The sequence below is a fragment of the Haemaphysalis longicornis genome, unplaced genomic scaffold (genome assembly GCF_048455015.1).
Source record: "Haemaphysalis longicornis isolate Haplotype H1 unplaced genomic scaffold, Haemaphysalis longicornis Haplotype H1 scaffold_18, whole genome shotgun sequence".
NCBI lineage: Eukaryota > Metazoa > Arthropoda > Arachnida > Ixodida > Ixodidae > Haemaphysalis > Haemaphysalis longicornis.
Window position 1 is genome coordinate 7,292,999 of NW_027526282.1, and position 71,472 is coordinate 7,364,470.

A 71,472-nucleotide genomic window follows, 5' to 3' on the forward strand; every position below is an offset into this window, starting at 1 on the left:
GAAGACTGGAAGAATGATCCTAAAGGACCTAGGATATCTACGCCACAGCGGAGGTGACAACAAACCATCCCGGACGAGATACGTTGCCGGATCGGGGTAGATCTTCTACCGAAAAACATGAACCCCGACTACAACCATGGTGGGAGGGCGGCAAGGGCTAAAGCCCTCTTCTACTTACACGCCCAGGATAAGCACACTCGCTGTGTGGATGCGGCGGAATATCAACATGAAGCCTTCGCTGCCGTTGTCATAGAGGCAACCACCGGAGACACTGTGACGGCGGCGAGCGTCAAGTGCACCCACGCAGAACGTGCAGAGGAGGTGGCCGTCGCCGTGGCCATTACCGACGCAGGCTGCCAGTCGGTGATCAGCGACTCAAGAACGGCAGTTCGGAAGTACGCCAAGGGACGCATCTGCAAACAAGCTTTGCAGGTGCTACGCAATGCACGTCTAGAATGCCCAAGAACTGTTCGAGTCAAGTGGATCTCGGCGCATGCGGGCAAGGACGCGTCGAGAAGAACGCAAACCACGAGACGGCACACGCGGAGGAGCGAGCACTAATCAACCGCGCCCCCGCAACTGACCTTCCAACGTGGTTCCGTGCCAAGGACCGAATGACAGATTATGGCGAAATCACCAAAGCTTACAGCCAGGCTCGTAAGACCTTCCCACCTCCGGACCCGGGGTTGAGCATGGCGGAGGCAGTGCTACTAAGACAGCTTCAGACCGGGTCCCTACCTATACCCGGTGCTGATGCGTCGAATGTATCCCGAGGCGTACCCGACCGATAGTGCCGACTCTGCTGCAGGGAGACTGCAGACCAGAAGCACATCTTGTGGGACTGTCTCACGAACCCTCTAGAAGCGACGTCAAGAACCATCCCGCTACGGCTTGCAGAAGCCGCAAGGCGCTACACTTATGAGCATCAACTAATAGGCCGTCCAGCAGGTCCTGCGGGCGCTCGAAAGGCATGAGACTCGCGAGTTCGAAACGATGAGCTCCCGTCTCGGCTGAGTAGTAGCTAACCACCAGGATGGCGCCGAGGTCCGCGTCGCGGCGCGTAAAAACGTCGTTCTGCCGTCTTAAATAAAGTTTATTCAATTCAGTCCAAATTACCCGCCGCGGTGGCTCAGTTGCTAAGGCGTTGCGCTGCTGAGCACGAGGTCGCGGGTTCGATTCCCGGCCGCGGCGGCCGCTTTTCTGATGGAGGCGAAAAGCAAAAACACCCGTGTGTACGAGATTTCGGCGCACGTTAAAGATCCCCAGGTGGTCAAAATGAATCCGGAGCCCTCCACTACGGCGCGCCTCATCGCCTTCGTTGCGTCGGCGCGTTGAACCCCACAATCAATCAATCAATTCAGTCCAAATTGGCCGTGGTCTCGTCGCCGTCTCTAGCGCGCGGCGTCACGGGCCCGCTTTTCCTCCAGTACCACCGGATCGGCGCGATGTTGACCCTTGCGGTCGACGTCGCGGCCCTGTTCTGCTACCCAGGACGTCAGAATCGGAGTGACGGCGACTGTTACACTCGGTGCCACGGGCGCTCTCGTTCCCTAATCGCTACGTGGGCGACGCCAACATGAAGCCAACGCGCTCTCGTCTTCTTTCCGCCGCTGCTCGCGGTCTTGCTTTTCGTACGAACGCGCGATCCATTTCGAGGGTATTCTCATTTCTTTTAAGCCTTCCAACTACGTCATAGGCACATGGTAATGGCGCATTTCGCCGCCAGGGACTCCGACCACCACATATCAGATTTTACATATCTGATATCATTACTTTTTCTATTTTTGCAACTGTTCGTACTTTTGGAAATTCCATTAGACCGATTATCTCGACGTACGATATCAAAACGATTCAATGTTTTGACTTCGCCGATTATGCATTTGCGTCGCAAATGAAGGATCTTACACGATTGGGGCTGTCAAAGCACTCGGAAACATTACAAGAAAGTTCCCACTGCCTCGAGTGAGGATCAAACTCGCGACCTTCAGATTATGAGACTGACGCGCTGCCTACTGCGCTACCGAGGCGGATGTTCCGAGCAGCATTCCACTCATCTTTGTCCCGTTACCTCTCGAGCGACTGTCGTTGTTTATTTTATTTATTTATTTATTTATTTATTTATTTATTTATTTATTTATTTATTTATTTATTTATTTATTTATTTATTTATTTATTTAAGTACCCTAAGGGCCCGGGCGGGCATTACATAGGGGGGATTGAGGTATAACACACTAAAATACAATTATATAAAAAATAACATCGAGTGAAGAGAATAGCAAGAAAAACAGTAATAAGACAAGAATTGCACTCAAAAATCACACAGTACAACGCTAAACAAAACTATGAAACAAACAATAACAAGCGATATGATGTCGCACAGGCAAGAACCAATATGTTTACAACAAAACAGATAATGGAATTAAAGTTAGATATTGCTTTCAGTGGTAAAAAGGAGAGAAGTGCTGTTTGAAAAGAAGAAGCGTCTGTTAGTGAGGCTAGGTTTGCAGGTAAAGAATTCCATTCGTTTATGGCTAATACAAGAGGAGAATTCTGATATTTTTTGTGCGTGCAGAAATGGGATTAACTTTGTAAGCATGATCTATGCGTGCCGAAGTGTATGATGCCGGAACGATAAATTTGCGAGCATAGGCCGATGGGTTATGGTACAGTGCATGGAAAAAAGATAACCTTGAAAATTGCCTGCGCAGGGTGAGAGGGGGAAGATTTAGTTGCTCTTTTAAGGCAGAAACGCTTTGGTATCGCGAGTATGAAGACATAGTAAATCGAGCGGCTTTTTTTTTTGCACTGATTCAATTGTGTTATTAAGTCCAACTTGGTGAGGATGCCATATTATTTGCGCGTATTCGAGAGAAGGGCGAATCAGGGTATTATACGCCTGAAGCTTCGTGTCAGAATTAGCCAGATGAAGGCGACGTTTAAGCAATCCAAGTTTTTTAAACGCCTTCGAAGTGATTTTTTCTCTGTGGGGACCCCAGTTTAAGTCGGAGGTCAATATTGCCCAGGTATTTTAAGGATGAAACCGTCTGAATTTCGGAGTCATTTATTAGATATAAGTATCTGATCTAGTTACGGAAGAAAATCGGACGTGTTTAGTTTTTTCGACGTTTATTTGCATTTGCCATTTTTTGGCATCATTTAGTTAATGTTGATAAATCAAGCTGCAGTGCACTAACATCATTTGTTGTTATTATTTCCCTGTAGATTACACAGCAAATAAGCGAATCGACGAAGAAATATTATTTACTATGTCATTGATATAAATTAAAAATAGGAGAGGACCTAACACCGACCCCTGAGGGACTCCAGAATAAACGCCGACAGGATTAGAAACATGCTCATTTAATTTTACAGATTGCCATCTGTTTATTAAAAAGTTTTCGATCAAAGTTGTTGTTGTTTCATCAAGATTAAGGTTCCGAATTTTAATCATTAGGCTCTTATGGGGAACTCGATCGAAAGCCTTCAACAAATCAATAAAAATTGCATCGGTGGAGAGGGTCTTATGCTGTGAAACGGAGATCTGTAACCAGCTCAAAAAGTTGTGTTTGACGTGAATGATTTTTCCTAAACGCATGTTGATTGCTGATGAAGAAGTTATTCCGGTCAAGTTGGGTGACTATATGCGTGAAAAGAATATGTTCAAGTAACTTGCAGACGATTGAGGTAAATGAAATAGGTCTATAGTTTATGGGAGCAGACCTGTCACCGGATTTTAAAAAAAAAGGCAGGGTGTGAGCGAATTTACAGTCGTCCGGCAAGCATCCTGTGTTCAGTGATTGTTGAAATAATAATGAAAGCAGGTAAGCTGAGTGAGGGCTACTTATTTTGAGTAGCTTTGCTGTTATGCTGTCAGGCCCTGGGCTAGTCTTAGAAGCTAGTCGGTCAATCGCGCATGCCATGCCATGGGCTGTAATTACAATGGGTGTAAAACTGTTGACTATGTTGGACCACGACGGCGTCAAAGAGTCACTGAGAGGCAGTTCAGCGGTGTAAACCTGAGCAAAGGCATGGCTAAATTCTTCGGCGCAATCTTCTGGTGATAAAGTATCCCCCGTGGCCTTTTTTAAGACCTGTACCGAGTTTTTGTCCTTCGGGTTCACAATATTCTAGAATTTTTGGGGGTTGGTTTTCATAATACTTGAGAGCGTAACATTAAAATACTTAAGTTTTGCTTCGCGAATTGCTTGTTCAGTTAAAGAAGAAACAGTCTTATAGTTCTGCCAATCTTTACAATCATTGGATCGAGTTGCCTTTCTGTACAGTCTTTTTTTCCTGTTTAAAAGCCGTTTGACATCACGAGTAAACCATGGGTCAGTCGTCCTAGCTTATCACTATTTTGGGCACGCAAGCTGCCTCTATCATCTTTAACTTGTCACGAAAGATACACCAGTTTTCATTCATCGTACGCTCTTCAAAGTTAGTCTCAAGTTCGACGGTTAAAGATAGTAGCATATGGTTCATTCTTTCTAAGTCCGCTCGAGGGTAGTTGAAGATTTGTTTTTGTGTCTGTTTTGATAACACGCGGCATTGATACCGCGCAGTGAACGGCCTTATGGTCACTTATTTCATCCATAACGTGCGCGTCGGTAATGTCGGGTTGATTTGTTAGGATGCGATCCAATAGGTGATTGCCCCTCATGGGTTCACGTACTATTTGGGTAAGGTGATGGTAGTCGATACAGTGAAGGAAACTGAGGCATTCGAGGCGATTATTTTGCGTAGTGACGGAATATGTTGACCAATCTATGCCCGGGTAGTTGAAATCGCCTCCTATGATTAGTACACTACTTGGAAATTTGTTTATGATTGCGCCTATTGCTTCATTTAAAAAGTCCGCAGAATCTGCGCCACTGTCGGGAGGACGGTAACAGGCGCCCAGAACACAGGGTGTATGGTCAATGTGAGCACTGACCCAGACCATCTCTAAAGGTGAAAGAGAGAGAGAGAGAGAGAGAGAGAGAAACTTTATTCTTTAAACAGCCCTAGTCCGGGCCGCCGTGCCACAGTCTCTTCATTAGGACACAGCTGGTCCGTAGAACTTCCAGAGGTTCGCACTAACACGAAGGCAGTGGGCCGCCAGAAATTCTTGCGTCGATTTGACATCTATGCCAGGACTCGGGCTCAACCAGTCCTCCCAGGAAGCGATGCGGGAACGCAGGTGTGGTGGTAGGTCTGGCGGATGGCACTCCCAGTAAAGGTGTCGTACTGATGGGAAGGGCAGTTGGGTGTAGGGCAAGTGGGACGCGAGAGGATGCCATGCATGTAGTGGATACGGGATGGAGTGATAAGAGATGAGGTCTGTGCTTTCCGGACCACAGATGCGGCTTCACGGGAGAGGGCGAGGTGGGGGACCGGGAAACACTGCCTGCTTGCGCGTAGCGCGCAGAGATGCTGTCGGCGTGCCTGATGTTCTGAAATCTTTTGAGTGCCAGGGTGGTACACATGGGGCCACATCTTGGACGGACCCGGGGAGAGTACTCGGGTATACGCTCGTGTGCTCGAGCATTGCCGTCCGAGTTGGCGTGGCCGGGGACCCATACCAGCGTTATCTTGTGGGGAGGATGGGCGTGAAGGGCGCTGTTGAAGGTGTCAGAGGTATGAGGGTGTGTGGTGTATCGGGAAATATTTCGTAGCGCCTCCTGTGAGTTACTAAACACTAAAATTGGTGTGGCAGGGGGCTCGACGTTCCCAGCGTATTCGACGGTGGCGGCTATGGGGAATTCTTCGAGGGTTGCACTAGTTGGGGCGCTTTTTAAGTGAACAATGGTTTCTACAGATCGGGTAGGGCTATGGAGGGCGATAGCACCCTCTCTAGAAGGGGAGTCAAAACTGGCGTCCGTGAAGTAGATTGCCGCACCATGCTGTTTAAGCCAATTAATGCGCCTGTTCAATGCTTTTGTGCATTGTTGCCTGCGGACCAAGTTGTGAGCAGGGTGCATGTGGCGAGGAATACGCTCAATTACCAGGTTTGGGAAAAAAGACCAGGGAGGAGGTTCGGGAGGGATTGGGGGAAGACTGTCTGTTGGGTAGTTTAAGAGGGTGAAAATCGTCCGAACTGAAGCCGAGAGCTTTAAGCGTTCAAGCTGGGCCTGGAGGTGAGATGCGATCCGTTCCTCGAGGGTACTAAGACGCCTTGTGTGGCGGCATAATGAGGTATCCCCAGTGCTGAACGGTACAGGGCACGGAGGGCTCCTTCAAGACGGTTTGTCTGGGCAAGTGAGAGGCGGAGGTAGGGCGCAGTATACAGGACGCGAGATGTCGCGAAAAAGTCCACAATGCGGAGAAGGTGAGGCTCTTTGAGGCCTTGTGTGCGGTTAGAAACCCGCTTGAGAAGATGAGAGACCTGAGAGATATGGGAGTGGAGTATTTGTAGTTGATCCATTGCGTACGAGAGTGAGGCCCAAAATTTTTAGTGAATCCACTTGTGGTATGGAAGCTGCGCCAATCGACAGCTGTATTAAAGAGCGATCCGGGTCAGGGCCTCGTCGGTTCGACACCACTAAAAGGCCTGATTTAGATGCTGATATGTTTAGCCCGATGGAAGATGCATGGTCGAGAATGGTGTCGCAGGCCAATTGTAAGGTTTCCTCGATATGTGCCGGACTACCGGAGCTCACCCAAAGGGCAATGTCATCCGCGTAGATGGAATAGTTGAGGCCGGGGATCCTGGCTAGTTGCGGAGGCAGTGATGACAGGGCAAGGTTAAAAAGAGTGGGGGAGAGTATAGAGCCCTGAGGGGTCCCTGATGTGAGATAAAAAGGGGTAGCCTGTGAACCGGGAATCGAGTAAGCGGAAGTGCGGTTCGAGAGGAAATCTCGAATGTAATTGTACATGCAGCGGCCGCACCCCGTTGACGCCAATGTGTCGAGGATGGGGGCATAAGCCACGCGATGGAAAGCTTTTTCTAAGTCTAGGGCTAGAATAGCCCGCAGTTGGGCTGAGCTCGAAATTTCGTACACATCCTCTTTTAGGCGGAGTAGGGTGTATTGGGTGGAGAGGTGGGCTCGGAAGCCAGTCTGGGTGGCAGGCAAGGGAGCGTGATGTGTGAGATGCCACTCAAGACGAGTGAGAGCCATACGCTCGAGCAGCTTCCCGACACACGAGGTAAGCGAAATGGGCCGTAAGTTGGTGGGCGTATGGGGCTTACCAAGTTTAGGAAGAAGAACAACTTTGGAATGTTTCCAAGCTTCTGGAATTCAGCCAGTTTCCCATATGCTATTGAAAAGGCGGAGAAGATCTTGAATACCCTCATCTGGGAAGTTTCGGAGGAGCTTATATTGCATACTATCCTCACCTGGTGCGGTATCTCGTCGTAGACGGTCGCGAGCGTTGAGTAGTTCGGTCAACGTAAAGGGAGTATCCAGAGGAGATGGTGAAAATGCGTGAATTGTAAGTGCGGGAGGTGGGTTATCTGAACTGGCAGGGAAGTGGAGGAGTCGCAGATCATTAGCGAGTTCTGTAGGAGAAGCCCCAGTGTTGAGCAGGATTCGAGAGATGGGTTGAGAAGGGCAGGAGGGGTTAATAAGGACACGGAGGAGACGCCAAGCACGTTTAGTGTGCATTCGTGGGTTACGTTCATCACAGAGATTCCACCAGTTGGAGCGAACAAGTTCATCAGCATACGTTTGGGCCTCTTGGGTCAAAATATTTTCCGATTGTGTTTCTGGCGGCGTCAACGCCTAAGAAGAGAATGACGGGCATCCCGTAGGTGCAGGAGGTGGGTGTCGATGTAGGGCGCCTCCGTGTTCGGGTAGACGCGTTTAGTGTGTCGCTGACAGAGATCCCGTATCTGTTGAAGCCAAGAATCTGGGTCTGCGGGTCTAAAGGGGGAAAAGAGGCCTGTCTGACTGCATGCCAATCTGTCAATTTTGTAGGCTTATGCGCTCGCCGGGGTGGACGACTGGATGATAACGTGATTTCCAAGATGGCATGGTCACTGCCAAGGAACTCATACGTGTGTGACCATGTTGGGCAGCCTGGGCCTATGTAGAAAGCTAAGTCCGGAGTTGTGTCTCGGGCAGCACTGTGGCCAGTGCGTGTGGGAACATCAGGATCTGTGAGGAGGGAGTACGATTTGTGCTGTACTATTGCGCTAGAGCACGGCCACCAATCCCGGTTCGAGGGTAACCCCAAAGGGGGTGGGGGCAATTTAAGTCCCCAGGACTAGACGTGGTGGGGTCTGACGAGCGCTTGTGGGGAACAGTGAATCTAGAGGTGGAACCCTCTTTCCTGGGCGGTGGTACACATTAACGAGTTGTATGGGTGCGATAAGTGTAGTAAATGAGACGACTACCCCGTGGGCCATAAAATCTGGGGAGGATGGGAGGGAATCGACAAGCGGAGTAAATGGAAGGTGAGAGGCTATAAGAGTGATAAGGCAGAGTGAGCTAGGATCCGTGGAGTTCCATGTGTGATACACCGCATAGCCAGGGATTCGCGACAGGCAGAAAGCATCTTGTAAGAGAAATACGTCCGGGGGGAGGGGGGTAGGGCGAGTTTGAATAAATGTTCTAAGAGAAGAGAGTTTCCGTTTGAGACCCCGACAGTTCCATTGCCACACTGAGATAACAAAGGTAGGGGAGGGAGAGATGGATGCTTGCCCATTAGTCGAATTCGTCGGAGCTGATGTCGACATCCTCAGTTTCGGCGGTGGGGCTTTGCAGATGAGCGGGGCGTTGTCCAGCGCTGCCGGAGTCGCCGTCCAAGTTAGGGGGCTGTAGGTCGAGGCTGGAGCTATGATGAGGCGCGGATCGTTTTCCAGACTTGCGACACCAGGCGTCTTCCACTCGTTGCAGGCGCTCTCCTAGGGCGTTAACAGCCTGGATGAGTTCCACTAGCAAACGAAATAAATCAGCCACCGTTTCGGGGGCTTTCGCAGGGACAGTGATGCTGCAAGTGGTGGTGGACTGGGGTGCAGAGCTGCGCGGTAGGCGGGTGATTCAGTGATCGGGGATGACGAAAGTTTGGTCGGTGCTCCTTGATGGGAACCGGGAGGAGTCGACTTGCTCACATAGGTGTGTTGGGACGTCGCTTGTGTCCCTGGCTGACCTGGCGGCGGGAGCTTCGGCCGTTGGACATGACCATTGTGTTTGGAAGGGGGGGGGGGGGGGGTGGCGGCGCCGCTAGATTTTTCCTTCCTTTGGATGAGGAGCGTTGACGTACTTTGGAACGCGAACGGGATCAGTGGCCTGAAGTGTGCTTTGTTCGGAGGGCCGGGATGCGTTTCTTGGCTTGTTGGGCCATGAGAGCGTCTGCTTGCTGGCGGGTGGGGCAGTCGGTGGAGGTGCTGGCGTGCGACCCCTTACAAAGGCGGCACTTCGGTACGCAGTCATGCGTCGTCGTTGGGGTCAAGTTGGTGATGTCCAAGGAGCACACAGGACAGAGCCGGGTGGTGTGTGGCAAGGGGCAAACGTCCTCCCGGTGGCCGAGTGTGTGGCAGCGGGAGCATAACCGTGCCTTTGGCCAGTGCGGGTAACATCGGTATCGGCCGCAGCGGTAAATGATGCAGCGGAGCACAGAAGTACCTTCAAAGGTGATGAGAGCCGACTTCGTAGCGCCCATCATGCGAGCGGCCAGGATGCGGGCAGGCGTGGCCTGGACAAGGTTTCGCATCAACGATTCGGCGGCGGTATTTTGTGCCACACCGTGAATGACACCCCGGCATAAATTTTCTGGAGAAGCCTCGTAACACCGAAGGTGGACAACGGTATCGTTGAGTGCCAGGCTGGTGAGCTTCAGTAGCTGCAGATTCCCGAAGGGTTCGTACCCTGATGAGGTTTTTGGCAGGGAGCAGCTCCACCACGGTGCGCGATATCTCACTTGCGTTCAGTTGTGCGGAGGTAATGAGTTCGGCGATGGCGTAAGTGTTACATTTGGATAGATGTATCCCCGTGGGGCGGAAGATTATCGTCTTTAGGTTCAGGCGTGGACGTCGGGAGCGGTGGACCTCTATCCATGGTTGTTCTAAAGGTGAATCAACGTCAATTAGCGATGGGCGATATTCTTCTTTAACTGTGATCAGTATGCCGCCTCCACGAGAGCAGCACCTGTCCTTGCGGAAAAGTGCGAAGGTCGATGGAAGCGTAAGATCTTTATTCGCTATTTCATCGGGAAGCCAAGTTTCTGTGCCGATAAAGATATCGGCTGAACACGTGTGAATAATAGCTTTGAGGGCATCAAGCTTGGGAAAAATACTGCGGAAGTTTGCTAGAAGCAAGGAAGCTGGTTATACTTTTTTGGAGCTGCGCGTGTGGTTCACGGGGTGTCATTTAGGGGGAGGATGATTTTTTGCAAAGGCTTGAACGACCTGGCTAGTAGAATGATCATAACGGTATGTGGCGTGCTCCATGTGAAGCTTGTTAAAGTGCACATAATATTTTTCTCCGTTTTTTTTTTTGTTTTCCTTTGCAAATTCACGCAGTTTCATTCTAGCATGCTGAATCTTTGGGGAAAAATCTTCTTCAAGCCATACTTTGGGTGAATCGAGATTTATTAATTTAGGACCAAGACTTAGAGCATCTTTGCAGCGGTCACGGGAAATGGCAACATGTCGCTGGTACAGTTCATTTATCGCCCTTGCACAACGGAACCTATTGATTTCAGCTATAGTTGCCAACATGCGAAGTCGTCTTCCGAGCACAAAAGCGAGCAGCGTGGCACGTAAAAAGAAATCTCCGCCTGCCCAGGGTGAGGATCGAACTCATGACCTTCAGATTATGAGACTGACGCGCTGCCTACTGCGCTACCGAGGCGGATGTTCCGAGCAGCGTTCTACTCATCCTTGTCTCGTTGCCTCTCGAGCGACTGTCTTTGTGCAGCGGTCACAGGAAATGGCAACATGTCGTTGGTAATGGCCATTTATTGCTCTTGCACAACTGAACCTATCGATTTCAGCTATAGTTGCCAACGTGCCAAGCCGTTTTCCGAGCACACAAGTGAGAGCGTAGCACGGAAAAAGAAATATCCGCCTGCCCCGGGTGAGGATCGAACTCACGACCTTCAGATTATGAGACTGACGCGCTGCCTACTGCGCTACCGAGACTTTTTTTTTATTATTGCATATTGGACAAATAGTCACGTCAATGTCTACGATGCTGGTTTAAAACACATCAGTGTCGGTTTAAAACCCGCTCACCGAACTCTGGTGAGCGAAAACTATCATAAAATTCGAAAGAAGACATTTCTTCTAAATGGTTTGGCGGGCCATGCTCCGTGCCACAGTCCCGAACATATTTCCCAGTTTACAGCACTACAGATTTGTGCGCAGAAATCACTTGTAATCACCGTCACTTTTTGCACGCTCTCTTTATCTGTAACAAACACTGCCAGGCCGTCCGCAGAAGTCAACAACCGCACTTCACTTGAGTTCAAACTAAATCCCCTAACTCCATTACTTTGGATTATTTTTAAACAAAAAGGCTCTGAAAACATGCAAAAAAGGACGGGCGACATCGGAAAACCTTGCCTAACTGACGGTAACACAGAAACGCATTTGCTGACCTTTTTGTTTATAACTAACTGCGTGGTACATCCCTGGTAAGCCATATGCACTCCATTGTATATCACTTCCCCCACATTTGCATGTTTCATAATACAGAATAACACTTCGTGACACACTCTTTCCAAGGCTTTTTCAAGGTCAATCTGCATCATGGCAACGTGTCGTCACATCAAATCACAGCATTCCAAGACACTCCGAGCAACATGGATATTGGTGACGATACTTCGTCCCTTAATACCGCACGTCTGATGTGACCCAACGAAGGAAGTTATTGTAGTGTTCGCGGAGCGCGAGAAACGTACAACCGACACGTCTGGCGTTCAGTCTGAGAGTGCCTTTATTTTGCGGTTCCCCTCCCCAGGTCGCGCCCTCGTAATTCCTTCGTCGGGTGGGCCGAGCCGCCGGCTGCGCGCCGTCGGCTCATGTTTCCCTTGTGTCTCGGCATCAACACAAAGCACAGTTATGACGGTTTGGAACATTTTGGCTAAAATTTTCATAAGTATTTTTTAATCAACGTTCGCTAACGTGATCGGGCGGTAGCCTTTAACTGACTGCAGTTTAACCGGATCATCACATTTGGGTAGTAGAACCGTGTATGTTCGGGAAAATGACACCGGGAAAATATTGTTCTTGTATGCTTCTCTAAAAACGTTCAGCAAAATAAGTGAAACTATATCGTTGAACGCCTTGTAAAACTCCGCATTTATGCCATCCAGTCCAGGCGTTTTACTCCCCTGCAATTCATCAATTGCTTTTTTCACTTCGCTGAGTGTAAGCGGCTGTTCTAAGCCTGCCCTCACGTCATCTTCTAACTGCGGTATCAACGGAAGAAAATCTCTTTTGAAATCTTCTATTCGCGGAGCACAATGAACAAACGCTTTCTCATAGTGCTCCACAAATGCCTTTTCTATGTTTTTTTTTCCCTTCCCTTGTAAGTGTTCCGCGAAAAACTATTTTCTTAATTTCATTTTTTTTGGGCATATTTTCTTTCGTCGCATAACACCCGTTTAGTGGGTGTTTCCCCAGCTAATAATCTTTCGCCACGGGCACGCACTGTGGCTTCCTGAAAGCGAACTTTATCGATTGCCTCTAGTTTGCCTTCCTATAGTTTGCCTTTTATAGCTGCTATATCTTCGCCAAATAAACCCGAAATTTCGCTCTCTCGTACAAGTAACTGGTGTAAATTATTGTGAATTTTTTTCCGCTGCTCTTTCTAGCCGTCTTAAGGTGGGTGACCTGGCTATTGCACACAACTTTACATCCTGCTTCATTATTTCTTATTTTTCTGCCGGGGTAGGGCCCACTGCGCTTTCGTGCTCGACGAAAATTTTCTCTCCTTTTTTCTTTAAACCCGGAATCTTTTAATAACCTACAGTTTAATTTCCACAGTTTCCAAGAAAACTTCTTACCCTCTTTTATGCCGACTACCATGAAGGACACGAGACAATGATCACAAAAAGATACATCCTTTCTGCTGTAGTTCGAACACTTTGACACCAGGGTCAGGCTCACGTATGCTCTGTCTAGGCGAGCGTGGCTAGCGCCTTGGAAATGCGTAAATATTAAACAGTTTTCTGTTGACACAATGTGAGCAACGTCTTCTTATTCATGGCCTTCTAACATTTCATAAAGGAATTCGGCGCTTCGAACCTTCTGTCTAAACACGCCTATTCAGTCTTCTTTTGCACAAAGTATCCCAAAAGCATTACATGTTTTTCTCATTTTAGATAGGTTTCAATGTCCTCAAAAAACTCTTCTCGTTCTTGTATTTTGTTTGGTTACGGTGTGGCTGTCGCCGTCGCTCACTTCTGCCTCGTCAGACGCACCAGATGCGAACGGAACCGACGGAAAAGCCCAGCGGCAATGTAATTACTTTGTCGCTCGACAATATCTTTACGTTGCTGAAGAAAATAATGAAACGAAAGCTTCATTTATAGCTAGAGTTTAATGAAGCCAGCCTAATACAGCCCAAACTCTTATACTGCGCACGAGTCTTGCTTCAAGGCATGCTGAACGTCGTGAACCTGCAGTGGGAGCACGGCCGCTTGTTTGGAAAACAGAAAGCCGGAAAAAGGATAGCTAGAAACGGCGTCACACAAATGGAAGCACAGGTATGTGACCACTTAATTCTTCGCAAGAACCAACAACGCTAAGCAGCACTCTTCTCTTCTTGTTCTTGTGTTTTGTTTGCAGCATAAATACAGAGCACCTGAAACTCATCTCCGTCAAATAGAAAGTCACATATAACTAATCTACCAGAGTCGCCGGAACGAACGTTTTTAACCAACATGCCGCTTGCTGATCTTATAAGTATACAACACCCTCCAGATGTTCCAACAGCGTGACTTACGCACGCATAAAAACTGTTACCGAATGTATTGACAATGCTGTTAGTCTTGTCCTCTGCCTCTATTTTGGTTTCTTGTACGCACAGAAGGTCAAGTTCCTTCTCAATCATGAGGCGCTTCAATTGGTATTGTTTCGGTGAAAAGACTGACAACACTGTCATCAAATATAGAAACGTTACAACGTGATGTAGTTCCACGCAATTTTCTAGCTGTAGCTTACACCCTGGAAGGTCTGTCGTGGTCGACGCCCCCACACCAGACAACACAAGACACCATTTCACGTAATGTTGCACCCACGTGAACAGCACACCTCGCCAGTGTCCGTCGACGCACGTATCTTTTAGATGCGAAGCATGTCATGCTCGGGGCTGTGTCCCTCCCTCGCTTGTTGTTGTGCGCCGTCCGCACTCAACTGCGCATGCGCGTCTCTTCAGCCTCGTCAGCGTTTGAGCTGACGTCAGCGCAGTCCACTATAAGGAGACATAGTTAGGCGGCGCCCGGTTTCGATCCCACGACTCTGGCCGCAACGGGAGGTGCGTGGCGCTCTTCACACTGCGCTCCAAAAACCGAGACGGGAGCATGTGCTACGAACGCGCCTTATGTCCTTCACTCATTCAAACTACGTCAAGAAGCTACTGACACAACGAAGGCACGCGAAGCTGAACGTCAACGGAAACGACAAACTGAAAACTTTAGAGGAGGACGTTGAATTTCCTGCGGGAAAGCTGTGGCGGGAAGCGCCACGCGCCTTGCAGCTCAACCAGAGAAGAGGACGAAGAGGGCACGCAGCGGGGTAGGAGCGTGAGCTCGCAATAAAGACGAGAACCAGGAGGTGTTCGATCAGGTAACGCTGGTGTCGGTCTCTTCGCTGTCTCTACATTTCTCTACATTTCTCTGTCTCTACATGGGGGGTTCACACTACGTTCCCATTCGTGCTCCGATAAATGAAACAACATAACGGCAACACAACGGAACCTACACGGAACGCCCATGATGCTTCGCATCCTTCTCATGCTTCACCACGGGAAGATGGTGTAATTATCTTGAATTCCCCAGTCTTCTACATGCGTATATCTCGTGCTTCGGGACGTACATAATTTCTAGCGATTCACGCCCCTTGAAGCGGAGGGGCGCTCCTCTTGTGATTCCCTTGACGGAGAAATCTGGGGCGAGTCCGTAGAACTGCACTAGGTAGGTCACGTTAATTATTTGGATGTGCCGGATTGGGATCAACGCTTTTGCAGCGTCCACCGATGGGGTGATGACCGCAGCGATGTTCTGCACCTGGTCGTAGCGAACGCACGTGCAGTTTTGGCGCTACGCGCAATGGCTTGCGTTCAGCCAGGCAAGCGACATCTCGGCTACGTCCTGTTGCGCTATCTTGAGGTCACCTTGTCGTCACAGCACGAGTTTGTAATCATCCCTCGGAGGGGACGCTCGTCTGGGAGCACTCGTGGGTCTAGTCGAAATATTTAAAGTAGTCGACGGAAGCGTTAGGCCTATGGCCGGCGTCGTTTTCCACTCTCGTCGCCGCTGGGCTCGGGCGACGATATTCGTTGTAGACTCAGTCCGCAAGTTCATCATAGTTGCCTTCACTTGGGTGTCGTAGCATTGTATTGTCTTCAGTTTGACTTGCGTCTGTGTTCGGGAGCACCGCGGGGCGGTCCCTTGGGTCGAGTGTCGAGCCCGGAATTGCTCGGGCCCGTTGCTTGGGCAAACCCCACTGGCACTAGGCCTATAGCTCGTGCTGTGGTATAAAAAAACTGCTCTGGATTGGCTGAAACTGCACTCAGAGGAGTGAAAGGTGTCGTCCGGTGTACAGAGACGACGCACTTCTCAGTAGAACATGGCAGTCTATGACAGAAACCGTTTGTTTGTATTTTTTTCCTGCAATGGCGAACTTGCGGCTTGTAAAACAGCTCCGCTGTTACACATTCAAACGTTTTCCGTGGTCGGAATCGAACCCCTGCCCTTCGCGTTATGAAGCCGACGTCTATTTGTTGTGTCGTGGGCGACGGCGAGCGGCCTCGGCGGCGACGGGAGCGAAGGCTCAGCGCGCCGGGCCCACGCACAAGCCCAAGACGAAAGAGTGCGGCCTGCTCGCACCAAGACCAGAGCCCAAAGAGAACGTTTATTGTTCGACAAGACGACACCTAGACGCATACGCACGTGACCCGTCACGTGCGACCACAGCAACGACATCTAGTTACAATTAACACAACCAAGCGCCCACAGTGAGCGGGCGCTCCACTAGAGGGCGCCACTACACCACATCATCTTCCCGTGCAAAAGAAGTTCGCACACTCTGCGAAATACGCCACTACACCACATCATCTTCCCGTGCAAAAGAAGTTCGCACACTCTGCGAAATACATACAGCATCTTAAATGCACACTGCACATCATTCTCCCGCGCTTTGAAGAATGTCTGCATCTTCCTTTCACTTGACTCACACAACAGGCTATCAGTCGCTCACGACAGTTCTATAAGTCCCAAAAAAAAAACCCGTCCAAAACACTTTCAATGATGATATACGATTCAACACAGACATGACACGTTCAACATGACGCAAAGCATGAACCGTACGTATACCCCTTACTGCAGATATTCGCGAAGCCACTGAGGCTGCTTAGTCTTACGGCGCGGACGCGTAGACGTTGAACTTGCATTATTTGACGATCCAGAAACCCCCTCATTTTCCCTTGTGTTGTCTACATGGCTATTTGGATCTGTTTGTTCACTATTTTCTTCCTGACATTCTAATGGTTCCCGAGGGACAATGGATTCAGACCTTGCACTGGTAGAGACCTCCGACAGATCAGGGTCTGTCTGAACACTGGGGCTTGTCCCTTCTGACAACTGTAGACTAAGGGACTGACTGTCACAAATGTCCAAGTTAGACAAAGAGTACAAAAACTCTTTATGCCTCGACGAGAGTTCAACATTGTCAAAGGAATACGGTGCTGAGCCAACCTCAATTCCTTTCGGAACGACTGTGAGTTTCGAAGCGTTCCAGATCTTTCCATCACTGAGCTTAAAGGTGAAAGGTGCAACCTGAGCTAGCACTGTCAACGGCTTACTATACTTCAGAAATCCTTGCTTACGGAATTTTACCTTCACGACATCTCCCACCTTTATGCGGGTCGGCTGCGCACCTTTCCTTCTGTCAAAGTACTGTTTAGCTTTATGCTGCTTCGTGAAGACCTGATTCCGAACATGAGGCAGGAAATTGTCCGATTCTGCTGCCTTTTTACGTATCCTGAAGTTGCTAATATCCACTTTGGAACGAGGCTGACGTCCATGCAGCAAAAAAGCTGGAGAAAGACCTGTCACTGAATGTGGTGTGACCCGATACGACCCAAGAAATTGTGTAATGCTTTTCGAAGCATCCTTGCCTTCAAGTCTGGCTACCTGTAGATGTTCTTTGAGAACTCTGTTAAACCGTTCAATCTGGCCGTTAGCCTGAGGGTAATAATTCGACGAGAACACGTGGCGCATACCTTTTTCCTTTAGATACTCTTGCATTTGTTTGGAGACAAACTGGGGTCCATTATCCGTCACTAAAACCTCAGGGAGCCCTTCCCGACTGAAAGAAGAGTCCAACAACTTAATGACATCCTCAGTTGAAATGGAATTTGTGCCCAGAACCTCAGGCCACTTAGAGTAGTAATCGACTAGTGTAACAAGAAATCGGGGGTACGACACATCTAACGGACCGACGATGTCCATTCCCAACTTTTGCCAAGGCCCTTCAGGCCATTCCACTGGCTGCAACGGAGCTACATGAGGCTTAGCAGACTTGTCTGCCAGCTGACAAACGTGACAACGCTTTACATGTTCTTCAACATTGCGATCCATTTGAGGCCACCAGTAACGTTCCCGGAGAAGTTGCTTCGTTCGTACTATTCCTTGATGATTTTCATGTGCTAACTCGAGAAACGTAGGTACCAGTACACCAGGAATGACTACACGGTCATCACGCATGAGTAATCCGTCCACAACAGAAAGTTCATCCCTTACATGAAAGTAAGCAGTTAAATCACTGTGTACCTTTTTCTTATCAGGCCAACCCTTTGACACATACTCTGCTACTTTCTGCAACGTCACATCGGCCTTCGTTGCCAGCTGCACGGTTTCTTTATCGACTACTGATGTTACTAGTGACACTATCTCTTCCTCCTTAACAAGTTCTTGACCGGTCTGAATGGGTAATCTCGATAGAGCGTCAGCCACCAGATTTTCTGACCCTTTGCAATACTCGATGTCAAAATTGTAGTACAGCAGACGAGCTGACCACCGTGAAATCCTTAAAGGTCTCCGACCTGAGTCTCCTGCGGCTAACAAAGCAACTACAGCCTGATGGTCAGTTCTAAGTGTGAACCGTCTGCCCCAAAGAAAAATGTGCCACTTTTCGCACGCGAACAAACAAGCCAGCGCTTCGCGCTCTCCCACAGAGTATTTTCTCTCAGTCTCCGACAAAGTTCTAGATGCAAAGGCTATGGTTTCAAGCCGAGAACCATACCGCTGCTGTAGTACCGCGCCAACTCCCACATCAGATGCGTCGGTAGTTACTACTACAGGCAAGTCAGGATTAAAGACTTTCACAACCGGAGAACATGTGAGGCACGCTTTCAACTGATCGAAACTGCTCTGAGCATCATCAGACCAACAAAATGTCTGACCCTTCCTGAGCATGAGGCGAAGTGGTTCAACTATCACTGCATAGTTCTTTATGAACTTAGCATAGTATCCTGCAAGACCTAAAAATGATTGCAGTGACTTTAGGTCCGTAGGAGCGGGAGCATGAACTATAGCTTTTACTTTGCTCTCCAAGGGTGAGATGCCCTCAGCCGAAATCTTGTGACCCAAAAAATCAAGTTCCCTGACCGAAAAAAGACATTTGTCGTTCAACTTCATGCCACTGTTTGCTATACATGTTAAGACTTCAACCAGGCTCGCGTCATGCTCAGCTTGAGTCTTTCCCCACACAAGAATATCATCAAGATAGCAAACAACATTTTTGCAATTTTTTAAGATCTGAGACATCATTTTTTGAAAAACCGCAGGCGCCGACGCCAGACCAAAACACACCCTCTTAAACCTGAATAAACCTTCATGAGTCACGAAAGTAGTTAAAGGGACACTGAAGTGAATTTGTCAAGTTTCTGTTTTTGCTTGCAATGCGTAGACTGGCTCAAATAAACACACTTTTCATCGTTTATTCGGGCGATAAGTCGGTAATTATTTTATAAAGCCCGAAAGAAGAAAAACTACCATGCGCGGTCCGCGGCGGCCGCACCAACTAAATGAAACGTCAGGAGGCGCCTGCACCGTGATTGGACGATGTCTGGGATTTTAAAGTTCACGCACACGCGCTTGTATGTGTATAAATGTTATTTTTCTTATTTGGAAAAAGCTTTTGTGCTATTGCCGACAAGCATATGTGTCGGATAGCAGTTTAGGGGTTCATTTCAAACTAGTTTCGGTTTCTGCTCTTCGCAACAAGGTCATTGCTCCCGACGTTATCTCTGCGTCAGCCATACTTTCGGAATCGTCATGAAGCGTTATTGTCATGTTCTTGGCTGCGTAAATGGGCTAGGTAAATGTCTTAGCACCGCTTCTAGTGAGAAAGTGTCGTACCATCGTGTGCCAAAGGACGAGCCGCGGCGGACGCAGTGGCTGAACGCACTCCGCTTGCGCATTTCTCACACGAAGACCAGCGTCCTCCAAGTTTGTTCGGACCACTTCCTCCCGAAGGACTTCTTCTATGATCCGAAGCTCAGAAGCGAGTTTAAATTTCGGCAAAAGATTAGGTTGAACAAGGATGCGGTGCCCAGCGTCTTTCCAGCAGAGATTGTGCGACCTCCGCGACAGCCAGATGATCAGGTGAGTCGTCGTGTGCTATTAGTTATTCCCTAATTGGAAGATGCTTCTTGCTCGCCTAGTGGTGTAGCTAGAATAAACAGGGTGTATGTTTCGCTTGCATGGAAAGATGTGGAAGCAGTTTTTGGATCAGCCAGAATTGCCGCGCTTTCGGAGTCGTGGTTGGGAGCGAGGAAGCTACTAAAATAGAAGAAAGCCAACGCTTTGAAGTGCACAGGAGCGCCCATAACTTAGTAAAATATACGAAGGTGTGACGCATGTCCTTGGTGTCAGTTTAATTTAGCAACAGCAATGTTACACGTAGTTATTCTCTTTATTTAGCGATCTGCACAGTTGCGCGCAAAAAGCGGTAAGGCACGTGAAATCGCGATCGTACAGGCCGCCTCTCTCATTGCACTGTCTTGACTACAGTGCAACGAATTATTAAGCACAGTACGTCCGCGGCTAACTCATACATTGTGAAAGAGCATGCAGGTATTGCGGCGGCGCTTGGGCACACGTACCGAAGTATCCTGTCCAGTTTCTTTTCGCGTCTGCTTTTGGAGAATGAGAAAGAAGCAGGCAGCGTCTAATAATTATACTCAGATAACAGTACGTATTTGCCCAACCTAGCTCAATTTAAACTTTTATAGGTGGCAAACAACTTGAAATAAAGCTTCTAATAACACCTATCAGTGTAACTAAACTGCGTCAAGTAACCATGCAAACAGCGTCCAGCTAGGCAGCACACACTCAAGCTCATGGCGCGCACCACCAGTCTAACTTTGATTCCTTGCATAAAAATGGGGAGTAGTTTTTAGTGTGGTGTCTGACACAATTGCTGCATTACTATAAGGCGAAACGAGAAAATGGAAAAGCCTTTTACTCCTACGGCCTAAGTATATTCTGAATGAATGCGTGTAGTGAATTGGAAGATGTTAACTGAAATTATCGAATTTCTAACACAGTACAATTTTGGTGTGCATGACAGCAGAACAAATAAGATATCTTGACACAAAAATAATTTTAATGCCTGCAATAAGGTCCCCTTGATTTGTTGTGGGGGAACGAAATTTCTTTGGAGTTGCTACAAATTGTAAAGCCCAAGTGCGTGTTCAAATTCTTTCACTTCTAACAGTGTACATCTTGCAGGTTGCCAGCATTGGGCACACTCTTTCACAAGCGGCCAGCAGCACCAGTACACACGTTTTCACCAGCACAGGCTGTGAGCAAGAATCATGGCAAAGTGGCGACAGCGAAAATGTTCCACAGGTATGGCTTCGGTGTAGCTCGGGGAAAGCTCTGCTCGACTAAAGCATCTTGTGGGGCTACAGTCAAACACGGATATATCGAACTCCAAGGGGATCGTGAAAGAATTTGATATATCGATAATTCGATATATAAAATAGGCCTATCTGAAGATTATCTGACAACTCCGCACATCACTGAGAGTTTTCTGAAGTCGTGGTAAACGGTAATTTACCGTCAAAGCACGGAAAATTCGAACCGCAGCATGATGACCACTGCACTTTAATTATCATTGAAATGTCTTTGAGCTTCGCTTGTTTTTTCTTCTGCATCGTAGAGTCCGCCAAATTGTCTTCAAGAGTACAAACACACACAAATGAGAAAATCAATGCTGTACACTGTGCCACAACAGAGGCGAATAACGCTGACGTAACCTCGGCTGCAGTAGGCGGTTGGGAACGTTGTCAGGCACTGCATGCCGTTATCTTCAGTATCCAAACCGAACACCTCCCCCATCTGGAGGCGTGCAACGAAGTCGCTTTGCACCCGACACGCTCTGGAATACCCGGGGTGGGTTGTGCTGCATTTGCCTTTACGTCAACGTTGATGGGTGCATCGCCCTCAAAACTACTGCGAGGAATTCCGAACGACTTTTCAACCAACATCTTTTCAGCAGCCTGCACCCGACGAATTCCCGCCTTCGTTGCTCTGAAATAAATGCCTTGTACAAAACAAACACACAACGCCGCATCGGTTCCCCTGCACGAGCCACCAAACAGCTCAGTCACAGAAAAAGAGTGCCTCCGGTCAATTTCTTTTGCTCCTTTATGTCCTTTCGCCCCAACCACTATCCGCGTTCTAGCTATCATGGAGCTGCCCCTCGTGCTAGCGTGAAAACAGCTGTTGAAGGCCATCGAAGCGACATAATGCCGCAGACGCCGCCTCTGTCTCACCAAGCCAGGCAGCGCCTGCGATGAGTCAAAATTATCATCAACTCCACACCACCAGAGGACGCAAACTTTCAGGGGAGCCTTCAGCGCGGAATTTGATATATCGAATTTGCCCGTGATCAGGAGTTCGATACACGTGCACAACAGCCCTATACTTTTGCATGGGATTTTCAAGGGGATGTTTGCACTGTTCGATATAGACAATAATTCGATATATCCGTGTTCGATATATCCGTGTTCAACTGTAGTTGTTTTTCATCTTTCACCTCAAACTCTTTCACCTCATCTTTCACCTCATCTTTCACCTTAATTAGTCAATGTTAGAGTCCTTTCACAACAAGTCTGCCGGTTCCATCTCCTGAAGGAAGCTTAGTAGAAAGCGCGACATGTCTCTGCAAAGCATCCAATGTCCCCTTGGATAGACTAAATGTCCCCTTGGATAGACTATGTGGTCCAGAGTGTTGTGTGGGGCTGCCAACTTTCAAACTGCTGAGAGTATTGCCATCCGTTCGGCATCATGCTCTGGGCAACACAACGCATTCGCCGCTCCCTGAGGAACTCCAACTGCTATCCTCAGCCCTTTCCTGTGAAACACTTCGAGGTGCTCATACTGGGATTCTGAAGGGGAGATCAGAGGCAACGTGTAAGGAATACAACTCAAAATCAGTCCTGAGTGCAGCTTAATCATTGACCCCAGGTGATTCCCCCACTTAGCTCCAGCAATCCTCCTCAAAATGCTCGCACAAGGAAGCAGAGCCAAAATAGTCATGTCCACTGCCCGTTACCAATAGTACAGTCTGCTGTCCAGGGTGACACCAAGGAACCACACGTGAGTGGCTTGACAGATACACAGGCTGCCCAATTTTAAAGTAACACGGGTGGACCGCCGCCACATCCTAGGGAAAAGAACAAAGCAGGACTTCTCAACCGAAAGCGTCAGTCTGACAGAAGACAGATATTTCTGCATGGTGTGAACGCTTCCTTGAGCCATCACTGCGAGTTGTTTATGTTGATATCCAGACAACCAGGTGCAAACATCATCAGCGTACACAGATACATGAGCTCGTTGTAAAACTTCTTTTAGTGCTCCAGGTAGTCCAGCCATGGCTGCATTGATAAGAATAAGGGACAAAACACTACGTGGGGTAACGCCATTGAGACACTTTTTTTGCTGAGCACACTCCCCAACCGTACTTGCATGTACTGGTCTGTGAGAAAACCGTGAATGAAGTGAAGTAGGTTTCCTTGCACCCCTATTGCATGTAGTCTGTCTACTGTTGGTGGTCTCAGGACGCAGTCGTAAGCTTTTGAAACGTCGAAAAACAGAGCTATAGTTGACAGTCCATGCGCTCGGTTATGTTCGAACTGGCTGATAAAATGTGGTCAATAAGTACATTACTTTCAGTAACATAAATTTTTCGTCAGTTGATTTTTCACAAATTTAGCTAAGCACAGGCTACAAACGTCACACAGAAGGAAAGTTGAAGTTCTTTATTCTAGTCAAGTACAATGGCTGAGGAGGCGGGAAAAAAAGCTGCTGTGCTCATGGCTTGACGGAGTACTGAGAGACATGAATTTTCAAGCAGCACATAGCAGCTACTATAACGTACATGCACACCCAAAAAATGCAGAATCTTTTGTATTACAATACGTCAACTAATGTCTTTCAGCCAATGATATTGTTGACGCAATCTAATAAATTTTTGGTCACCTTTTCATCCTTCAGGAGCAGGAGCGAGAACCAGTACAACCTGAACGAGATGTCTTGCCAGTGTCGGAAAAGGGAGCTACTGTCTCCACTCATAGCGTTGCAGTGCAAGCTTGCCCAGATGTGAGGAACATAGGTAAGATCACACACTTATAGTGCATAAGCAAGTGCACTGCTGCATTTTCTGCACCGTACATTCTAGGCTATATACTGCTATTTCAGCACCCTATCTTTGTCATTCCACAAGGACTAGGTCGTTCTTGTTTACATGTTCTGCACCAGTCCTTTTGATGCCATACATACCTGACCTTACTATAACCAGAAATTTGCACCCACTATTGCTCACTCAGTGTGTTTGGACACGGAACGAATAGTGTGGGCATTCTAAACTTCTACCTGTCCACTTTAGCATAACTTTGTGCCTCTTCAACCTTTTGGATCCCCATTAGATTGAAGTAATGAACTGTTTATAGAGAAACATAGCTTTCACAATGCAGAGTCTTTTTTTCGCAATTTTGGGTGCATTGTTAAAACAGAGCTACACTTTTTAAGAAAACAGTATAGCTGAATTTGTTGTCTTTGAGGACAAACATGGCCTGCAAAAAGATAACCTTACGAGGTGACTTGATGTAGACAAGTGTTTGACAAAATTAGGTCTGGTCCAGGGACATAACTGGGAGTGTAAAATTGTACCTAGTCGCTGACTAAGTCCTCAACAAGAAACCCATATGGGTTCCGAAGCATCAAACATTCTATTTTGCCTTGGTCAGTGACAGCAACTTCACACTTCCAAGGGTCACTTTATGAAAATTTTGTGCTTTTTTAGAATTATTTTCATTGCACGGGTGAACTTGCCCCAAACACCGAAAAGTATCAGCATGACCAAGGTGCTGCACTACCACATTCTCGTGCAGTGCTTTGGTTCTATTTTGCTTCTTTTCGCCTTTCCGCACCCTAAAAAAACTTGTTATGGTGACGTCATTAAGCAAAAAGTACGTTTAGGTCACTTAAAAAGCAGCTGCATCTTCGTAGAGTACTCGATCGCCTGCAAGAGCTTCCCAGGGACGCGGTTCTGCGTGCTTCGTCGCCGCTCGTCTTTCGGGCGTCGGCGACGGCAGCAACATATCACCCCTGTCACCTCCAAATGTGTCAGGCACAAATGAATTCTACTGTCACCTCGTTTAGACCTGATACTGGAACAGTGAGAGGTTGGCTTCATTTTGCAGCGTGGACAACGAATGCGGCTTCGTTTCGAATATATACGTCGCAGAAAAAAATGTTTCGGAGATGTGATTACCCAATCCCGGGCAATAACTTATGTCTTTTATAAGAATATAAACCATGCAAAAATGTTAAGTATATTCCTAGCCTGTGTGTGCGTCATTAAATATTTGACCAAGGCAAGTTAATGAAACCACGGAAAAATACATGGTGTGCAAGTGCGGAAGAAACATGATAGCTTTAACAGAAATGAAAAAAAAAAAAAAAAACAGTGCAGCTTCTGACATGCTAAAGACGTTCGTCGAAACTTGATCCAGGTTGGGTTCCCCAGACCAACTATATGCGAAATGCACTGCTATTTTGCGAGACATAGGTGGGGGGTAGGGGAGGGGGATGCTGTGTACAAATGCGGAGCGGAATCAAGCAATGAATGTTTTAGTAATCACACATACCAATCTCGCGTTCACTTTCCCTTTGTTTTTCGACTTTGAAGAACAGCTGATCGTACGGCGGACGCATTTTTGGAAGTACACAAGGTAGGCAGTATATGCAACAAGCAATGAAAGGTGTCGTTGGAAGAGTGTGGCATGTGATAAGGCCCTCTGATTTCAGTTTTTGCTTTATTCTGCAGGCTCTCTGTGTCGTATGACGATATTTCGAAGAAGCATTTAGCCGCAGGACTCGGATTATATTCTAAGCCCGTCTCCGATCTGCTCGCAGAGGATATATGTAGCAGATGAATGTTTGCGGGCGCTCACCTCACGACAAGACGACTCTGTCGTGTGCTGAGATCCCCGAGTATAATTATGCATTGTCCATCGCACTTTTGTTGAATATTCCCGAAATTAACACAGACTGGCTTGTAAATGCCCGAAATTAACACACACTGGCTTGTAAATGGTGGTGATCAATATCTGAGGTATAATATTGGCAAACATAACTGGCGTGCTGCCAGGTATTAGTGGTCCGCTGATTATCTAAGCGCACAAAACTGATTTACATCATAGTGTATATCCGTAGCATGAACATCTGAGGAACCAGTGGTTGCGGAGACACTGCTTGATTCAGGACAGTGTAACTACACTCGGCTCCATCATACGTCGGTTCCGCGACGCTGGCCTGTGACACACACCTGGCGCTTATACATACCGAATATACCACACTAAGATTGCGACAGAAACATTTACACTCGTAAACACACCCCATTTGCGAACAGAGTGACTGCTCCACATAAACATGGATTTCAAACGCCCGCAAACGGTAAATCTCGGTCATGCGCACGTGCCGCAAAAGCAGCGGCGACAGCGGGGAGCGGGACGCGGACTCCCGCGGCTGCTTTCGAAACGGGCCGCTAGGGGGATTTCAGTGGCGCCCTTACAGGCCGCACTCAAGGCGTATACTGCTACAAGTTGTTCTCAGACCTCCAGCATTTTAATCAAAACTGTGTAAACCTTGCTGTGTTCTCTTGCATGAAATTTATGCTAATGAAACTATTACTGGGGTGCATTTGCGATTGCAAACTTTCAGCGTTTTTACATGCTTTTTTAAAAAAACTGGCCCGACATTTTTGCTGTTACTATTCAGACGGTGTCATTGGGCTATCCTGTCCTTGCCATAGCTTGCATTTTCCGGTACTATACGAGACAGCCGTAGTTCTACTTAAACCACTCTGCCTTGCACAACAGAATTCTCTGTTCCTTTGAATTGTATGACAAAGCTGCTTTTTTTTTCATTTCTCAGTTTGGAAAAACATATTAATTTGCTGCTGTGACCCTTCCATACAGGTAGCCAGGTGAACACGTACTTAAAGGATGTTCAGTCCAAGTCGGTGCAAGTGTGCATGGAGGACCTGCTCCTTTCATCAACGCCTGTCAAGCGGAAGCGACTGCTGTTGGGAGATGCCCCACCAGATCTACCAGTACTGCCATCTCCAGAAGTTTCGCCCGTACGCAGATGTCAAAGAGGAAGCAGCTACAGGGGGCAATCTGAAGAGGCTTCAGAACAATATACGCCTCCTCCTGTGCTCCTATCCCAACTATCTGGGGATGAGTCGCAAATGCAGAGTGCTCCAGACGACACAGGCAGCAGCTATCAAGAGGAAACTACACTGACACTGGATGACACTTTCGAAGGGTAATATGTCTTGTTATATCGAATTATTATTGTGATAACACTATTTTAGCTCACAACAAGGTGATGCTATTTGCAGGAGCATCGACATTGTCGAAGACGTCCCTCGACCAGACATGAAGTACATTGTCTTCGAAAGTTGTCTCCTTCTGCTGCTGCGTATCTGCGCCGTGTGTGCTGGCATTTGTGACGTTTCATTGAGCTACTTTGGGACCTGCATCACAGCGACTACCAGCTGCCGCCATAACCCTGGGCACAGGAGGAAGTGGTCGAGCCAGCCCTTTGTGGGAAGAAAGCCCAAAGGGAACATTGACCTTTCTGCGGCCATTCTGTTCACTGGACTGCACCCGACCCCAACTCTGAGGATGCTGCGTTCAATGAAAGTGCAAGTGTTTGAGGACAGGACCTTCTACAGCTACCAGAGGGCCTACCTACTGCCAGTAGTGCATGCCGTAAGTATAATAGCTCATCTTTGTCCAAACAAAATTTTTTTTCATTAGAACATACCTTCTTTCACTAGCACAGACCTTCTTACTCTTTCTGGCTATACATCACAATCACTAACCTGCATGTGCATGCTTTAGTTGATGCGTACTCTCAGGCACTGATTACAAAGTGTGAACCTTTTATGAAGTGGAAAATACTATGGCAGGCACCATGACTAGCCTGGGTATTGTTGACAGATGACTTCTACTCAAAAACACTGTTGCTCCTGCGCCAAGGAGACACGTATACATTACTTTTGTGTGCATCCGATTCATCTTGCACAAGTCCATAAAAACCAGGGGCAAAACCCACTGTGATGTCGCAGCAAAATTCAACAGAAAAAAAGCAATACAGTGAACTTGTGTTGCGATCTCTTTCATTGCTTTGACAGGTATGGACCCAGCACCAAGCTCTTTTACTTGCCAGCCTCCAAGGCAAAGTCACTGATTTGTGTGGCGACGGGCGCTGCGACTCCCCGGGATTTTCAGCTAAATTCCTCACATACAGCTTTCTGTCACAAAGTCTGGGAAAAATCATCCACACTGAGCAGGTGCAAGTTCGAGAGGTAAGTAGAAATCAAAGAACATTACAAGGTGCACATAACAAGCAGAAGGGGAAAGAGTGGCTCGTCCCCTTACTTGAGCAATCAGGGCAACTGTATGAAAATGCATTGCTTGCTGAAACGTTTTTTTTTTTAACTTTTGAGCCAGTCTGTGATTACTGCTGAGTCTATCAAGTTTTTTTTTTACTCTTGAGGAATAAGCCATTTCAGGTATTGTAAATGCATTTAGCCAGCATTACAGCCAAACATACCTTCCTACCTACCTACCTGCATGAAAGGTACAAATGTCAATGACAGCAGCCTCAATTCTTTTTCCTAATTTTTTTTTTCTAATTTCTTTTTCCATTTTTACCCACACGTGTGTTTATGAAAATCTAAGCAGTTTTTTTTCCATTGTCTGCAGGTCGGCTGATATGCATTTGCAACCGTTTGATTAAGACATTCGAAGCGCTGTTGTGAAAGAATTTTTCAGATAGATATAAATAATATCAAGTTCTTAAAGAACCTCGCATTTGCGAATACCTACTGAAGTGAAGTCAAAGTGAAACTTGTTTCCAGAACCCTCGAGTGCAGGCAAGTACTAACATGGAAAAGGAGGCTCTCATCAGAGGACTGGCATTCCTGGAGGAGAAGGCAATTACGATTGGGGCATTCGTAACTGACAGACATCCAGGGATAAGAGCCTACTTGCGGGACCACTGCCCAGGAATCCAACATTATTTCGACATCTGGCATGTGGCTAAAGGTACAGTTATTAGTTTTTCTCAGATATTCTGTTTGTTTGTTGCTGTCCTGGTTCCAGTACTGTTAAGACTCGGCCAATATATTTTGCTGTCAGTAATTCTGGTATGATTGTGGCGGCTGAGGTGCAAGTTGTCTGCCAAACTTGCACTGCTACCAGTTTTAAAGTGATTGTGTATTTATCAGAGTTGCACCTGTGATATGACATCTGCCCTACTGTGTGCTGCAGAATAATTTAAACTGCGCGCACTTTTTCCATGTTCCGAAATCTAATAAACATTGGTGTTTTTTTTTAGCTTTCAAAAGCAGCCACAGCAGTCCGAACCAAACCTATCGGCACCGAGTGCACTGAGTTGCACTGAGTGGTACAACATTACAGCTACAGAGCATGAAATATTCAGCCGTGATTTTCAGCCCAGTCATTCTGTCAGGAACGGAGACTTGGAATTACTGGATGTGAGAATGAATTACTAGGTATACAGTAATCCTTTGTTAACTCAAACTTGGATATCTTGAAGTATTGGTTACGTCGATGAAACTTTTTCTCGCCTATCATAGGCATCATAAATTAGCTCCCCTTTATCTTGAAACGCTTTTTTGGGGGACCACTAATATCTTGAAATGTTGACAAAGATGATACAATGCAAAGTCAGCTGTACAGACAGCTGATAAGGTCTCCGTTTTAACGCCAAGCTCCCAGTATCTGCCAAACGCGGTCGTGAACGGCAAATTTATTTGGAGCGCACGCTGTGCGAGGCTGATGTCCCTGTTACTGGAATGCTGTCCAATGCCTGCATTGTTGAGATAGCTGTGGACGACGCAGCTGATTGTGCAGACGATGAGGAGCAGTCAGCAGTGCCTACAACGGCAGAAACAAGAAAAATGCTGCGCCTGCTTAGCAGCAAGGTAGAATGTGGCATCGGTGATTTACAATCGATGCGGTGCATTGAGCAGCTTGTGAACGTTTTTTTGTATATATTACTATTTCTTGCATTTCTGTATCCCCGTTCAAATTTTGCGGCATAGTATTGGGGTAAGCTTGCAGATTAAACACGGATTGGAAGCATTTTTCTCATAACTACTTTGCTCAGTCTTTTTTATTTTAGATTGTAGCTCAGGCTGGGGCAAGTTACAATACTTTCTAAACAGCAGAGTTTTTGTTGATCAAAGACTGAAGTTCCCTGTTGAGCCAAGGTTTCTCAGTGCGGCGCTTGGCTGAGATAATGCGTGAAGGAATAACGTTTGTGCCAGGGACAGAATCTTTTTTTAAAGAAATTCCACTGTTTGTTCATGCCAAGAGATAAACTATGCGAGCTGTAATTGCCTTTTTTATAAGAGAACACTTTGTGTGGCTCTGTAAGCTGGTGGTTCTTGACAGCGCAGGTTACGTTAGCAGTAATGTCATTATCACTGGTACTGGGAATTGTGAGCACAGACGATACAAGGTCAGGGTCATTGCAAAAGAATAAATCGATCAAAGTTGTGCTGCTAGCACCGATTTGAGTGGGCATTTTTATGAGTTGGGATAACGAATGCGCATTGATCATTTCATGAAAGGCTGAGTACAAGAGAGATGTATTGTGCAGTATCGGCGTGGTGGACTGCTATTCTGCATCGGGCAAATTAAAGTCTCCACCCAGAATTCCATAACTCATTTGCAAACTTAATAATGTGTTACTCAGCTGGAATAGAGGCTGAGGAATTCGTAACCCAAGTGGTCTGTAAAAGGTGCTCACGGCAACAGAGACACCATTTTTCAGCAATATCTTGCACCAGACAGTTTCGCACGATTTTGTCTCGATGTACACAGCTTGGCTTAATAAGCTATCGTGAACGAGGATGAACACGCCACCACCATGGGAATTGCAATCCCTCCTGTACAGAGAATATTTAAAAGGGAACATTTCGCCGTCATTTATGCTGCTGTCAAGCCAGGATTCCGTTCCAATAACTATTAGCAGCTCCAAAATTTCAGGCAGCAAGCTGAATTCGGCCAGTCCATCTGGTCCCCCTCAAGAAAGCAGGCTTGTCAAGCAGCCTCGCAGTAAGCTTCCCTTTTCAAGTTATGACCTTTGTCACTGGGCAGAGGCAGCACAGTTACTGTTATCTATTTGCTAGGCCAGTCAGCCCATGTGTGCACCGGCATCAAGGTTGTGTGAGGGAGGGAGTTCAGGCAGAGGCTGGATGAATTTCAACAAACATAGCATTTGTTGTTTCTCTTTAGGACGAGCGAGGAAAAGAAAAACCGATAGAAACAGAACAGCAGTACCTAAGCTCACAAAACAAACATTGGCCCTAGTATGTTTGGCAAACCGAGAATGAGGCACGTAATAAGGAAAAGAAACAAACACATACGTCTGAGGCTACATGCACCACTGAATGTCACACACACAAAATAAAACCTGCAATGAACTATCAAAAGGTGTAAACTTGTAGCTCCCACTGCAACATGGATTCACTGTCTACCATTTTGGCACAAGGCACTGTGAACACATGCATGAGTGGACCCACAGAGGAACCACGAAAGCACCTTTGTCAGCAGCACTGCACAACTCAACACCCCGCTGTTAAAGGGACACTGAAGTGATTTGTAAACATTGCGGGATTACTAGTGCAAATTGTAGTCCGGAGTCCACAGGCCATGCTTCGACCACTCTGAGTACGTCTACGCAAATTTATTTAGTAAAAAAGTTAATTCGAGAATGCTGTCCTCCTCTCTGCATCCTCACCCATTTTCTGCAGCGTTTTCATGTGACATCAGGAGGAAATGACTTGGCGTGACTGCACTACTCCACGGCTTTCCGCCCAGCTATTAGTCTGCCGGCAGCTGATGGGCTGTCGCAATTCGTTCGCTCGGTTGAAACTAAGCCAGGACACGTTTGTGAATAGAAGAATGTGCCTTTCTTTAGTTTGTTAGTTTGTACACTGTATCAAGCTCCAAGTCCAGGTCGGGCACACAAGCGGTGCACAAGCACACGTATGCGACGCTTTGCTGACTGGTACGCTAGTAGGGAAATCTAAGGCCACTTGAAGGCGGGAGAAGAGTCAGCGAAGTCAATTTAGGTGCTAAGGAAATAAAATCAGCTGAAACTTTTACCCTGCAGCGTAAAACTAGGAAGCAGGAAGCACTTTTTTTGCGGTGGGTGAAAAAGCACAGCGGTCAGCAGCACGACCACAGATCGGTAAACGCTTTTTCTGTTTAAGAAATGCAATTGCCAGACAGGAGATATTGTGGAAATTTGGGGGGCGCTTACTGCACGAGCACTATACAACAAATAGTCACCTAAGCTGCTTAAAATGCTAAAAGTAAACAAAAGTGTGAAGTGGTTATACATTATATACCTCATATTTACACCCCCCGCAACGCTGGCTCCTGTCCGAATGGTCTGGAGTGCTGTTGCAATTCGCAAGTTCGAATCCCCGAGGGTACTGTTTTTTTTTTTGCAAGTTGAATTTTTTGTTTTGGGCCGATGTTTTGTATGCTGAGTTCACCATTTTTGTGCCGTAACGTTCACTGCTCCACGAACAATTCGCAGAATGTGCCGTCCTGGGAGGATTATCAATTACATCAAAAATTTCCTCACGGGCAGGACCGCCGAGTTACGAGCAGGCGACCTTCAAACGCAAGAGAAGCAGCTCAGCAGCACTGGCACGCCACAAGGGCCTGTCATTTCACCGATGCTTTTCAACTTAGTAATGATCAGAGTGGCCGAGAGGCTCGCGAGCATCGAAGACGCCAGGCGTACAATCTACGCGGACGACATAACGGTGTGGGTGGTAGGTGGCAGCGACGCCCACATCGAGTCCACACTATAAGTGGCGGTCGATGCAATTGAAGATGAACTTGAAGGCACCAGACTGTGGTGCTCGCCGAGCAAATCGGAACTCCTGGTATATCCTCCCGTCAGGAAACGCAAACCCAAGATCAGCCCAAGAGAATGCGAGGAGATCAATATCACAACTAGATGAAGCAACGTAATCCCAAAGGTCAGCAAGATCAGAATACTAGGCAGGGTAATAGAAACGCATGGAAGAAACGGCGACACCATTGCCTGGCTCATGGCGAAAGCAGCAAACGCAATGCAACTACTCAAACGAGTAAAATCCAAAAGAAGTCGCATGAGGGAGGAGAGCCTAATCAGGCTCGTCCACTTGTTTGTCATAAGCCACGTCACGTACGTAGCCGCCTACCAGAAGTGGTTGCAGTACGAGCGTGACAAGATAAACATTCTAATCTGCAGAGTGCACAAGACAGCACTGGGGCTGTACGAAACAACGAGCACCACCCGTCTCCTGCAACTGGGAATACACAACACGCTCGAGGAAATAGCGGAGGGGCACAACGTGCCGCCCAGCTTGAGCAGCTGTCCACAACCAGGACCGGGAGGCAGATACTGGAGGACCTAGGAATAGGATACCCAAACAGAATAGAAAAGAAACTCCCCGTTCCCGACGAGATCCGGCGCAACATCCGGGTGGACCCAATACCCAAGAACGTCAACCCCGAGCACAACAAAGGAAGAAGGACAGCGAGGACCAAGGCCCTGATCGACCTGCACGCCAACGACAGGCTCGCACGCTACGTGGACGTGGCCGAGTACACCAATCTGGAGAACGGCTTCACGGTAGCCGTCATTGACACGACCGGTGTCTTGCGGACAGCCGCTAGCGTGAGATGCACCAAGTCTGAACAAGCAGAAGAGGTGGCCATCGCACTGGCCATCTGGGACCACGACTGTCACACGGTGTTGTGTGACTCAAGGCAGGCAGTAAGAAATTACGCCAAGGGCATGGTAGCAAAGGAAGCGGCACGCATACTGCACACGGTTACCGAAAAATGCAGAGAAGTTAGAATCAAGTGGTTCCCGGCACACGCAGGCAACGCGTCGGATTGCAACGACAACCACGACAAGACGGCACATGCCGAGGCACGAGCACTCAAGGACCGCACCTCGCTAGACCTTCCGACGTGGTTCAACACGAAAGACCGTATGACTGAGTACAGCGAAATAACGAAGGCTTTCTGCTTGGCTCGCAGAACTCTCCCGCCCCCGTGCCGGGGTTGAGTCGAGAATAAGTCGTTTTATTTAGACAGCTCCAGACCGGCTCGCTACCCAGCCCGTCACTGATGCACCGCATGTACCCCGAGATGCACCCGACCGACATGTGGAAAGTGTGCCGAGGCTCGACGGCAAGCTTCACGCACATCCTGTGGGATTGCACCAAGCACCCGGAAGAAGCCAAGTCAGGAAGGATCCCACTGCTACTGGAAGCAGCCGCAGGGAGCGAAAACCAGAAAGATCAGCACTGCAGGCCGTCCAGCAGGTCATTGAGGCACTAGCAAGGCAGAGGCCTGGTGAGCCTGCAACAGCGAGCAAGGACCCAGTCCGCACGGCAGGCGCCCCGAAGACAATGTAGGCCCCGTCGGAGCCCACGAGCGCTCACTGCAGGCATAAATAAAGGTTTTCCAATCCAATCCAATCCAATCTTTGGCATTTTACACCTGACAACACGGCAGAAGCATGGTATGGCGATTATTGAAATATTGAGAATGCCCACCCAACAATAACGTCGGATGTCAAGCATGTTGTTTTACAGAACCGAAACCGAAAATTGTTGGAATGATAATCTTTGACATCGTCCAATCACGGTGCACCTCCTCCCGACGTCACAGTTGGTGCGGCCGCCACAGACCGCGCATGGTAGTTTTTCTCCTTTCGGGCTTTATGAAATAATTACCGACTTATCAACCAGATAAACGATGAGAAGTGTGGTAATTTGAGCCAGTATATGCAGTGCAAGCAAAAACGGCAGCTTGACAAAGTAACTTCAGTGTCTCTTTAAGAACGACACCACGCTGAAAGTCCACAAACACTGTCACTGTTACCTTTGTATGCACAGGCTGTACCAATCTTTTCATCATGCCAACTCATGATAAGACATTAGCCAGAAGCGGGGAACAGCACAACAGACGTCTTGCTCCCAAGAAACACGAAATCAGTGCCCTTCCACTCTGCGAAGAAGGATAACCCGCAAACTGGGCACAGAGCAAGGAGTGCACGAAACAAAGCATGTTTGTGATTTTAGACTGACCAGACTTCCTAGGTAATTAGCATAATGAAACCTGGAGGGACTACATTTTTATTCCAGGGGACAAACATTGAGCTGTCAATTTTCCCTCCGGCATCGTAGGCACCTTTCTGTCTGTATAACACACCGACCCAAACTTCTCAACCACGAAGGGCAGCAGTAGGGTCACGTCGGGCTGTTAGACGCCCACATTCAAATTTGCCCTCAACAGAACAGCTATGATAAAGGCAGGCACGTAAAGCCTGCCAGCACATGCATGCCCCCCCCCCCCCCTTCCCCCAAATGCACACATAAAAATGGCAGAGGGGAGATAGACATTGCTCGCAGCGGGCAGTACAGTCAAACCCGGTTATATCGAACTCGCAAAAAAACGCCCGCGAGTTCGATATATGGCATAATTCGATGTATGCATGCTGAAGAATTGGACAGCATAAAAGCACCTACCGTTTATGAAAGCACTTTATTAATGAAACAAACTCACTTCCGCACGAAGTAGTCATGAATTTTCTTCTGTTTAAGCAGCTTCGCTGCGTGCGAAGCTGGCAGCGAAGCGCGTCGTCGAAGGGCGTCGTCGACTGCGAAGCGCGTCGTCGCGAAGCCGCGGCGACGACGGACTTCTTCTCACCACGTTCCACTCTGTTTATAATTTCCAGCTTCACGGCGAAAGGCAGGTTCTGTCGCTTCGCGCTAGCCATCACGGCTACACAGTACAAGTCCAACACATGCCGACAATTCGAACACTCCGAACGCAAAAACAGCAAAAAGACAAACGCGCGCTTCTCCAGCGACCAGAGAACTGGAGTGGCAACAACTGGTGATTGGCTGTCTTAGCAAATGGGGCGGGAGGGCCAGGATCTTTTTTATTTTGGGGGTCGACGGCGGCTTCCCGACGTGGAAACAGCCCGAGAGAGAGAGGAAGAAAGAGCGAGGTGAGAAGCTGCACAGGAACTGCCGGGCTAAACCACTTTTCGAGGGGGTGTCGGCGGGTTTCTCCTCTTCCGCGAGGGAAAGCCAACTTGGGGAGGGGGGGGGGGGGGGCACTTTACGCCGCTGGCGTTCGATATATCGGTAGTTGCTGCTATTTCTGTTCGATGTAAGCGTAATTTTTGCTATACATTCTCATAGAATACATTCCGTGCGCAGAAATAGTTCGATATAGAGGATAATTCGATGTAAACGGGTTCGATATAGTCGGGTTTGACTGTATGCACAATTCAGGAAAGAGGCAGCAGCGGTGGTGTAGAGGAGCATAGAGTGAAACTAACCATATGTCCTCCGTAGATGTCCATGCTTCACTGCGCAACGCACAATGCAGGAAAACCAGCTTATGAAGACCAAGCTTACACAAATTTTTTTTTCAAGGAACACTGAAGTGATTTGTTAATATTGCGGGATTTGGAACACAAATTGTAGTCTGCAGTGTCTCGGCCATGTTTCAAACACTCTTGCTGCGTTTACAAGACCTTATACAGAAGAAAAATCAATTTAAAGATGCTGTACTCCTCTCTGCATCCTCCTTGCTGATTTCCCATGACATTTTGTATTACGTTCAAACGAATGGCTTGGTTTGACTGCGCTACTGCACGGCTCGCCAACCCTCCAACAGAAACAGCCAGCCCAGCATTTAGTCAGCTTGCCGCCAGCGGGTTATCGCAATTCGTTCGCTCAGTTGAAACTTAGCCGTGACACGATTTCTGCCAGGAAGAATGTGCCGTTAGTTTGTTAGTTTGCAGACTGTGTCATGCTCCAAGTCCAAGTAGCTCCACACAATCGCGCATGCGACAATTCACTGTTTGGTATGCTAGTAGAAAAATCTACGGCCAACTGAAGTTGGGAGAAGAGTCAGCGAAGTTAATATTGATACTAAGGAATTAAAATCAATTGAAACCTTTCTCATACAGCGTAAAACCAAAGTGCAGAAAGCACTTTTTGTGCTGGGTGAACTACCACAGTGGTCAGCAGCACGACCACACATCTGAGAACGCTCTTCTGCCTAAGGAATGCAGTCGCTAAAGACAAGATATTTGTGCGAATTTGGAGGACGCTTCCGGCACAAGTGCTATTTAAGAAATGGGTATCTAAGCTACTTGGAATGCTAAAAATAAATAAAAATGTAGACAAGCTATACAATACATACTTTATATTTCCATCCCTGATAGTGCTTTGAAGCCTTAGGATCCTTGTTTTGCAGTTCGCAAGTTCGAATCCCAGATGGTGCATGTGTTTTTTTTTTCCTTTTTTTGATGTTAATTTATTTGTTTTTGGACAATGTTTTCTATACTGAATAGACCATATTTGCGCTTTGACGTTCATCGCTCCACGAGCGAGTTCACCAACTGAGCAGTTCACGAGCGATTCAGCTGACACTGGGACTGGTGCAAATACTCCTCTTACGATATAGGCACGAGCCAGGGAAGCTCCAAAGGTGGGGAAAAATACACCGCGTTTGAGCGTCTCTGGTGAAGCGGAGGGCATTCATCCAATGCGTTTGCCTTTGCCAATGATGGTGCTGGCAAGTTTATTTGATGCATTTTACAGCCGACAACATAGCTGTAAGCAAACAAACAAGTAAGAGGCATTCCTCCTCCTCCTTCTCCTCATCATCATGGCAACTCATGATAAGACAACAGCCGTAAATGGGAAACAGCACAACAACAGGCATCCCGTTCCCAAGAAAAAAAAACTTGGCCATTTTTGTGCCACGACCTCACTGACACGCCTGCACATGAAGCACCACAGAAAAGTATACAGAAGACAAAGTATGAGAAATGTCGACAACCAGTCGAATTCAGGTTGTGTTTAGCCACAATAATCGCTACCAACTGCTCATGGAGCTTACTCTTAGAGAAGGCATGCATTTACGGTCATACACAGTGTTCAAAACTTTCATACTACATAAGATTGTAACCCTCCAGGCACAGCTTGCATAAAACAAAGGCATGCTAATGGACGCCAAGCGTGCTAACTCTGAGACAAGGACTATCGACTGCCCAAACAGCTTTACACAACAAATCTCTATAAACAGGTCACATAGACGTCCCTGATTTGCACAATCAAACAAAGAGAGCAAATTTCAAAAGCTTAACTCTGAGCTCAAACCAACAGGATACGGGCTTAGGTACTCCCCTGGGTACAGCTTACACAGAGGAATATTAGTGGATCCTAATTACACAAACTTTAAAAATAGTGCTATCTACTCTAGCAAAGCATCTTAAAACAAATGTCAAGTAAACAGAAGTAACCAGCAAATTAGGATGAAACACGCGAATGTTTCACTGGACAGTTTGCTTGTGCATTTAGGCTGGAGTAGGCAGTTGTGATGGCCTGGAGGTAGTGATGCCGCTCTTGAAGAATTCACTCAAAGCCATGAACTTCAAATGGAGGAGAGTGCCTTTACCCTCTGTATTGCTTCACAGGTGTGCAGAAGAAGCTGAGAGCCGCAGCCAAGAATGCGACATGCCAGGAGCTGAGTCAGTGGGTGCAGCCGATCAGCAACCATCTCTACGCCTGTGCCAGTGCCTGCGCAGACAATGCAGACTTTGCTGTGGCCATGTGGAAGAGCGCGGCAAACCATGCATGCAACGTTCACCACGGCCACAGCTCCACCCTCTACACTCGATGCCTGCACAAGCCATCTGGACCCCGCGCATGGCTGACTGCCGGTAAGGCATTGGTGCTTATAGATTACCACACCTCCAACTGGGTGTTTCGTTCAACTGTATTTCTTTTCACTGGTGGTTTTCCCTAGGTTCTCCTCCACACAGAAGATTGGAGGGAATCATCAATGCGCACTACCTGCTCCGGGACATCAGGCAGCTATCACCAAAAGTTCAAACTTTCAGCATCGAAAGCTTTCACAGTGTGCTCAACGGCTTTGCTAATAAGTCAGTGGCATTCACTTACGAAGGAATGAAGGCTCGGTAAGGAACAACATCATGTTGGTGACCTGGAACACCACTGCGCTCTAATCCCCACCTGTACACTGAGTGTTCCCAACTACTTACAGAACGTTGATAGCAGTGCTGCACTTCAATGAAAATACGAAAAGACCTCAAGCGGTGACCGCTGAAGGGGAAGGGAAGCTACATGTCAAAACCCCAAAAGGACGAGGAGCAACAGTGGCAACCGAAGTGAAAACAGATCCGACATTTGGTAAGTTTTTGTAAGGCAGTTGTTATAATAGCACAGTAAGATGCACGTTACACAGTGCAGTTACATTGTACGCTCTAAGGCGACTGCGCATACTTTTCACTGCAAGGAGGAAATAAGTTCATGAAGTTTTCAGAACCCGGTTTTTACTTTAGACGGATGGGGCTGGCCTGAGGGGCTGAGCAGGGAAGTGTTTGATTTTATGTAAGTCATGAGGGCACATTATAGTAATATTTAGTATTAAAAAAAAACAGCATTACAAAAACCACTGTCTTGGGTTTCTACTCCTCCCACATCAATTCATTCTCATTTCTGGCCATCTTTCTAGATGTCACATAGCTGAAGCATCAGGGATTGTCAAAATTGACATAGTCAAGGGAATTTTTTAATCCAGCTTTCCTAGCTTCAGGTATCTTGAAAGCTGCAATGTGCGTGTGCAACGAAAGAAACTTGACAGGCTGCTTATAGTTAGATATACTGACGACCGATTTCGATGCATATGCACAAAGGACATAAGGCTTCGGACAAGGTTTTTGTAGTGTTGGACGTAAGCAATTGAAATAAATAGAAATAAATAAAATTTTATTAATTTGACTTATTTCCTTTTATCAATTTGAGTTATTTCCCTCGGTATGTTTTCACGAAAACACATGCAGAACCAAATGGCTAATCAACAATGAAGCAGTAATTGTTACAAACAGCTTGCATATTGTATCCGTACACCGACTTTCCCAACAATATGGAGCTGCTTGCTTTTAGCCTAGGAGTCATTGCTAATCACAATAAAGTGGGCGTTTGTTCATCAATGTTTCCCTTCGCTTTCAGGGTATGTGTGTGAACTGCAGTCAGGAGTGTTGGAGCGTTGCGAAGCCCTACCATCCTTCAAGGAAGCCCTTGCCCAAGTGGAGCCACCAATGCCGCCGTCTTTTGCTCCCAGCGCAGAAGAACGGCTACCGACAAAGCTCATTGCAGCACAGCAGCGCATACGCTTCCAGAAAGACTAGTCAGCTTTTGTTTGACAACAAAAAATGGCCTGTCAGCAGGACACTTGTTTGATCTCAGCTGCAGTGGCCGTTTTTGTGATAGCTGTCAAAACTGCAAACACAAGTGAGCTATTTTGGAGCACATTAAATATTTCCACGTTGTTCCAGCACACCCCATTGCCCATCTGTAGGCTTGGCGTGTAGAATACACAAAATTTTTGATTTTTTGTCAGTTTGCTTACAAACAATAAAGCCAGCATTTCTGTCTATTTCTCTTCCATTTATTGTGATGTGAAATAGCACATAACAAAGTGAGCAGCGCTAGCAACACTTGAGTGCTTCCACAGCAGCCCCATGGAGTGTCATTTAGATGTAGAAAATAACCATGCAGCTGGCAAGACTGGGGGCTGGCTGTGATATGTGCATTCGTGTGGGTGTGTATTTACATAAACATCTTCACATGCATATGTATACAAGCTGGCCATAAGTAGGGGCAATACCTCTCTCATTCAGCCACACATCTTTTTAGTTATTGAACACCAAGGCAAGGCATCTGATTGAAAACTATACTGAAACAATGCCTACTACCAGAAGTGAAGCTTCCACTCCAGCTTCAAAACAAACGCTTTGAGAAGCTCTACCAACCCAGTGCGTGCATTTGCAGTTTTATGGGACACATCACAGTGCGTAATTAAGCATGGCAGATGATACCTGTTTCCGCACTGTTCAGATTTTCAACACTATCAGTAAATTGCTCATCCTGTAAGCAGTAGCAGTATCAGTATTCATGGCACTGCAATCTATTAATTCAGGCCCATTTGTTTTTTACACGTTATTTCTTTTATTTTGCAATCTGCCACTTAGTCGTGTGCCCGTTTGTGATGTGCCAGTGGATGACTAGTTGTAGGTCATGGGGGGTGCACTCAGGTCTAACTTAGCAAATCACCATGCTGATGCAGATGAGCGTCCAAACACCGGGTGTCAGAACGAAACGAAAACCGGAACCGCAAAAAGAAAAAAAAAACGATATTTTTGGCAAGAACGAGAACGAAAATGAAACGCTATTTACTATTTCGTTCAGGGGCAAAACTGAAGACTTTTGTTTTTGGTCTGAGCGGCAAATTCAGGTATTCCAGGATTCACTTTTAATTTCCTGGCTTACGGCACTGATGTTGGTTCTTTGATATCTGTTTTTATACAATCCGTTTTAAGGTTAACCACAGGAGTTTTAAAGTGTTCTATTAGACGAAGCATCTTTAACTTGTAACGATAATATCACAACTATATGATTTAGTAACTGCACAGACAGATTTTGATTTGCCTCAAATTTATTCATAAGAATTTTTGTGTTCGGGTCCAGACCAAGGCAGCGTACTCAAGAATGGAGCGCAAGCGCGCATCACACTGGTTCTCTAAAAACTTGGAGTGTTTACATCTAACATGGGGCAACCCAGAACAAATAATGTTCGAGGATTTTTCATCTGCAACAGCCTCGCAATAAAACCTGGGTTGAGGACTGTCACCACTTAGTTTCTAATTAGGCCCAGGATAGAAACTTCGAGTGTCATTTACAGCTCGGTCATCAAATCCTTGGATTTTTTGTGTGCAGTTGAGCTATTTAACAGAAGTATTTACAACAAATTAATACGCATCACTTAACCTTTTTAGCATCATTTCATATTTCTGAATGATTTTTAACGTGATTTCATAAATCTCAATTTTTCTTGTGCACACGAACTGTTATGAACTGTAACGAGCCATTATTTTCTTGTTCCAGAGCTGAACTGAAACAGGACTTCTAGTTGTGGAATAAAAGAGAAACGTAAACCAAAACATGTCGTTCTGACACCCTGCCCAAATGTACAATATTTCTGGAACCAGATGGACAATAGTAATGCCACCATAAGCCTTTGGCAGGCTTCTTTCAATTTACAGTTAACGTAGTAGATATTGCAGTGTGCTCACTACGTGCATGCCAACCTGTACATGTGTGCATGCATGCAAACATATACACGCGTGCGTGCATGCATCAATGAATATGTATGTGGTTAGATTAATACATTTGTTTCTTGAGTTCCTTGTAACAAAAAAAAAAACAAAAAAAAAACAAAGCAATATCTTTTCTTGAACTTCACGAAGTGCAGGATTGAATTCTGCAGAGCTGTGGAAAGAGGTTACACTCACTCACACACGCAAACATGCACGCACACTAAAACTTCCTTTTCTTCTTAATATAAACATTATTTTCCTACCTGCTCGTATTCTGGATATCTGAATCCAGTGGGTGTTTCCGTGGGGAAGGTATGCCTAATCTTTGCCACTACGCATGAGAGCAAGACAAGGCGGTTACCTTCCCCGAGCCATCCCCACAGCCACCGCACAAACTGCCGGTAAGCCGTGTACCGGTACCTCCTGCAGCGAGTGTGCATGCATTTGGGGTCAACTTTGGCCAAATGAGCAACTTAGTGAGTGGAGAAAAGGCACCTGCACACTGCAAGCAGTGCACAAGAGGGTGGAGCTGCTAGCTAAATAACAATCTGCACCTACACTGCTTAGACACGTGTTCTTGCATGCAGTCTACCACATTGTCTCAGAAGGTGCGCCACAGCAGGGTTACTGTCCAAGAGTACAATATTAAAGGGCATTAACAGTTCAATTTTTCTGTCAGAGCAGATCCAACATTACAGGGGAGTTCTTGGTTCAAACCAGATACGGCATAAGAGCATATATGGCATAATGGTCCTCTCTTTTTTTTCAACTAAAGGTGAACACAGTTTGTGCCACGCATACAGCCCCAGAAAAAACGGCTGTGTCAGTACTTTCTAAATGCGAAAACACGAATGGGGGATAAAGAAAGAGACTGCATGCATAGATAGCAGCATCGGCACTGCTGCTCACGTTTTGCAAATTGAACCAATAAATTAATGAGGCCAAGTTACTTGTGGATGTCGTCGCTCATGGGGTATCCCCTGGCCCGGAGTTCGAAATAGGCCACCCGCAGGACTGCAGTGTTTAAGCACACAGTTCGGAAATCCGCGTGCTCCATAATGCAGCCTGCGGGTGAAAGCGCCGTCACCACATGGCCCAGTTCACGGCAGCACAAGCACTCGCGCTCCTCGAAGTTGGCGAGAACGGTGCAGTGGCCGCACTGGCACCTGGAAAAAAAAAAAAAATCACCTGGCGCCTCGTTGTGTTGGAGGAAAAGTAGGCAAGAGGTGAGCGCGCAGGAGGTGTAGTTAAGCAGATGAGAATTTACAAAGCGCAGTGGGGAGAAAACAGTTTGCAACGGCAGGAAACGGTGAGAAAGTTCGGGCCGCGCGCCAGCGAGCGAGTACGGCAGCCGCGCGCCAGCGACGACGCTGTTGCCGAGCTTCACGACAACGGCACGCATATGACGACGCTCGTGTGTTCTCGTAGAGTTCATAGAGGCATAGCATTCACATACGTGGAAATTGAAGGTGAAATGCGCGTATGTGGCCTCGCAGGGAATTAACATAGTCTCTGGTCTCGGGGTAAGGGAGGGGGGATTTCACATCTCCTACGAGGCGCCTGCCGCACCTACATTGTTTACGTCTTGAAGAACCAAACAGGCTCGCAGCTCGATCAACGCAATGTATCACCTCCACTCTTCCCCGTATTTTCCTGTGTTTTCTAACAAGTGTGGGTGTGACGTCAAGTTTATTGGCCGCGTCTCGCTCGGTTTCAACTCAAAACATTGGGCTCGGGTAGTCGGTGCCGTGCGCGCGCTGCAAAGCCTGCGCAAACCAAAGCAACAAGCTCCGCCGCTACTTGTCGCCCACCGTTTAAACGAGGTTGTGCGTACCGCATAATGACAGAAGTAGACTTACCAATCCGTGCTCTGCCGGCGTGATGGGATCGCCGCTGGCGCGTCGTCGGCGACAGCCAGCTGCGGGCTGCTTCCCGCCGGAGACCTTTCCGGACTCGTAGCTGGAGGGTCATCTTCGTAAGGCCTCAGGCCCATCCTCCGCCAGCGCAGCAATGTTCGGCGCTCAAGTTCGCTAAAATTGCTGAATTCCAGCCCGAATTCTTTGGCAATGTCTTCGTTGTCTGTCTCCGTGGACGAAGAGGCACCACAACTGTCGGACGACGCCATATTTACGAGCGGACGGAGCAGACGCCGAAGACGCGCAGTGAATCCAAAGCCGTGCAGCCAATTGCCAGCTCAGCCCCTCCTGACGTCACACAAAAACGCCACAGAAAATGGGCGAGCGTAAAGAGAGGAGGACAGCATTTTCCAATTAATTTTTCTACTAAATAAAATCGCGTAAACGCGCTCAGAGTGGTCGAAACATGGCCTGGGGACTCCGGACTACAATTTGCGCTAGTAATCCCGCAATGTTTACATAACACTTCAGTGTCCCTTTAAGTCCCTACTGCCCTCTTCCAGCAACAACTGATGGTAAGCCGCCGCCAAGTCAAGCTTAGAAAAACAAACAGCACCATGAAACATCTGCAACAGCTCTTCAACATGCGGTAAAGGATACCCATCAATGATAATTGCCTTATTCGGTTCCCGGAGGTCCACACACAGCCGAATGTCCCCGTTCTTTTTCCGGACGACGACGAGTGGCGAAACCCACTCCGAGGCGTCGACACGCTCAATGACATCATTGTCCTCGAGGCGTCGCAGCTCGCTGGACACTGGATCACGGAGAGCAAGAGGCAATCTTCGTAGCTTAGATGCAACTGGAGTCACACCTGGCCGCCGTTGGATCTTATGCGAGACGTCCTTGACAAGACCCAACTCGCCGTTGAAGAGATGTTCGAAACCCGGGGGCACGTTTACGGGACACTGCACTGCACACACCGATGCTAGTCGACACGTAAGAGACGCACCGTCGATCTGAATGCCCAGTTGCCGGATGGCGTCGAGCCCCAAAAGAGATGTCCCTTTGTCGGTGACGTAGAATGTGACGGAGCAAGACCGTTGCAAGACTTGAACAGGAGCTTGGAATGAGCCGCGGATGCCGATACGTTGTTTGGAAAAATTCCACAAGTTGACGGAAGCCTTGGACAGCGCATGCTGTTTACTGAAGTGACGCTTGAAATCTTCGACAGTCATCAACGACACGGATGCTCCGGTATCAACTAAGAGTTGCATGGTCACTCCGCTGACTTCGGCTTGAACGACTAAGTCCTTTCTTGGAGGATTGTTGACGCTGACTTCAGCTTGGACGACTAAGTCCTTTCTAGAAGAAGTGCTGACTGTTAAGACGGAAGATCTTGCGGGTGCGTTGATCTCCGTGGATGCTGGATGCTCTACAGGTTCCGGTGTCGAAGCGGATCCCGTAGCTTCCTTCGAAGAAACTCGATGCACTGGTGCCGGCTTACGGCACATCGATGCGAAATGTCCCCACTTATTACAAGAGTTGCAGCGCCGATTTCGGGCTGGACAATTTTGAAATGCTGAATTATGCCATTTATTTCCGCATCGTTCGCACAACTGAAGCTTGCCTGCAAACTTCTGCTGAACTGTACCGCGGAACTCTACAGCTGACTGCGGATGGAAACGTCCATCTTGGAGGCCACCATCTTGCCTTCCCGAACCCGGTGGAATGACGTCACGGCCTCCCCGGCTGGCCAGGCCATCTTGAATTCCTGTGCCGCCATCTTGAGCGCGCCGGCCTCCCCGGCGGCCCAAGCCATCTTGATTCTCCACGCCGCCATCTTGAGCGCGGCGGCTTCCCCGACTGTCATCTTCCGCGACGCCACCTTCTCCTCGTCGACCTACTGCTTGTACTTGATGATGCGAACCGAAGGCTTGGTTCGCCAACGACAAAGATTCAAAACTCCGACCAATCTCTTCAGCTTTCTCCAAAGACAACCTTTCGCCATGTGCGAGCAGCTTTTCTCTAACCTGGGGGTTAGACGTTCCATGTATGATTTGATCTCGGACGCGCTCCGCGTACGTCAGCCCGAACTTGCAACGTACGGCTTTCTCCTTTAGAGCGGTCACGTATTCTAAAAAACTTTCCCCCCGAAATTGACGACGGCTTGTGAACTCATGTCGTTCAACAAGCGTATTTGTGGACGCAGCGAAGAGCCGGTCCAACTGCTCCAAAAGTTGGTCGAATTTCGAAATGGCCGGAGCCGAGGATGCGGTTACACTACAGTCGGTCGCGGAGTCGGTCACGATAGGGCTGGTTACATTAGCGTCGGTCACGTTACTGGCGGCGTCCCTCCTTGCTTCGTCCTGCTCCGCCTCAGCAAAATACCTTCGTTGCCCCTCCCTACCCAAAACACTGACGAGCGCCGACGCGCGTCGTCCGTCACTCCAGTCGCTGCCGCCAGCCGCCTCGAGATGGGCCTGAAACAATTTTTTCCAGTTATGCCACGGAATCGGAGGCGGCCCCGGCAATTCGAGGAAAACGGGCAGGTTATCGAAGAGGCCCATGCTGCCAAGCAGGAAGGAGAGAGACGCAGGAGCAGAAGCAGAAGAACGAAGTAGTGCGAGGCCTAAACGACGGTTCGACAAGCGTCAGCACAAAGAACGTTAGGCCTCGCGACGCCAGACGCGCCGGACAGTCACACTCGAGCGAGGTCAAACGCACTCACGTTTTCATTCTGCCGGACCCGTCGACGATGTCGTCGCAGCAGAAGAAAAGCATCCCATCCTCGTCGCCAAAAAGATGTTGTGTCGTGGGCGACGGCGAGCGGCCTCGGCGGCGACGGGAGCGAAGGCTCAGCGCGCCGGGCCCACGCACAAGCCCAAGACGAAAGAGTGCGGCCTGCTCGCACCAAGACCAGAGCCCAAAGAGAACGTTTATTGTTCGACAAGACGACACCTAGACGCATACGCACGTGACCCGTCACGTGCGACCACAGCAACGACATCTAGTTACAATTAACACAACCAAGCGCCCACAGTGAGCGGGCGCTCCACTAGAGGGCGCCACTACACCACACTATTCTATTGCACCATCAAAGCATTCGGCCCGCTCTGCGTCTTTTTTTTTTATTTTGAGGGTGGGGGGGGGGGGGGGGGAGGGAGTCATTGCTCGCGCGTTGGTTTGGGACTTTGGATGAATTAAACGTCGGCTTCGGGCTTTGGCAGTTCGGATTTTTGAACGACGACGGCGGGGGCGCTCAGGTTTCTTGTGAGGGATACACTTCCTGTCATCGCAGTCTGGATTTGGACTCGCAGGCGGCTTGCACTGTGATCGTTGGCGCCTTGGCTTTGATTTCAGCGGCTTTGATTTTGTCACTTGGACGTTTGATCTTCTCGTCGTGCAAGAAAGCTTTGCGTACCAACAATCGTCGGCATTAGACGGAGGAGCTTCTGATATTTCTTTTTATTTCCCTGAAGTTATTACAAAAAGGCTTCATAAGATCAATTCATGCATTGTTAACGTAATAAGGGTGGATTAGTAACCTTTACATCAACTTAGGTGCGAAGAACAGCCTGTCGCCACGCTTAAATAAATGTCTACATTTCTACGTTTAATTGAATTTCTACATCGCACCGGAAGTGGACGCCCTCCACTGACTTCGAAACAGAATGCCACTCCCTCAGTAATCAGTGTGCCGCTACTTTCACCGCAGCGTAGCTAGGCTTGCAGTGAAGCGCTATTTTAAGGCACACATCCATTGCGATATATCTGCGTGCACGTTACGAACAGCCCACATTTCCCCCTCCCCATAACCACGGACGCTGTAACAAAATAAGTTATCAAAACCAATTTTAATTGTGTCATGGTTGGCAGCTGTCACCGTGTTTTCGTTATGGCGAACGACGGCAGGCTTGGCGTGCATGCACGCCGTTGTAATGCTTCAGATTCCCGACCGCTGGCACGTCGGCACTCACGTCCCAGAAATTTTGCAATGACCCCAGCCTTGCTAACGCAATAGGACTACGAAACTGCAAGCGGCTGAACAGCTTCGCCTCAATGCCCTCGCACCTCCAGGCCAACTCACCTCCTACCTACCATAACCAGAACGCAAGAGAGTTTCCTGAACAAATTCGATTTGATTTATTGATTTATTGTAGTGGTTAACGCGCCGACGCAACGCAGGCGATGAGGCCCGCCGTAGTGCAGGACTCCGGATTAATTTTGACCACCTGGGGATCTTTAACGTGAGCCGAAATCTCGCACACACGGGCGTTTTTGCTTTTCGCCTCCATGAGAAAAGCGGCTGCTGCCGACGGGATTCGAACGAACAAGTTCCTCACAAACACCTCAACTCCCTCCGGATCTGACATCTAGTCTGCAAGGAAACCCACCTTGAAACTTGACTTGGTTGAGAGGCTAACTGCTTTAAATTCACCTCTCCCCGTCCCCGGTGGAGATATCTGCGCATCTAGAGGTTGTTAGCAACGTGCACTCCAATTGTACATATAAATAAGGGTGGACGTATTGTGGGCATATTCGTAGAAATTAAGGAGAAATGGACGTGGGCAGGGCGTGTAATCCGAAGGCAAGATAACCGTTGGGCATTAAGGGTAACAGAGTGGATCCCTAGAGAAGGCAAGCGTGGCAGAGGGCGGCAGAAAGTTAGAATGGCACGTGAGATGAAGGAGTTTGCGGGGATAAAGTGTTCGCAGTTAGCACAGGACTGGGATAATTGGATATTAATGGGAAAGACCCTTGCCTTGCAGTGGGCGTGGATACGCTAGTGACGACGACGACGACGACGACGACGATGATGATGATGATGATGATGATGATGATGATGAAGGGAGGAGGTTTACTTGATACCAAGATCACAGCATCAATTGGATTTCTTCGTCCATATATATTGGATATTCACATTGCAAGGCACGCACGAGAATGAGCATCAAAAACGAAGCCCGTAACACAACAATATAAAGGCATAAAACTGTAGCACTCATAATAATACGGCACGACGGCTGTGACCCCCATGCACACATTCAAAGAAAACTAATTGGAATAAATTTGTTTGAACGTCTGGATCTTTACCCCACGATACGGTCAAAAGTTAGGGCTGCAGTTAGTGGAATTGCTGATCTTCGAATCAGAGTGGCAGTTGAACGCCTTCTCGAAGGGTTCGAAGTTCGTAACCGCCTCGTTGCAGCGCGGCGACTCTGGAGAACCGGATTCACGGAACTCGCAGGTGCTGTGACAGAACGTGAGGAAAAAAATTTGCTCGGCACTGTAGTTAGCCAGTCCTTTCAAAGGAAGGTCCGTGGTAGCATTGCGAAAGCGTGCGTACGCTTCGTACGCTACGCGCAGCGCTGGAAGCTCAGGAAAGGCCAGGTCGGTGTGTACGCATGGTAACAAATTCCGTAAGCCTCCGCGTGAGGTTGTGTCTTCGGTCGCAAAGACGCCATCGCCGCCTCCAATGAGCATTGCGGTGTCGAGTGCTTTTAGTACTGCAGAGGCGTAGATGAACCCCAAACCTCCATAGGTCATGGCGCTGGTGCCTTCCAAGTAGAAGAGAGGCGAATCGAGGGCGGCGACCGACACAGAGATGACGTGCGATAGAGGGTCGTACGATGTCACGTGTCTGGCGTCAAGCCGAAAAATCTTGGAGGTGTCACCAAGTGACTCGCTGGCGTTGCTGTGGTCGTGGAGGGGGCGTCTACTCTCCACCCACTCGTTGAAGAAGTCTACAGTGCTGGCGTTGGTCATGCGGAGGGAACCTAATTCTAGATCTTTCTGAGGCCAGATGAAATCACTGGTTTTCTCACGCGTGACAGACAAGGCGTCTCTTGAGGCGTTGCTTTTTTTCTCAAGAGGACTCATTTTCTCAACTGCGACCTTCCGAACGTTCCGTAGGTGAATACTGATTGCAAGCCGCTGCTGTTCGGTGAACTTGGCTTTGTTAATTGCTGCCAGCGAGTCGTAATATATGCTCTCCGAGTGGGCAACGCACATAGTCCGCAAGAAAAGCCTGCGCCCGGAGTGGCTGTTTAGGAAGCTGAATACCTTATCGCTCGCGAATGGACCCAGAGCTTGCAGGAACCACCAAGTCGTGTGGTAGAAGAGATCCCTCGGTGAGTGAGTGGCAAATATCCTGTTCATCGCCGCCAGGAAACGCTCGTTGGCTAAAAGGACGAAGTCCTGTTCAGAGACATTGGGAGTGACGGCATACGCAGACTGGAGAATCGTCAACCAGTTGGCCACCGTCAAACCTCGCACGAAAGAAGTCAAGTTTCTCAATGGGACAAGAAACGGCACTGCCACTGCTGTGGCGTTTTTTAGGGTTTCGAAGATGTTACGTTGAACGTCTGCGCTTCTTTCGGCCAGGAATCTGTAGTACTGCTGGGATGGCTCTCGCATACGGAGAATAGAGGCGTTGAATTGCCACAAGTAGGAGTCGTAAGCACCTGCGTCGGACAGCAGGTCCTGGTGGAAGGCGTGCCAGAGTGGTGGCATAGGCGACGGAAGAATGCGGACTACGCGACGACGGTGGAGCTGAGTGGGGGGTGAGAGCTCGAGCCGGAACCAGAGTGGTAGGGCCCACTCGACGGAGAGCTCCACAAGCGCCTGCAAAGAGAGGTTTATTGTCACAATGGCACCACGTGATACCCTGCACCAAAGTGAGTCAGAAGTGATTTTTTACTTTTTCCCAAATTGGCTGCCTCATAGCTTGGATGTGGTTCAGTTATCTAGCCACCGCGAGGAAGCAGAAAGGAAAGAAGAAAAATTTTCTTTTATCCTTATTTTGCTCCATTGGCACCACGCCCTTGCGCGCTTGTAGTATGCATTGTAAGATGAGTCCAAAAACACGTATAACTGCAGAACTAGAACTTCTACGCTCCATTTAGCCCCCTTTTTTTCCGCCCTGTTAGGCAATGCAGGTAAACCAAATCGGACATCTTTAGCCACTGGAGAAGATGCTCCGCAATGAATGATCACGAATGACGACAAATACGTGGTACGTCACGGGCATATAGTCTGCATCCTAACAACTGTGACACAAACAGATGCGAATCATCATGGACGACTGACCCGATCTGATGCCTGTACAGAGGGTATTCAGTTTTGCATGCTATAACGAAATGCGGAGGGTTTACGACGTACGTAGGAGGCAAGACAGAAGATCCCACATGAAAACAAGACATTAAGTTTTCTGCTCCTGCTGACAGTCCGTTCCTTTGCTTACGCAATACCATTGGGAGCACCAGCTGGTTATTCCTAGCAACATCACGTTGGTTCCAATGAAGTGAGAATAAATTTCACATCACAGGCTCAAAAGAAATGTATGCCGCAAAATTGCAGCGTATGTCTGGGACTGACAAGCCGAGTGAGAGAAAGTACAAAAATTTTAAGGTAAATCTATTTGCAGGTTCCCATCATTCTCTCTCGATTATAGCATATGCTTCTGAACTTTGGCAGCCCCTTGACGGAAAACTAGTTTTGTACAAATTTTAGGAACCGTAAAGATCCACAGAGCCCAAGGGCGGCGTCTGAAATTTGGGTTTTGGAGTTCAAGCGGTATTCACACGACGGAGCCTTTCAGCGGAGAAATCCGAGGGAGATCGTGACGTCACCGCAGGCGGACTTCCGCTCGGCCAGCTCCTTTGGTCACACGGAGGATACGACTACCTCGTATCCTCGTCTATTTCGACAGCAGGGCTGCCATAGCACCGCCGATTCCACGACGGCGGCAATTTCTGCGAAAGCTTCTACGTACTGATCTTGTCAGCCGGCCAAAAATTGGCCGTGGACGCGATGCAGGCTTTGCCGCAGATAGAGAAGGGCGAGCGATGCGCGAGGCCGTGGGTGGGGAGACGTGCGCTGGGAGCAGCCGGCCCACATACAGGTTTTAGGCTTAACCCTGCGGCAAATATTCGATTGCTGCTCTCGCAAGCGGCGCAGTTGACGATTTTTAATGCAGTTTACCATCGCATTATTACACCCTTTTCTGTATGTGCCGCTTTGTTTGCGCCTTGGGGAGCGACCTTCGCCACTTCGCGGCCGCGGCCGCCGCTCGCACAGCGACCGTGCTGGGGGTATGCGCGGCATTTTCAGTGCGCCTGTCCTGTGCGCAGCGTATTTTCGCGTCCAGTGTTGTAAAATGCAATAAAAATACAGCGCCTGTCACCTCGTTCATAAAGTTTCTCAGTAGCTTACCTAGAGTGGAATCTGGCGCTAGCGTCAACGTGATTCGGCGGAGGCGCTCTACGCCTCCATGAGTGCCGCCATAGTGTGTAGTTCGGCCGGAAGTTCGGCGTGGCATGGCCGGCAATGACTTTGTGGCTACGCAAATTGAGGTTTTGTTTAAAAAATTGCTGCCAAAAGTGCTGCTGCCAACAAATTCTGTTTTCTGTAAGGCACTGTGTTAGAGGGCTTATGTTGCAAAACAAATTTGGGGTTACAAAGAAAAAAAAAGTAGAAGTCCTGCCTTGGTCATGCTGCCAGATACAGCGGGCCGTCCCGGATATATATTTTTAAATTATTACATACTCCAAACTGGATGAGGTTTTATTTGATTTTTTGTAATATTTAGCTGAAAAAAAATATTTATATTGTCTAAAGCTGTGTTCTTGCTCCCTCTCATTAGTCTCATTATCGTATGCTGCGCGCCTTGGCGGGCGATGCAGATCATGCAGATGCAACATAGAGATGCACGAATGATGTAATCGCGTTGTATTTATTTGTTTTGTCTAAGCGAGTATAAACAAACGTAGGGGCGAAGCCTATTACCGCAAGTAAGTCCAAGCACGCGCGAAAAGCATTATGAAATTGCATGAATACTTCAAATGGCAAATAAATACTGGCTTGTCGAGTCGCTATGTATGTTGCCCCATTGCGCCTGTCCAAGGCAGCGCATGCATGTTTCAAGTCAAGGGGTAAGTAAACGCAGCGACGGCGACGAGCGACACGAAAATTGTAACTGAATGGGTGCAGAAAACACACAGTGTGCGCTAGATAGTGTGCGCTAACGAAGCTTATTTACTGGTGGGCGACAGCAGCAAGCGGTATAAAACAGCAAGCGGCCGCCGGGGCCCTCGCTCGCTTTTTTTTCGGAGAGAACCAGCCCACAGGCGAGTGGCAGTGACGATACAGTGAACTGTAGCGACGAGCGCCGACGACAGAGGACATAGGCGGCAGTGTATTAATTTTTTTCACTTGTCGCTTTCGCCAAGTACACTCTGTTGTTGCACCTTTTGGGTTGCGTTTTTCGCGTCACTTGTCGCCGTCGCTGCATGTGGTCACCCCTTCATCTGAAGAAACTCCCCGTTAACGCGAGCACATGCGTTAAGAGCTAATCACGCTGCTATTTAGACATGTCTGTGATAGCCATTGAATGTCAAACAGGGCGTCTCGAAAACAGAACTAACAGACGCTTCAGACCCGGGAAGCCTAATCCGTAGTGCTTTGCACTAGCCGCTTGCTGCCAATCCGATTCCCACAGTACCCACAATTCCCATGGCGGCGTGCGATCGCAGCGACACTTTCCACTCTAGGTGATATTCAGAAACTCTATATACCTCGTTAGAACTTGAGTCGCGGCCAGATGCCCGACGAGCTTGACGAAATCCCGCCGCCTCCACCGCCAAACATCAGATCGTTTGTACCTCGCGAGCAGATGCTCCGACCTCAGATCGGAGCGATGGGCCGGAGAGAAACCGTGACGTCGGGGTCACGTGGCGCGCACTCCTAGGAGCGACATGGCAGATTTCTCCATCATGTGAATACCCCTTTAACAGTTTCCCGGGGATGATGAGCAGTTTGGAAATGGGACTTTATAGAGTGCGCGCTGGAGGGGGCATACGGCCACCTAAGTGTCCACGGATAATGTGTGTGCGGATTATATAAGGTGCGTGCCGAAGTGTGCGGATAAGGTGTGTGTAAGGCGCGCTATGTGCGTGATGGTTATTAGATAGCTGGAATTACAGCCTTTATCGTTCTATATATTATGAGAAACCACAGGGACCAAAATGAGGTGCGTTTCCGGCTTAAGCGCACGCACTAAAGACGCTTTTTGTACGCGAAGGTCAAGAGCATTCTTTGGGGAGCCACGAAAACAGAGTCGACGAAAAGCCCGTACATTGAAAAATTGGCCACGTATCTGCTCACTTCGCTGCAAATGCCGTCGAAAGACGACAGCCTTCTGAAGCCGCTGTAACGTGACGTGCTGTCCTCTCAACAGCGCGCACCTGCCACGCTCTTGCCCTGCCATCTCGATTCTCCAACAATAAACACAGGGGAGGTTAGCTCAGGTCTATTCAATTTTGCCGCGTTCCATGTGCACTGCTCGCTCCCTCTACTGGCACCATTTGTTCTTTTTTTAAATTGTAACTGCGGCCACAAGGGGTGTGCCGCCAGCGCTTTTTGTATTTTGAGGCCGAAACATTTTTACGGGGTATTTTTATTACTCGCTAACGCGAAAGATAAGCAGCAACGTACTGTTAATAAAGGAATAATGCAAATATCAGCTACGTCTTGAGATATTGTTGCAAATATGCCTCAAACTCCGTTTTTGCTCAACAATGTTGACAAGCATGAACATTGCCAACAGATTTGGTAGTATAGTAAAGCATTGCATATATAAGCGTCTCGTTCAGAGTTCTCTTGAATTTTGGCTTTGTGGTTGAATCAAGTCAACGGCCGTAAGGTGGACAAATTGACAGACATAGTCACAGACCAAAGTTTTCACATTTTAGTAGCCTAAGAAAGGCTGTCGTTTTTAAATATCTTCCAGAGTAGTGGAAATATTATTAATTAAGTAATGGGAATATCTGCCGGAGTTGTAGGAATATTAATCTGAAATGTGCACTTCGTGCAATTGGGAAAGAGTCTTGTCGTTCATCTCCGTCTGAGGCTTTTCGGCACTAAGTATGGGGTAGTGCAGGCAGGGGTATAGTTAGGATATTAGGGCGCTATTGGAGACACTGTTCCACAATTTTCTTGTCAAAGCAGCTGACAGAAGCATTTTAGAACAAGGGGAAAGAGGCAACTCCAGTATCCTTACCCGCAGAGACGTCGCGTAATTGTATCTGAGTAAAGCCTTCCCCTTCTGATCGTCGCCGATGGTGGGCCAAGCAAAGCTGCGGTTGGCTACGAGTTCGACGAGACGTTCTATTCTCGCCTTTCCACAGCCTGTGCACATCTTGCAAGCCTGCATCATTGCGGCTGGCTTCGAGAAGCTGTCGGAACTTGTACCCAGGGAAGACGTCTCGGTTCCCAGCCTGGCGGCCCAGTCAAGGATCATCTGGGACACGATGTCTGCCGCTAGCCGGCCGTAGCGGTTCCTGGCCGCCTTACAGACAAACGTGCCGAAGTCGTCGCACGGTCCCGGAACCGAGTCGTTATCCTGGCTTCGGTCGAGAATACCGAGCACGAGGGCGTGACGAATGCAGTCCGGGGTGGCGCAGACACCATCGTCCCAGTCCGAGCGGCCGCCCAGTGGCAGCGCCAGGATGAAGACGATGAGGGCGACCGCGGCGATGATGGCGCCGGTGAGGTACACCTTGAAGCGCTGCGCGGCCTCCGCCCTGATGCTGCACACTCCCCTCGGCGACAGCGGGGCGCACTCGCTGCAGTACCCTTCCGACGGCGACTGCGTCGGGGAGAGCATGCAAGAAACGCACAGTCACCGCTGCTGTTCACCAGGGTGTCGTAAAGGCTATTCGCCGGGAAAAAAATGATGCCAGCTGTAACTAGCCCCGAAATACTTGGTAATTCAAGCAGCCAAAATGCACAAATGCAAAAGCGAGAAAACCACCGGTCGCGCTTCGTCATGGTGTGTGTAGGCATGGGTGACCATGAATTGCTTGAACGGACTGATGGAGTGGGACTTTCAAAACGCACGGGCAATTCATCGCACTTGAAGAAGTTGTACGTTAAAGGGCTGCTACGTCAGCGGTCTGGCGGCGGCACGCACACAAAAGGTACGTACGTGCACAGTAGCGCCGAACCTGCCGTGCCGCCAGGCCGACGACCGCCAGCGGCGTGCGTCGCTCTGCGGGTGAGGGCTGCGGCCGGCGGCAGGGCGGCACGGCAAGTTCGACACTAGTGTGCACGTAGCTTAACGCGTACGCGCCGTGCTGTGGAAACACGTATTGTGGTTTGCTGGTACACATTATACAGTGTTTAAGTTAAAAGCGGGTTTTAAAATTGCCCCTAAAATTTCCAAAGCTTGCACCAAAGTCAGAATCGCTTGATCAGTTGAATATCTATAGGAAGCACAGTTATGGATCTATCAAGATCCGCTCACCGCGATTTGACAAAATGGTTCTCTCCGCCTGTGCCCGAAGTATGCCCGAAGACAGTTGGTTCGGAGCGTTCTTACCGCACGATGGGCGTGCAAAAACAAGTTCTCTTGAAGCCATTAACCCACAGGGATGGCAATAGGATTGAGCACGGGTCAGTTTTCCTGGTTACACTGACGGGCAGCTCCCCTAACACCACCAAGCCAGCACACGTACGTGTTCAGGGGTTTAGAAAAAGGGGGTTACTCACATCTCTAGCTGGAGGCGCGGTGATGCTGCTCCTTGCTTCACTAAAATCTCGAGGACCTGCGGGGGTTGCCGGTGTCGGTTGCAATGGTGGCGGGTCAACGACAGCATCCGGAGGCAAGCAGGGGGTTTGCAGCGTGTCGGAAGCGGAGGGCATCGAATGCTTGCGTCTGTCCTTCGTCGCAGGATCTAAAGAGTGAGGAGAAAGAAAGATAGCGGTCGGCACTAAGTACAACTTTACAAGGAGAGAAAGCACTAAGCGCTTCCGACGAATTGTTAAGGTGAATTCATTATTCCCGAATTGAGCACCGCATGAGGGCTGCTGCCAGGTTTCATCTGTACTTCTATGAGTTCTACTTCGGGGTACCTGCGCAGTACAGCGTTGACGGCTGGCTACCGCTCGCTACTGCCGAGGTTGCGGCCGCCAGCGATATAGACGCAATTCATACTGCCCTGCAGTGCAGTACATGCAGCAGCTCAGAGCGGCAAGGTTCGGTGGTGAGTGTTCCGCCGCTGGGTCACGCGGGTGGGTATGCTCCTTCTGTGGATTTGGACCGCTGTGTCAATGTTGGGGCTCACACAAAAACGGAAAATCACGGCTGTTGCCCAAGGTTGTTATGTTTAAAGGCAGCATGAAGACAAAATACGTTTGCGTCCCGATAGCAATGTTAGTTATTTTACCGGAAACTTTAAACAAACAAAAATATAATAAAGAAAACCTGTGAAGCAGTGGCGAATCCCTAGCCACTTTCCCGCAACTTTTTTATGACGTCAAAGAAACTTGTTTGTAGGATCGGTGGCCGTTGACCTAAACCACCACCAAGAAATATGACAGTAGGAGATTGTAGTGGAATCTCTTGTTTAGTTAGACCGTATCACCAGAATGCGAAGGGACAGAGGTGATAAATGTTTTAGCGCTGGCCCATATGACGTCACTTCTGCCCATACAAGTCACTGTAGCGCGAAATTTGAACCTGTTATAACACTTCTTGTATTCTTTCGGTTAAAAATGTGTAAAAAATCGGAGAGTTTCTGAATAATGTGTACCATCCTTATTACGCTTGTGTAAGTGTGACAATATGGCTATAAGCAGCAAAATACGCTGGATCATTTCATTGTTTTTAATTTTTGTTTTGTTTCTTTTATGATGTAAAATTATATCAGGATAGCGGTGAAGTGCGTTTGCTTCGCTATTTGTTTTTTTCTCGAAGATCTAAGGCGTATATGCCGCATTGGTCCGTTCGCGCTATCTTTTACTCATATTTTCGACGTTCTTTTCCGCGTTTTTTACTACGGTGTTCGTTTTTTGGAACACATGTATAAGATGCATATTTTCGATTTTGTCACATCATTTCTGTAAAAAGTTTATTTTTTCTAACGCGGAACACGGCGGCGATTAGATCCAAATCGGTCTCCTCCGCTACCTCAATGAAGAACAATTTACCTCGCTAATCAACTGAATGGTATTACGGCACGGTACCGGCTGACTGGCGCCACGCGGACATTACTCTTCTCCCGAAGCCCATTCAGCCCCTCACTTCCGACAATCTTCGCCTCATTTTTGTGACCTTATGCGCTGGCAAACGTTTTCAGCACTTTGTCGCACGCCGGCTCACGGACTACGTCGAAAAGCGTGACTCACTCCACCACATAGTCTGATTTTCGGCCCCACCTATCCCCCCATGACATCCACCTGCAACTTAAAAGGCAAATCATTGCCAACCACAGCAAGACTCAGCCTAGTTTCATTATAGCCGTGCAAAGGGCTTTTGACAATGTCACCCATACGGCCACTCTGTCCAGTCTACGTGCCCTGAAATGCGAAGCCGCCACCTACAATAACGTGCGCACTACCTATCTCACGGACCGCACAGAACCACTCCATCTAGGCCCTGACACCTCGGACAAGTTCAACACACCAGCAAGGGGACCGCGCAAGGCTCAGTTATTTCACCCCTTCTTTGCAACATCGCACTGCATCGAGCAACACCGAGCATCTCACACGCATTTTATGCGGAGGACCTTACCATACGGACCAACAGCGGATCTCTGGGCAACCAAAAAGTCGACCTTGAGAAGGTCATCACAACCACCACCAACTACCGTATTTACTCAATTCTAAGTACCACATTTCTTCCAGGATCGCGATATCGAAAGTGAGGGTGGTGCTTAGATTACAAATAAACTAACCCCCCTCACAAATACTTTATTTGCGACGGTATCTGGACGAGACGGGCACAAGGAATCATCTTTCATTTGGCAAACATTCTGGAGAAAAGTTTGTAGAGGCAGTGAATCCGTTGCTTGCGTCTGATGCTCAGGCACCCCTCCTTACCCCTCGAGTCCGTTGCACCGTTTGAGTCGCCGCTCTCTGTATCCCACAGCAGGTATTCTGTTATTTTGAAGTGAAATGTTATTGAAAACTTCCGATAAATGACCTAGACACAACATTACCTTGTACCCGCTAACACGGGTCCGAAATCTATCTTGATATGGTTGCTTAAAGAGGGGCTGCTATGACTCGCAAGCACACTTTATTTCCAAAATGTTTTTTTATGAAATTACGGGAGGGCGCTTAGAACCAGGGGATGCTTAGGATGGCAAAAATGTGGTATATAAAACCATGCAGCCTTGTGTGCTCTTCCTATCCCACGGACCCGGACGCGGGGAGGGCCTCCCAACATTACCCAAGCCCCGACAGTCACCATAAACGCCCAGCGGGGCCCTATTCTGCAAAACCCTTCGTATTTTAGGTATCCCTTATCCCTATGATGGCTCAGCAGGAGCCCTGCTTCTCAGGCTCCGACAAACTGTATCGCAATTTACACATCATCAAACGCAACTGCACGCGCCGGAGATGCCTCAAAGAAGGTGATACCTGTAGAAATATTCAAGCAATGCTCTAGGGCCGCATCACGTACAGAACTCCATACTCGGCCCTCAAATGTCAGGAAACACCAAAGATTGGCATGATCACCCGCAAGGCTGGCAAAACATTTCTCGAACTCTCAGCTTTTACCTCCACCGAACGAATATTACGACTTTAGTCCTGCATAACACAGTAGCGGAGCACACGGGCGCGCACACCAACAACCAGTTACAACGCCTACGACTCCCAGCAACCGGGCAACAAGTACTCGACAAGCTAGGATACTCCCTCCTTTAAACGGCGAACGCTATACACCGCCAATCGATTGTTCATCGAACCGCCATTCACGTTCTCCCGATACCCAGGCACATGCACCCCATCTATAACATAGGCCGCGGACAATATCGGGTCACAAAATACACCAATGGCCAAGGAGCCCACTACACTGACGCTGCACGCTATCACACTCACCCCGCACACGCGTGTGCAGCCATCCAAGCAAACGGCGCCAATCTTACTACGCATACTTTCCTCACTGCCTCCAATGCCCCAGCCGGAGATGGTCATTGGTTCCTTAGTAACACACGCCCCTTCCTCCAACATTACCGCAGTCACAGACTCGCAAGCGGCTTGCCCGCGCTTTGCATCAGGAAGAATATCCACTATCGCAGCAACCGTACTCTCTCAATGGCCTGAGCTACCCCAGACATACATCGTATGCATCCTGCCCGTAGATTCCTTCCTGGGAATGAGGTGGCACAGGCCACCGCCCACCACCTCATCCACCGACCCTTTCCAGAAGGGGAAGACAGGCCCCTCCTTTAAACGTACACAGATATCCTCCGCCACTACAGGGAGCCCCGCCTCACCTTTCCCTCTCCCAACCCCTCCCTTTCCACGACAGACGCTCGCACGTACCGCCGACGGCAAACCCACACCGACTACCATCGCCCTCAACTTCACAAAATCTCACCAACTGCCTACCTCTACGATTGCCCTATCTGCCCCGATATCCCTAACACAGCGCCCGACCTCGTACAGCTTTGTCACGTCGACAACATATCGCCATTTCCCTCCTCCCAGGACCAGTGGAAGAGCTTTCTGCGCAGAAGACGGCTTGGAGACAATGAGTTTCTGATCTGGTACTATTGGAACTGCTACTAATGGAACAGCTAAGCGCAGACAGAATACAGTACTGGTGCAGTGCTGTACACGTACAGTTCTCGGGTACTATGCAGTGCAGCTTCGTGACTATGATTTCGTGCCAATCGCAGGCGTAATGCACCAACTCACGATTATTCCAGGCGTCAAATCTTTTTTGGTAACAGCGTAGTGTAAGAGATTGCGCTTGGTGGACTTTTTCTTCACAATTTCAATCTATCAATGAGAACGCGAACATTTTACTTCAAAATCGAAATTATTAATACACTTTTAAATTCAAGGTTGAAATTCTTAATAAACCGTATTCGCTACTTTATTTCTAATTCAATTTCGGAGAGGACAGATTCTGCTACCGATCCAGAAAATTTTATACACTGCTTTTACTCTTCTCTTCGTTTAGACTAAAACTGACGCTGGTATCAGTCGCAAAAGGTTATTTAAAAAAAAAAACAAGTTTAAACTTGTTTAAACGAGGTCTCCTGTCTGCGAACTGTGCTGCATGGCACATTACCATCACCACTGTTTCCGGTTTGGACGAAGGAGCAGCCGTACCTCTGTTTTGAGGTTGTTGCGTCGGCGGCTGGGAAGTGGCGTCGTTTACTGCCGCAACAAGTCCAGATCTCGGTGGCAAAAGTGTGCCCCGGTCTGGACGTTGGTCAACCGGCGGTTTGAAATCCCCCTGAACGACTGCTACCTCACCAGGCGGGAGCGCTGTTTGGTAGCGGCTGTACGGCATCGCTACCTTCTGCGTCTGTTGCTGCTCCCGGACGAGCCCCTGCGGCGGTGGCTGGGTGCTCGGAGTCGCACTGGGCCGACGACGTAGCGACGGAGCGTCACAATGGCCTTGCTTGACCAGCGAGTCGGAGACAGCGTTAAGGGCTTTCTCAGCTTGAGGGGGATCCTTCTGTTTGGCTTTCTTGCGGTCGCGCGACTTTTTAGGCCCGCTTGAAGAGCTTTGGGATATGATTGCCTGGTACATAGGCGCAGCTACCTCAGCGTCGGCTGCCCAAAGGTGGTCTGCCCGAGCGATGCCGGCGCGCCGTGGCTTTTTACGCCTGCTTGAAGAGCCCGACAATGTGGTCGTATCGCTGTGAGACGCGGGTGTCTCGACGTCGGCCACGGAAAGATCGCTTGCCTGAGCGGTCGCTGGTCTGGTTACATCGGTACTGAAAGACAAGATTGCCACAAGTGCTAGTGTTATATGCACACTAAAACTCCGAGTCCCAAGAATACTGAACTTTAGATTTTAAGCTTCTCTGTGACACTATAGAAAAAAAAGCTGCATTTTATTGCACATTTTGGGTAGTTAAGAAATAATTCAGTCATATACTTGTCGCTATTCACAAGTGTTTTTTACTTCTAGTAATACTTTATCGAGAATCTCTGCCGTACCCAAAAACACTACTACTACAGTAAAATGTAATATTCTACGCCCACACACCACGAAGAAACACACACTCAAGCAACTTTGTTCCTTTTTCACGTAAAAGCACTCTTAGAAGAAATGGCGTATCCAGAAATATTTTTCTCGGGTTCTGCAAAGGCATCCTGCACTTTGTATTCGGCTGCATATCCACGTAGACTACCTCCTGGCGGTGTTTAAACAGTTTTTCGAGTGCTTTGGCTCTGGCGCTTCTCCTTTCCTTGTGATGAATAGGGTGCATATTTTTAGGAATGGAGTTAATAGTGAGGTGCTTAAATATATCTCTAGAAACCCTGTTCTCCCTTGTTGGTGTTCCTTCATAAGATATACAGCCGTCGATAATAAACTCAAGCACATCAGCGCAGCCACTGTTTACGGCAGGCGGCCGGAAGAAGCCGAAGAGACTGCAATTTCTGCTGCTATTATTAATACCAAAGCAAAATTTATCTTCCGCGACTCCAAAACGGCTGCGCGTAATTTTGCGAAAAACAAAATTCAGGAAGAGGCATCCATAATTCTATTAAAGAATCAGTTCGAACCCCGTCAGATCCAAATTATCTGGATTCCTGCGCACTCGTCTCATCCAGGGAACGAAGCGGCCCACAGTTTCGCCGGCGAACTCATCAACCGGGCGGTGGACCAATCGTGCCTGCTAGGGTCTAAGGAGCCTATGGTTACTGTTCAAGAGATTACATCTCACTACAGAAATGAAAGACTAGCTTACACTGCCGCACAATATTTCCTAACGAAAATCCAGTAAGCGACATGGAGGCAACTCCTATCTCATACCTTTCTGAACCCTAATAGATTGGCCATAATGTACACAGGTCTGTACACTCCAAAGTGCAGAATGTGGGAGGCCGAAAAAGCCGACCTAGTCCACATCCTATATGAATGCCCTGAGCTCGAACCTAAAGCCGAATGGCATCTCTCTAACCAAATAGAGTGGGAGACTGCGGTGACCAGCTCCGAGCCTAAGACCGAAATTCAGGCCGCGGACTGGGCTTTGGAAGTCGGCATGAAGCAAGGTCTTCTGGCAACTTCACGGAGTCAAAAAGATTCCCATCATCAATCAAACTCAATGATTGTTGACCAAATAAAGTTGTTCCTCCTCCTCTCGGGTTCTGTCCGCTGTCGTTAAAAAATACAAATACCAATTTAGCCAAACCAGGTCCTGGTATTTAAAGCAGACAAGTTGAAAATTTTGGACACTGTTCTCAAACCGATGCACCTCCTTCACCATGCGTGTTCTTGGAAAAATTAGCTTCACTGATCGCACTGCAAAACGCGCAATCCTGTGGCACAGCCGCGCAGATGTCCCTGTGCCGTTGAAGGACTCCCCAGTATGCAACTTACAAAATCGTAAAGACGGTGGTGCTTCCAGCACTTGGGGAATATGTGTGGAATTATAGGTTGGCCCAACCTTAACGCCTTCGGTCGCTTATCCTGGGAAGACATACACCGCAGCAGTCGGGTGAACAACTCTCCAAGTTCTTGCCATTCCAGCTGCATGCCGTCCATGAAAGGTATTCCGGGCCCCATCACGCAACAAATGCCACGTGGTATCGGCCTAACAAGCAATACTAATACGCTACAAATAAGAACTTTGATGGCCAAAGACAAGTTACTTGATGTATTTTACACGGATGCTGTCTATTTTGACGCCAAAAGAGTGACGATGGTCCTCGGCCCACGTAAAACGCACTCGCGAGGACATAATGGTAAACCTTCGTCCGAGTCGCACAAATATTTGCTATCGCTGAGGCAAAAAGACACTTCAATAACGGCACGCACCACAGCATCGTTGGTACAGAAAGCCAAAAATCCGTTCTCCAAACCTGCGAGCGGGCACTGCACAGGGTGGAATCCGCATCGCGCGACATGATTTCATGGCAGTTGGGGTACACTTGCCCCCGATATACCTCGATTTGGTTCCCCTCACACTTGGCCACCAAAGCGTTGATGGTAATCAGCGGGGCCACGGGCCATAACTAGCGAAACGAGAAACCTTACCAGCCCTACATTGTCCGAGCTAAAAAGCATCGTTGCCGTATGGTGCAGATCCGCCTTTTTGAAGACCATGTACACTACAAAGTTACTAAATTAAAAAAAACCGTTTGTACACTACATACCCTCTCCTACACGTTTGATCGCACTGCTTTGTCGCGATTCCGACAGGCACAGCCCTGCCAATGAATGCCTTATTGTGTTCACAACTGAGGTCAGCCCGGCCGACCGAAGAGTGCATGTTCTGCGGAGGCTATCCGTGTCGTGAATCCATCTTGCAGTCCTGCCCCGTTGCCATAGACGTCAAGACCGCCGTCAGCCGGACCTCACGGACTCACCTCAGTGCTGCTTCATGAAAGATTCGTTCGCTCTAAATCGTCACCAGTGACAATGCTGGTAGAACTTCCTCATTGCCCGTGTTCAGGACAAGCTAGCGTTGGAGCAGCCACACACACCTCAAGACGCGCCGCCAGACGAAGCTGCTTCCCCTTCTGCCTCTGTGGAGGCTGCCTGAGACTGACTTCAGTCTTTGCGTTGCTTCCCTTCCCCACTCTCGCTCTCTGTAGAATCTATAGGATCTAGTCGTTCCAACTAGGAAAGAGAACGCGGGAAAAGAGCGACGTCGTTATGACAGTAGGAATACGTGCGTTGGATGTATAAGCCCCGCAGTGGAAGTGCTTGCGGGATACTGGGTGAATATGTGTGAGAAATGGTATGATGACAGTGCATGTTGGGGCTCATCGTACGACGGCCGCGTAAGTTTTGGAGGAGAAGACTGGAGGCGGTGGGGTATTTGCTTGCATCGGCAGTTTTGCTGTTATGTGGGGTTGAAATAGGGTTGGTTAGTGAATGGGGTAGTCACGACATTAGTCACTTCGGCAAGTGCTGCTGATACGCATGTTATGAAAACACAAGCTTTCGCTCTATAATTTGTGGTAATGGAGTTATACCGCCTCTCATTCCTTCCTTTTCTACAGTGTTGTGTCGCTTAGGGCGGCTCCTCCACTAGAACTAACCTGGAAGGCGAAACGGTGGAGGAGGAAGGAGGTTGGCTGCCGGGACTACGCTGCTTTCGCGTAGGGCCGAGCGGTCCACTGGCGAGAGACGGCAACCCCATCGGCGCAGGCGTTGGCTGGAACGGGAATGGTTCCGCCGTTGGCGGGGTCGCCACCTTGGCCGATATCGGTTGCGAAGAACGACGCCTCGACCTTCCGCGCTTCTTCGAGGCAACATCGGAGGACAATGCGCCGGAGGATTGAGTATCTAGGCTGTCATCAGCTCGGTGCTGCAGCGTGGGGCCGAGTGATCCACCGGCGACAGCCGTCGATACCAACCGCATGGGCATTGGAGGGGACGGGGGGGTTTCCACCATTGGTGGGGTTGCCACCTTGGCCTGTGCCTCTTGCGACGAACGACGTCGAGACTTTAGGCGCGCCTTCCAGGTGGAATCGGTGCCTTCAGGCTGGTTTTTCGACATCTTGGTGACTCACAACTTTCTTCTTCTTTGGAGCGTGCCGGGTAGGAGCGTGCGCAGAGCAGTGACCCTCTTCGTTTTTAAAAGTTTTTGGGTTGCTAAATCAGTGATACTAGACGAACAGTGATAATTAATCGGTTTGTCAATCACGACAATGTGAGCCATCAAGCAATCCTACAGATACTACGCTGGCTTGGGTGCCCGGCGCCTGTGGTGTCCTTTATAGAGTCGTTTTTAACACACCGCACATTTTCAATTAGAGTTTCAGGACAGGCGGTGGGCTCCTTTTCAACATGCCGCGGGGTACCACAAGGCTCGGTCCTGGCACCCATGCCCTTCTCCCACTCGCCTGGACAGTAGGGGCATTGAAAGATCTAAAATGCCTCATCTATGCGGATGACATTACGCTCTGGTCGACACTTCCAGACATTGCGGATCAAGAACACGCCCTTCAGAGTGCTTTAAATACGTTTGACACGTGGTGCAAACGCATGGGGCTCATGCTATCCCGCGATAAGACTGTGTTACTTATCGTCGGCAATCTAAGGGCTCGACAAAAACTGCAAAACCGACCCATTTTACTAAATCTTGATGGCGAGCTAGTGACGGAAGTTACTTGTCACCACATCCTTGGCCTAGACGTTGCGGCCTCCGGCTCAGCTACGCCATGGCTCCGGGATGCTCGCCGGCGCGCCCTTCTACTGCTGCATCTAGTTCGCCGGATTTCCATGAAATTGGGAGGAGGTCGCCCAGATATGGCTCGGCTTCTTGTACATGCAATCCTGCAGTCATGTATCACATACCAGGCTCAGTTTCAGTACATGACAAGGGTGGAGTGGGATCGTCTAGAGGCCATCAATAGAGAAGCGATGAGTACTATTACCTGCCTTTCTCGCTTAACGCCCATCTCTGCACTACAGGAAGAAGATGGCCTTAACACGATAGATGAGTTGGTTCACCAGCGGCGACATGCACGATCTCTACCTCAGGTGTACACATCTGTGACTGCTTTAAGCTGGTATATGGGCCTCCAAACTAACACGCCGCCAGATCCCTCTCCAGAACCCCGTCCTTGGACCCGAATATTAATTACTGACTGCACGCCTATGGGTCGGTCAAGCCGTGTTGCGCCGCAACTCTCATCCAGTGCTGGCCAAGATACGTTTTACGTCGACGCCAGAGTAAATGATGTAGGTTCGATGTTGTTCATTGATGATGATGATCTGCGTTGGTGCCTGATGGTGACGGCACTGATGACACGACGACGATGAGAACTGTTGAGGGTTTTAAAAAAAACTATATTTACACAGAAGACATATACAGGATATTTACAGACTGAAGTTGACAGAGTAAGAAATAAAATGAGAGTCTTAAGTCAGCTACAACTTTGTGCACGCGGCACCCCCGTCCGCAACGGACCCTGACCTAAGACTACCCAAGTGGTGAGATCCTCCCTAGCCTGACCTGGCTAGCCCGGCGATACGCCGGCCGTGCATAGCACATTAAAACCCTGAGAATTCGACCCCCAGACCTCGTGTCTCGTGGTTTTAATGGGTTACTTAGGCCCCACCCCCGATACACAGGCCAATCGGTATCTCCTGGGCACCTGATAGGATGAATTAGTAAATCCGGGCCTAAACCACGGTGGGCGACGCCCCCCGTAACCCTGAAAGACTGGTCACTCTCTCCCCCCAGAAAAAAAAGGAAGAGATCAAAACCGAACCAAACAAATACAACAAACACTCAAACACCCGAGGAAACACGTGCAAGCGCCCGGGGCAAGCTTCTACACACGCGGCCTGTGCCACCCGTTCCCACGATTCTCGTCCAATGCCGGACAGCCACCTAAGCCAGCTGAAACCCATAAACATCCGCATTAACGACCCGGCGCGTCCCCAAGATTCTCCGCCATTGACAGGCAATGCCCGGTTAATTGGACCGTGGGCCAGAAACAGCGCGTAGGGACAAAAGGACACGGCGGCCGGCTCAGGCGTCGCCTCTGCCGCGCCCATCCCGGGCCGCAACGCGCGCATTGACCAACAAAAGGAAAGCTACCGCCATAAATCGGCCACTGACTAACCACAGTTGACAGCTCCTCGCTCCCCGTCTCAAGCCGCTCGACGGACCAAATGGTTTTACAACCGTCCCTCTGGCTAAACGCGCGCGCAGGCGGCCCCCGAAGCATCCGACCCACGCATTCCCACGCTCGTACTACATGTGCTTTTCAACACACTGTTCAAAACAACGTCGCAGCCCAGCTGAGGCTCAAGACAATTCGTCTCCGCGCAGTCGGCATGATCCAAAGGCCGTTCGCTCTTAGCAAGCAGGGAGCCGCCGCTTCCCACGCGTTCGACTTTGCAGCGTCGCTGACGCCTGGAACCCTTACAGCCAGTATTTCGGGAAGCCTTATTACCACATCCGTCGTAAACCCAGCCTTGCAATTTTGTCAAACCTGCCATTACTACGCCCCTGAGAGGTCCCCGTCAACACTTGCTGAGCTCAAAGCGATTTTCGACGCCTTGACGGCTATAGAGCTGCTGAGGCCAGACCAATCACAACCTGTCAACATCTTTACAGATTCAATGCAAGCAGTCCGAGTCGTCCAGCCCTCCAGCTTCCGGAAGCCCTTGGCTTTAAGGTTAGCGGAAAAGTGAACTGGACAGCAGAAGAGGTTAGTAGAATAAGGTTAAAATGTTGGTGGAAAAAGAGCAGAGAACAATTTGGGAAGTCATGCGAACAAAGAAGTCAGACTACCACAAAAATTTCGTAAAAGTATTTTCTTTTTATTTTGACATTATTTTTAATTTATTTTGTTTGTATTTTTTGGCGAGGTGATTGTCAAGGGCGTTGCGACTAAGGCCGCTGTGCAACGCCACCCCGTTACAAAGGGGAAGCCACTAAGCATTATCATCATCGTCGTCGTGGTCGTCAGCCGTACTTTCTGCCTCTGGTTTGTTTGTGAACGTATTTGTACATGGCTTGTTTTGTTCATGGACACAAGTGCCCATGCCCCAAACCATCCACGCGAAGGCTGCTACCAAAGTGTTACGGTATCTTTACATGAAAATCGTGGAAACACAATGAAGGAAAAGAACCAGAACGCTCAGGACAAAGTATATGAAACCTGGAAGTGCAGGGGAAACGACCAAGGCAATAAAAAATGAAGTGAAAGAAACAGACAACGACCTGGAAAAAGAGGATGGATTCGAAGAAGTCCTTAGAAAGCTACAGGATCGGGAAGCAGGAGATCACAAGGGGAAAATTATTCGATAATAGCAAAGGGAGTGCATTGCTTTTTGAAGCCCGAGCGTGTTGCTTGCGGACAAAAAAGCTTATCCGCAAGCCGGTACAGGAAGAACTATGCGCAGGCTGCGGAAATAAGCCAGAAACCATGCGACATATTGTAACGGAGTGCAAAAGTATCCGTCCAGTCATAAGTGATGGAGCCCTCCAGCTTCCAGAAGCCCTTGGCTTTAAGGTTAGCCGAAAAGTGAACTGGACAGCAGAAGAGGTTAGTAAAAGAAGGTTAAAATGTTGGCGGAAAAAGAGCAGAGAACAATCTGGGAAGGCATGCGAACAAAGTCAGACTACCACAAAAATTTCGTAAAAGTATTTTCTTTTTATTTTGACATTATTTTTTATTTATTTTGTTTGTATTTTTTGGCGAGGTGATTGTCAGTGGCGTTGCGACTAAGGCCGCTGTGCAACGCCACCCCGTTACAAAGGGGAAGCCACTAAGCATTATCATCATCGTCGTCGTCGTCGTCAGCCGTACTTTCTGCCTCTGGTTTGTTTGTGAACGTATTTGTACATGGCTTGTTTTGTTCATGAAAACAATCGTTTCGTAAAACATGGTGCTCGCTCGACAAATACGGTCACGTAAGACATCGTCGCTTGCGTCGATCGGCCAGTGTCGTCTGAAACAACCCCAAAGCCCCGCAGTCCCGTGCAGCTAAACCAAACATAGTGCGCGCAGTACCAACAGCCGTACGCATCGGTACTTCTATGTTTACGTGTGCTTTCGTAACTTCCACTGTTTGTCCCACCATTATTCGTGCTTTAAAAAGAATGTGCGCTAAATTTAAGCGCAAATAGCTCGTTCGGCAAGCTTATAAGCTCTGCCGAATTTGCGTTTGCTTTTGCCACCATCCGCCAATCGCAGAGCTGTCTGGTATGACATCATAGGTTCTGTTGCGGGAAATGAGCTAGTGGGTCGCATGGCCATTCCCTTTTTTCCTAACTATGTAGCTTATTTGAGCGAACTTTACGTTGAAAGTGGTGTTAGAATGATTGTGTTTTCTCTTCATGGCTTCTTTAACACATTACGTGTGAAAATATTCAGCCTAAACTTCTAGCTCGTTAACACTGGCTCTGAAACATGAAACGTACTGCACTATTCATTTTTCGATACTGCGTTTTACAGTAGCCGTTACTTGGCTCGTTCTTGAGAAAACAGCCTGGACTTTCACCGGAAATGGGCTGCACTCTTATTGAAGTCGTGCAAGGTAATATGAAAAAACTCCAACAGACAAAGCAACACGCCAGCGTTTCCGCGAAATTTTGTTGCGGCTACTGTAGCCGCATACACAATTAACAGCCACTGAAATGTCGTGCCGTCAACGTTTTATTAGCATAAGTTTTGTTTTATAAAAACACGGGATGTGAGACTACAAGGCAACGCAGTGCACAATGGGTTCTGAACGCACGAACGTTCACGTTTTTTTTTTTTTTTTTTTGCAGGACATCTATGCCAACTTGGGGGTAGAAGAGAAACATTGTGACCTTTGAATGCGTTATATTATAAGGGGTAACCAAATAAATCGACAATTAAAGTGACGCTACAAACCTAACTGATTAGGTATTAAACTGGTTATGGTGTGGCTGTCGCCGTCGCTCACTTTACTGCCTCGTCAAACACACCACATGCGAATGGAAGCGACGGAGAAGCCCAGCGGCAATGTAATTACTTTATCGCTCGACAATATCTTTACGTTGCTCAAGAAAATAATGAAACGAAAGCTTCATTTATAGCTGGAGTTTAATGAAGCCAGCTTAATACAGCCGCAACTCTTATACTGCACACGAGTCTTGCTTCAAGGCACGCTGAACGTCGTGAACCTGCAGTGGGAGCACGGCCGCTTGTTCAGAAAACAGAAAGCCGGAAAAAGGATAGCTAGAACTGGCTTCGCAAATATGGAAGCACAGGTATGTGACCACTTAATTCTTCGCAAGAACCAACAACGCTAAACAGCCCTCTTCTCTTATCGTTCTTGTATTTTGAGTGGAACATAAATACAGAGCACCTGAAACTTATCTCCGTCAAATAGAAAGTCACATATAACTAATCTACCAGAGTCGCCGGAACGAAGGTTTTTACCCGCATGCCGCTTGCTGATCTTATAAGTATACAACACCCTCCCGATGTTCCAACAGCGTGACTTACGCACGCATAAAAACTGCTACCGAATGTATTGACCATGCTGTTAGTCTTGTCCTCTGCCTCTATTTTGGTTTCTTGTACGCACAGAAGGTCAAGTTCCTTCTCAATCATGAGGCGCTTCAATTGGTATTGTTTCGGTGAAAAGACTGACAACACTGTCATCAAATATAGAAACGTTACAACGTGATGTAGTTCCACGCAATTTTCTAGCTGTAGCTTACACCCTGGAAGGTCTGTCGTAGCCGAAGCCCCCACACCAGACAACACAAGACACCATTTCACGTACTGTTGCACCCACGCGGACAGCACACCTCGCCAGTGTCCGTCGACGCACGTTTGGTTTAGATGCGAAGCATGTCATGCTCGGGGCTGTGTCCCTCCCTCGCTTGTTGTTGTCCGCCGTCCGCACTCAACTGCGCATGCGCGTCTGTTCAGCCTCGTCAGCGTTTGAGCTGACGTCAGAGCAGTCCACTATAAGGAGACATAGTTAGGCGGCGCCCGGTTTCGATCCCACGACTCTGGCTGCAACGGGAGGTACGTGGCGCTCTTCACACTGCGCTCCAAAAACAGAGACGGGAGCATGTGCTACGAACGCGCCTTATGTCCTTCACTCATTCAAACTACGTCAAGAAGCTACTGATACAACGAAGGCACGCGAAGCTGAACGTCAACGGAAACGACAAACTGAAAACTTTAGAGGAGGACGTTG

At 48.4% G+C, this 71,472-nt stretch overlaps 2 protein-coding genes and 3 non-coding genes across 5 annotated transcripts; 1 reads left to right on the forward strand and 4 right to left on the reverse strand.

Moving 5' to 3' along the window:
* Window positions 1-1,954: 1,954 nt before the first annotated feature.
* Trnam-cau (transfer RNA methionine (anticodon CAU)) lies at window positions 1,955-2,027 on the reverse strand. The gene has a single exon. It is a non-coding gene; the product is annotated as a tRNA-Met (tRNA).
* Window positions 2,028-10,699: 8,672 nt separating this feature from the next.
* Window positions 10,700-10,772, reverse strand: Trnam-cau (transfer RNA methionine (anticodon CAU)). Its single transcript has one exon. It is a non-coding gene; the product is annotated as a tRNA-Met (tRNA).
* Window positions 10,773-10,989: 217 nt separating this feature from the next.
* Window positions 10,990-11,062, reverse strand: Trnam-cau (transfer RNA methionine (anticodon CAU)). Its single transcript has one exon. It is a non-coding gene; the product is annotated as a tRNA-Met (tRNA).
* Window positions 11,063-19,276: 8,214 nt separating this feature from the next.
* On the forward strand, window positions 19,277-40,252 carry LOC144166606 (uncharacterized). The gene is made up of 11 exons (XM_077696119.1): window positions 19,277-19,755; window positions 20,884-21,003; window positions 23,656-23,773; window positions 26,643-26,991; window positions 27,068-27,440; window positions 27,866-28,039; window positions 28,595-28,781; window positions 38,284-38,529; window positions 38,616-38,787; window positions 38,874-39,019; window positions 39,842-40,252. The coding sequence occupies exons 1-11, from the start codon at window positions 19,426-19,428 to the stop codon at window positions 40,018-40,020; spliced, it is 2,394 nt and encodes a 797-aa protein (XP_077552245.1). The 5' UTR covers window positions 19,277-19,425; the 3' UTR covers window positions 40,021-40,252.
* LOC144166607 (P2X purinoceptor 7-like) lies at window positions 37,355-44,329 on the reverse strand. Its single transcript, XM_077696120.1, has 4 exons — window positions 43,848-44,329; window positions 42,939-43,154; window positions 42,252-42,411; window positions 37,355-38,386 (listed from the first exon to the last, which is right to left on the reverse strand). Exons 1-4 carry the CDS (start codon window positions 44,111-44,113, stop codon window positions 38,369-38,371), a joined length of 660 nt encoding a protein of 219 aa, XP_077552246.1. The 5' UTR covers window positions 44,114-44,329; the 3' UTR covers window positions 37,355-38,368.
* Between the last annotated feature and the right edge of the window lie 27,143 nt (window positions 44,330-71,472).

Excerpts from the sequence above, each read along its gene's own strand:
- LOC144166606 (XM_077696119.1), top strand. The coding sequence starts at position 19,426 with ATGAAGCGTTATTGTCATGTTCTTGGCTGCGTAAATGGGCTAGGTAAA. Across the intron at positions 21,004-23,655 it reads ACAGCGAAAATGTTCCACAG|GAGCAGGAGCGAGAACCAGT; the intron begins GTATGGCTTCGG and ends TTCATCCTTCAG. Across the intron at positions 39,020-39,841 it reads GAAAACAGATCCGACATTTG|GGTATGTGTGTGAACTGCAG; the intron begins GTAAGTTTTTGT and ends CTTCGCTTTCAG.
- LOC144166607 (XM_077696120.1), bottom strand. The coding sequence starts at position 44,113 with ATGGCGTCGTCCGACAGTTGTGGTGCCTCTTCGTCCACGGAGACAGAC. Across the intron at positions 43,155-43,847 it reads CGCCGGCAGAGCACGGATTG|GTGCCAGTGCGGCCACTGCA; the intron begins GTAAGTCTACTT and ends TTTTTTTTCCAG. Across the intron at positions 42,412-42,938 it reads ATGAGCGACGACATCCACAA|GAGGTACCGGTACACGGCTT; the intron begins GTAACTTGGCCT and ends CACTCGCTGCAG.